Source organism: Pinus tabuliformis, chromosome J (genome assembly GCF_031772625.1).
Source record: "Pinus tabuliformis cultivar Carrire ecotype Pingquan chromosome J, CPIR1, whole genome shotgun sequence".
Lineage (NCBI taxonomy): Eukaryota > Viridiplantae > Streptophyta > Pinopsida > Pinales > Pinaceae > Pinus > Pinus tabuliformis.
In genome coordinates this window covers 1,011,446,389-1,011,518,477 of record NC_142295.1, presented here as the reverse complement: position 1 = coordinate 1,011,518,477, position 72,089 = coordinate 1,011,446,389, and positions in this window count along the sequence as shown.

Genomic DNA, 72,089 nt, shown 5'->3' with positions numbered 1-72,089 from the left:
AGAAGGGAACGAAATATTTTTAATCTTGTTTCTCTCCTCTCAATGATAGATGCTGAAATAACATATGATTTCATAGAATTCCTAATTGCATGTTTTTCCTTCTACCTAATCTACCTACCTTCACCGATGTTGAAATAAAGATAAAAAATAAAATTAAATAAAATAAAAAAATTAAATCTATGTTCAAAATATAATGTTTTAATTTCACAATGGATGTACACCCAATAAAATGAGATACCAAACATGCACTACTTGTTTATGAAAACTAACAATTATTACTTGTACTTGTTTAGATATGCCACCAAACAATCAAATTGTGGCCAAAAACAAGTGGCGGCGTATTCTTTATGCACAACAAAAGGACCGAATAAATGCACGTCGTCGACTACTTTATGAAAACCACAACAACCCTACTACTTCCTCTACATCCCTTCCCACCTCAAATGCTCTTCAAACCAACCCACCGCACATTCATCGAATCCAATATAACCCTCCCCTTAATGAAGAACACCGTCGCTTTCGAGAAAGGATTGATGGACTTTCTACCTTGCATGTTTGCACAATATGCAAGGAAGCATACCCAGGAATGAAAACAAAGCTTTCCCATGGTATACTCTCTTGTTTTCGTTGTGCATCATCTAAATCTACCAATTGTTTTTCTGAACTAAACAACATGGACCCTGGAGAACAACCCAGTGTCCTTCACCAATTAACACAAGTTGAAGAAATTCTCATTGCACGTGTCAACCCCATTCTAAAAGTCACTCATTACCGTGGTGGTCAATACAAATATAGTGGCCATACAATTAGCTTCCCTCAAGACATCACCACTATTGCCAAATACTTACCCCGGATGATGTCTGACTTAGACATCCTCATTGTGAAAAGGAAAAATCCATCTGAAAAGGCTTACGAATTCTTCGTTTGCAAATCACGTGTCCTTGCAGCCCTTGAATACAAAATAAAATATGACCCTTACTACCGTGATGTTCAATTGAATTCACCTGCATTTTTTGTGCTGCCAGATCACCCTACAAACATTTCTTCTCTTCTCCACAGTGTAACCACCTCCTCTTTTGAACCCCATCAAACCACTACTGGTTCTACTTATAATCCTGATGTCATGCTACCTCCATTAGAAATCCAACCCTCTACTTTCGTTCCAGTCCTCCCAAATTCATGTACTGAGCGTGACCACATTTGTAACTATTTGCACTTGACCCATTCAAGTTCAACAAGCTCTATCGATTTGCCTCCAATATCTTTAACTATTATAAATGAATACAACACCATCGGCCTCTTTTCCATGGCATTCCCCACACTCTTCCCTACAGGCATCGCAATGATCATGCAACCAAGACTTACAAAAGTTGAAATGCATGAATATGTTTTGCACTTGCTGCACTACCATGATAATCGCTTTGGCCAACACCCAATATTCTGCTACTATCTTTATAACATTCTAATGCACCACCGTAGCCAAGCAACAGCCAGTGTTTTCGTGAAGAAGTACATTGAGAACAACTTGCCAACAACGGTTTCAGACCTACGCCAGTGTCTTCATGACTCTCCAGATTCACGATTGCCAGAGCAAATAATGAGGTTCGGTTCAGCTCTACGAGGAACACGGTCTTTCTGGAACAAACGACGATCTGAGCTGACTGACATGATCACACAAATAGGAAGCCCAACATTCTTCTTCACTCTCAGTGTAGCTGATACTAAATGGAATGACTTGCACACGATCATGCCCACCAGTGTTCCTTCCAATTCAGTCAACCCCTTCCAATGGAAAATCCAAAACATTATTAAAAACCCACATCTAACAGCCCAATATATGCATTGTAGATTTACAATTTTCCTTTAATAAATCCTTCAAAAAGGCCTCCTTGCAACCAACTACTAGTGCAGGTATTATTTAATATCCATTTCCCTCTACATTAATTTTATACATTGCATATACATGTATTAACCAAATGTAACCTTCATATTATATTCAGATACGAATGGCAACATAGAGGATCCACGCACATTCATGGATTCCTCTGGCTACAAAATGCACCAGACATGGACACACTTGATTGGGACAATGCATTGGAAGTTGCTAATGCACAGAAATATTTCGACCACTACATAACTGCTTGGAATCCACGTCAAGCAGAACACCGAACTATTCCGCTTCACCAATCAACAATTCATAGCTCGTGTCTCCTTGACACAGCAGCAATATTCGTGGCCAATCAGTTCGAAGACTATGCAGAGCTCGTCAATTGCGTTCAACGTCATACAAAGTGTCATGAATCTTCTTGTCTTCGTAAGAAAGACAATGTGCTTAGCTGCCGATATGGAGTACCGTGGGAATTGAAGTCCACTTCTTCACTTTTCATTGATGATAAAGGTCATAAAGCCTACGTCCCTGCTCGCAATGATGAAAGATTGAATATTCACAATGCCGATCTACTCTCTATCTGGAGAGCAAATGTTGATTGCCAACCAGTCCTTTCTCGCCATGCTGTATTGAAATATATTTCAAAGTATGCAACAAAAGCAGAGACAAGATCTGAGAGCTACTGTCAAATGATATCACAACTATCACAAAGTGCCCTTCCAGAAGCACCTACTGGTGGTGTCATCCGAAAACTCCTTACAGAAAACATTGCAGATAGAGACATTGGTACACAAGAAATATGCCATATGTTACAAAAGCTACCTCTCTCTCTTTGCAGCCGTACATTTCGTTCTTTGAATGTCAACAGGGTTGTTTTCAAACGTGTTTTACAAGATACTGAAAATCCTGGTTCAGCACCAAACTTTATCGTTGCATATATGAACAGGCCTACCTCAATAGAACCCCTGCCCTTCCTTGAAGCTTCTCGCTCGTGGTCATATTCTGCCCAACAGAGAAAAAACCACTGGAAACACATATTCCCCCCAATGATTGTACATGTCTTGCCTTGTTACAATGTCATTCCTTCCTCTACTAATCCTTCTTATGCCACCTTCTGCTGGAGTGAATTACTCTTGTATTTCCCTTTCCAAACACTCCTTGATGATATTGGTTCAACTGATGCAGAAATTATTGCACACTGGGAACAAAAGAAGGGTGCATATACACCATGGCATGTCCATCGAGAACCCAAAAACCCACAAAGCCCACCTACTGAAGATCAAACTACCCTACACACACCTCCTGATTCGATGCAGATGAATGAATGGCAAATCCTCTCTCAACTACACCTAGGTTACAATATTGCAATTGATGACCTCGACATGATTGGCTACCGCGACTTCGATGTCAACCACAATTGGTCACAAAATATTGTCCCTCCCCCCTTGCAAGAAACTGCCATCAATTTCATTGAATTCAACCGCTCAACCATTCAAAACCAACATCATTCTTTTTCCAACCTTCCCCATGATCATACATTATCCCCTACCCAAAACATAGCTTTTACCACTGTTTTTTCACACTTCAAAACCCCTTCGCCAAAATCCCCACGCAAAATCATCGTACAAGGAACAGCTGGCACAGGAAAATCCCATTTGATTAAATGTCTGCACCAAGCATTTGTGGAAAACTCGCCAGCAAACAAGAACTCTTTATTGTTACTTGCACCAACCGGCATTGCAGCTTTCAACATAAATGTCCTCACAATTCACTCTACCCTTCGTATCCCTATCCAGACAATGCATCCTCTCGAAGGCCAGCTACTCCTACACCTGCAAGAGCAACTCCGTCATGTAGAATACATACTCATTGATGAAATGAGCTTTATTGTTCAAAAAATGCTTTCTCACATTGACGATCGTCTAAGAGAGCATTCCCTCTTCATCGGAATGCACCATTTGGTAATCGCTCAATTATCCTTGTCGGAGATTTAGGCCAACTACCACCTGTAAAAGACATTCCTTTATACGCAGGGACATCACGTGGCACTGTACTTTGTCGCAGCTTCAACATATTCATAACACTTTCAACCGTTTTTCGTCAACAAGGAGCTATCCCATCCCAGGTTGCTTTTCGGCAAATACTTGCAAATCTTAGGAATGGAATATCTACACTTGAATATTGGCAACACCTAATGTCAAGAACAAGTTCATCTCTTACACATGAAGAGAAATGCACATTCGAAGAATCCATGCACCTATTCGCAACAAACAACGCAGTTGTCTTGCATAATAAGAAAATGCTTAAAAAATTGAACATCCCAGTAGCGCTTTGCTCTGCGGAACAACAAAGGCAGAAAACTCCTACTACAACAGAAGATGAGCATCTGCCTGCAAAGGTGCTCTTATGCAATGAACAAAAAGTTATGCTCACCAGCAACTTATGGGTACATGCAGGCCTCGTCAATGGCGCGCTTGGGAAGGTCATCTCAATATTTTATTCAATTGACTCAAAGCCCCCAGCATTACCATCCTTTGTGGTTGTTGACTTTAGACAATACAGAGGAACACCGTGGGACATTTCACACCCAACATATGTACCCATTCCTCCCATCACAAGGGGTACACGCCATCAGATACCACTTCAAATGGCATGGGCTTTAACGATACACAAGTCACAAGGAATGACATTAGACAAAGCAACAGTGGACATCGGCACCAGAGAACACCAAGGGCTAACATTCACTGCAATTTCAAGAGTGCAATCACTAGCAGACATACACATCAATCCAGCATTCCCATTCTCCCGCATTGCACAAATGCACAAGAATCCATATCTTAAGCATATACAGCAAGAGGAATCATTCCTTGCATCAAAATCTATTCAGGATAATACACTTTAGCCAATCGTACAACCTGTCTTCCATAATTACCCACATGGTAAACACCACTCACTACATAACCAAGTTTCACATAGATTTTCTTGCTATTACATTTAGTTTCATATGATTTTATACTCGTTTGGAATCGTTTAATTTATTTTGAATATTCAAACAAAATCGTCAAACATATTCATTGTCACTTACAATGTTTCCTTTTTGGATGGCAACAGGTATGGATACATGCTACCTATGAAGGTTGTATGAGTGTTGCAAAGAAATTCAGCAACAGGAACTTATGTTACAAGATATGCAGACAAGGATCTTGCCACAACAATCAATGCCACTTTACTGTTTGCACCCAGCCATTAAGTTGTTAAATAAAATAAGGAAAATACTTAAGTTAACAATTCACATCCATGAAAGGGATGCACATAGGCAAATGCGCCATCAATTGTAGGAACAGCTTGCACAATATGGCACCACAATAAACACTAACTGGTGTTGCCGATGCCATGGCCCATCATGCATATATGATTAGCTGCTCATTCTCACTTACATCTCTACATGATAGAATGCTTTTATTGTACATATGTTTAGAAGCCAACGAATACTTTCATTGTATATATGTTTAGTTATAACTTACCAAACACATCTCTATGTGTAGAGTGACTTTTCCCTGTCGACTTTAGGGTCTTCAAATTATTATGGATGTTGAGCGTTTTAGCTCTGGCCGGAACCAAACTCTGTTGTTTTGTTCTCGTTTTGTTAAGATCTATTTATGCAATTCATGGAATTACAGTGTTTAAATTTCTCTTCATAATTTACAGTGGTTATATTCTCCACTGAGTTTTGTATGGCTGTGAATGTAATCAGTAAATAGGTTGGGCGTTATCCTTTTCCTTGTAGTATACATATATGCATTTTGGTATTTTATGGCTAAACACTTGGTTTGAAATAGTTCTGCAATCAAATCTTGCATGTTGGGCATGTAAATAATTCCATTTCTGAAATCACAAAGGAATCTACCCTACTTTTACGTTGTACCATTTTAGTTTACACACGCATTAATCAATTCAGCTGAAGTATTCCCTCTGGCATTGGACAATTGTGGACTCTCAACAAGTTTCTGACCAGTCACAACAATATATCAGGGACTACCCTAGTGGAACTTACTAACTTATCCTCACTGTCGTGGCTTTCTCTTTATCACAATATGTTGTATGGGGAGCTCCCAAGAACAATAATATCATGGAAAGGCCTTTCTCAGCTTAACATTGCCAACAACCAGATCACATGATCAATTACTACGTCACTTGGGTTGTTGCCTGTTCTTAACAGCCTTGACCTCTCAAACAATTTGCTTTCAGGGGAAATACCCCTTGAATTAGATAATCTCAAGTTGAGCTTTCTTAATGTGTCTGGCAACCACTTGTCTGGCTCTGTCCCTGTTGGTTACAATAATCTGGCATATGATGAAAGTTTTCTTCACAATCCAGGCCAGTGTGGAGCTGGGCCATTAAGGCTTCCTTCATGCTTCCATGCATCTGAAAATCATAGACATAGGGTATTGATTTCGGTTATTGTTGTGGCCATAGTAGTCTGCTTGATTGGTATAGGTTTCCTCCATAAGAGACACAAGATTTTCGTGCAGGTTAAAACAAGTACAGAGTCTTGGAAACTCACATCCTTTCACATGGTTGACTTTGAAGTGTCAGACATTCTGAATGGATTGATAGAGTATCATGTTATTGGAAGTGGAGATGCTGGCAAAGTGTACAAGGTGGCACTGGAAAATGGTAATATTGTTGCTGTGAAAAGGATCTGGAATAACGAGAACCCACGATCTGTCCAAGAAAAGAGATTTCAAGCAGAGATAGAGATTCTAGGAAAGATTAGGCATACCAACGTTGTAAAGCTGCTTTGCTGCATCTCTGGTTCGGATTCTAAGTTGTCAGGCAAGAAATTGATTGTGGTGGACAGGTAAAAAAGAATAAATAGAGGGTTTTTATTTCCCTTTTAGAGGCTAGATCTTCAAGGTAGAAATGTTCAGTGCTGGGCTTCTCGTGTCCATTTATGCTTACTTCTCCTCTGTTCTAAAGAGATGATCAACTATTTGGTGAGTGATACTTCGGGCATCTGTAACTTTGTAATGTCTATCAATCTGCCCGAGGCGAACCTGGGACCTCTCTATGGCAGATCTCTGCACTATTGATGTGGACTAAGAGGAGAATATATGCACGAAAACCCCATGGTATGCTTGACTGGCTGTAACTGTCAAAATACAGTAAATAATGTTCTCAAAGTGCATGCATGCAGGCCTAATCTGGAAAATATCAGAGATCTATAACGTTCCAGCCATGTAAATAGATGTTGATAACAATGAAAGCAAGTGTGTAGCATTGTAAATAAATAGAAAGGATCTTTTATAGATTGAAGGATCAGTTTTCTGGTTTGAGTTTGACATGTTTTTGGCCTTTGTGTCTGTGAAATGCATCTGGTGCTTTTACGTTCAGTGGGGGATGAAAGGATATGTGTAGCATTGTAAATAGGTAGATCATATAGCGAATTATGTACAGAATGATCAGTTTTCTTGCTGAATTTAACATGCTTTTAGCCATTTTGTTTCTGAAGTGCATTAGGTGCTCCCACGTTCAGTGTTGCTATGCAGATAGACTCTAGATTCACTAAAGAGTTTAGGTACAAGAAGTGAGGTGACGAGATGGGATTTGTACTCAGTTCAAATCTAATTTCATTAAAGAATTTAGGGACTGTAAATAGGGTGATGGGACTTATATTAATTTACAAATTGAGGTTTTTCAATGGCCATGCCTTAGAGTAAACTTGTAACCCATGTATGGAATCTAGACAGTGGATTGAATGCAGTGAACATAAACAAATAACCTGGTTCTGGACAGTCTGATCTGGTTCTAGACAGTGTATTGAATGCATTGAACACAAACAAATACCCTGAAAGAACCTCGTTCCAGAGTATGATCTGGTTCTAGACAGTGTATAGAATGCATTGAACATAAACTATTAACCTGAAATAACCTGGTTTGATGTCTATGCTCATCATGATAGTGCAAGGATGCATAGATGCGTATACTTAAATAGTTAGTTTGATATATATGTTAAACATGGTAATGCAAGGATGCACATCTTCAATTAGTTGGTTGAACTCTGCTTTAACTGTAAACCTAGATGAATCTATTTCGGTATGAACTAAATCCATATTCAATCGACTCTAAAGCTAATTTTGTATAAACTTTACAACTTTACTTGAGATTGTTGAACTTCTATGGCTGCTTTTGTCATTCATGAGCATCACATCACCTCACTGCCTGCCATATGACATTCATGTGAATAGTAAACCATCAAAGGACACACCAGCGGGTAGGACAAGAGGATTAAGTACATTGAATGGAAATGGATAACTAGGTTTCATATTTATGTAATTATCTGCCCTTATCATTCATCAGCATCATGTCACCTCACTGTTTGCCATATGACATTCATATGAATAGTAAACCACACCAGTGAGTGGCATGAGGATTAAGTACATTAAATAGAAATGGATAACAAGGTTTGATATTTATGTGAAGCATGATAATGCAAGGATGCATATTTTAAGAGGTTTAAATACATTGAATATAGGTATATAGGTATAAGAATACAATAAGTATTGGTTTAAAAATATTATAATTTGACTTTCTAATCACACTATTCAATTACGGGGCCTACCTTATTTCCATCTGGTTATGGTTACCGAGATACACGCAATGGTAAATGTTGACATAAACCAAGTAAATAATATTACGAGGCCTACCTTATCTCCATCTGGTTATAGTTACGGAGATGAGAGAATGAGTTAAAAACATGGATCGATGGGAGTGACTCTCAGTTGAGAGGAAATAAGACTTGCAGGCACCACTTGTGGTGCAAAGGCCTGAGAGCAATAAATGCCACCAGGACAACTGCGGTTAAACACCTGCATACGGGAGTTAATTATTACATTACATATGTTATATTAAAATATAAAAATGAGTAATAAATATATTAATTTTAAAAATCAATTACTTATTAAAAAAAATATTTTATATACAAGTTGGTTATATAAGCAATTGCATTACTTCTTTTAAGAAGATTTCCCAAATATGAATTTATAATGAGTTTCAAAATTTTAATAATATTAATTTTCATAATTAATTAAAATATTTTTATTAAATGAATTTTATTAAAAATAATAATAATAATGTTTAGGAAAAGCATCTTACAATTAGTTAATGTTTTAGTTGTAGTGTCAACCAGCAATGTAAGTGATTTGTTTTAACATTTGCAAATCACAAATTTCTCCACTTTTCATTTACCATGTAAAACGGTGTAATTTACTTTTTATTTAAAAAAATAAAGTGTGTTGCCAATAATCTATTGAGTTTTAAGTATGAACGCGTTTTAAACTTAATATATTGATATGAATGGTTTGGTTTTGGTTTTGTTGATGGTCATCCTGGTTATTGCCTTCGTCACTAGCAAGCTCTGTATATGCTTGACTATCTGTAAAGGTTTCTTCCTTTTAATAATCCTATCAACCTCTCTTTGTACCTTTTGGGACAATTGCTAGTTATATATATATATAAACTAAGCACGTGAAACTATCACATACTCATATAAAAACTAAACTATAAAAATAAAAACAAAACAAAAACAAATTTTGTAGTATAATTCATTTCACAATTATATTTGAATTATTTTTTCATAATTTATATTTTTACATTTTTTTTTAAGTATATTTACAAAATTATTAATCAAATCTAATATTTGTTACTAAATGAATATTTTAGGCGGATAATTCAATTATGGTAGTCAACTTTTTTATATTATTTAAATATATATTTATTTTTATATATTAATTTTTAAAATATTAATTTTTAAAAATACTTTATTTTTTATCAATGTAAACTATCATAAATATTATTATAAAATTGCTCATTATATTTATCTAAATTAATGTAATATGATAAGGTCATATTTTTAAGTTTTATTAGTTTAAAACTTAAACCTATAAAATATTTTACAATGAAATGTAAAATATCCTTTTATATACAAATAATATTATTGCTAAATTTCAAAAAGCAATCAAACATAAAAACTTTTTACAATATCATTCTATTTAAATTTTTCATATAATTATTTATTTTTAATATATAATTTTGTATTATTTATATAAAAATAAAATTATATATATATATATATATATTCAAAATCAAATTATATAACGTATTATTAAAATAAAATACTAAACCTACAAATTATGTTTAAAAATCATATGAAATTCCAAAAAATATCAATCCATGTAACTATTTAAATTTAATTTTAACATACTAAAAACATAGACTAAATTATCCGTAAATACAACGTTTCCCTGAAACAAATTAAAGTTCAATACCCAAGAATTATTTCTTCCAAGCAAATGTGTAGTTTTCAAATACTTAATTAAATAGTATTCTTTATTACACTCAACAGAAATTAATGGTGTCCCAGGTAAGTAGTGAGATACGTTCGATGTTAGTAGGGAATTAAAAATGATTCAGTAATATTTCTGGATAAAGGTTAAATTGTAAAATTGTTTTGTCGAAAAAAAAAAAAAAACATGACAATGTGATGTCAATGGAATGGCAGAGTTTGGAATACTTTGAAAACTTTATTAAAATAATTTAGCTGATATAAATCAAATTTTATAATATTTTGAAGTTTACAATCAAATTAGGTAAAAAATAAATAATAACATAAACGATGTAAAAAATAAATAGTAACGTTTTAATGATAAAACATTACAAAATGTAGTGATATAATTTTACAAATTTTAATTATATATTTTAAAAACCAGTTATCCACAAATGCACAGAGCTTTATTATATAATTTTTTTAAAACTATATGCAAACATAATTAAGGTTTTTTTTGGGTAGTTGGCAAAATATTGTTAGCTCTTTTATGTCAGTTTAATTTCCAATTATTATCCATATATATAAAAGTTATCCACAAATGCACAGAGCTTTATTATATAATTTTTTTAAGACTATATGCAAACACAATTAAGGTTATTTTGGGTAGTCGGCAAAATATTGTTAACTTTTTTTTATGTAAGATTAATTTCCAATTATTATAATATTATTTATTTATATATATATATATAATTCTCTCCCCAGAGTATAAAGAGATGATAATTTCTTATGGAAAAAAAATAGTGTGGAGTATCATTGAAAAAAATACACAAAGTGTAGAAAGTCTTCAAATAAAGGATGATTGAAAGTTTGTATAAATGGTTATTAGAGTAGAATGATTAGTTGAATTGAGGCTTCTGTGATCTATAATAGTTGAAAGAATAACTTCGGAGTAAATAACATGTAGAGAGACATTTGTCTACACGTTTCGAACCAACAGTAGAATGACATTATATGTAAATATAGTATAATAAATATAGTATAATAACGGATTAAAAATTAATATTAATTTATAAGATATTTAAAAAATATTTTTTTTTTTTTTTTTTTTTGATAAAAATCACATAAGAAAACATAAAATATTGTAATAAAATAAATTAATAATAAGAATACCATAATTAAAATATTATTGGTTAAAAAAAAAAAAATACTATAACATGACGAGACCAAGAAAAAAATTTGATATTATCTATTCAAAAAATTAGTTACCTGGTAAAGACGAGCTTCACTGTAAGGAAAACTAGCAGAAACCCACCATTGACGAGCTTCACTGGAAGGAAAACTAGCAGAAACCCACCATTGACGAGCTTCACTGTAAGGAAAACTAGAAGAAACCCACCATTGACGAGCTTCACTGTAAGGAAAACTAGCAGAAACCCACCATTGATTTTGTAGTTACCTAGTAAACACGAGCTTCCACTTGGAGATGATGTCGGGAAAAATAATAGAAAATCCCAGTAGCAGTAGATGATATGACATGAATTTCCGAGAAAATAGCATAAGACTTCTGAAAATCCGGGAACTGTTAGTATAAATAGCATAAGAATTCTGACATTCCGGAATCTGTTAGTAATTTTATCGGAATTCAACTCTATCTACAAGCAGTTCCCTACGATATCGAGTAGTCCAACAGAATTGTTAATTACGTCACCATACGGCAGCGAAAAGAAGTCGGCGATCGAGGAGATAGACAGATATATTTGCGTTTATAGACAGAAAGTTGAGATCCTCTTGCAATGACCTAGCGGATAGTTTTTACCCTTTTCAGTGTTTTGTCTCGACGGGAAATTCTAAAACTAATCGGGAACTGTAGGAAACAGTCGTTGGAAAATTCGCTGGAAATGAGGATTTTTTTGTTTGGGGAATTGATGGTTGAGCGCATGGTTTTTCCGCCAAAATTGGATTTTGTTAAGGGAACTAAAGGCCAGTTATATTTTGTGTCTGTTATTAATACATTATTGTTTCTAATCCACCGGCAAGAGCCATCATGTCCCTGAATACGATGATCTCGATACCAAATTCATAATTCATAGTTACCAAATTTGGAATGAAAAAATTTCAATTTTTAGAAAAATTGCCATCATGTCTTTGAATACGATGATCTCCCTACCAAATTTGGAATGGAAATTTTTCAATTTTTTAAAAGGTTAACAAGTGTACATTTTAAATCTCAAGAAATATGTTAAATTGAGAAATGTGTAGGCTTTTTTTATCTAGTACGAAAAAAGCATAATATATTATATCATATGATCAATATACAGGATATAAACATCATCTATCAAATCCATTACATCATTCAGTCCATCTCTGTGAGCATATCATGCTTCCCATCCCAAGATATCACAAGTACAAAAAGAACATTCCTTGGGCCTAGTGTTGTTACGGAATTAAAAAATAGACATAGATGATAACAACAAAGCATGGCCAAAAAAAGTATGTACATGGATTATCAGATACTCCTCCATTCCATCTATCCGAGCAAGTGAGCAAGTGAGCAAGCACCTTGTCCATCCATCCATGTGAGAAAACTGACAGATATTACACTAGTAGAAGTTACCTAGGAAAAGGGAATTCTCCAACATCTAAAACATTGTGACCCAAAGTTATTTCCATGTGCATATTACCAAAATTACCTAGCAGTCCCCTCTTTGAAAGTTCATCAGCTTCCTTGTTCTGTTCTCTGCCAATGTGCATAATTGTAGAATTGTTGAGTTGATTCCATAGAAGACCAATTCTCCCCAGCCATCCAAGTAGCAAAGGATTGTTGATGTTTGCACTGCCCTTAACCTGATCTATGATAATCTTGGAATCCCCATAGATATGAATATCAAGGATACCAAGGAAATTGTTGAACCATAAAAGGCCCATAAGGCCATTGCTTCTGCCCTGGTATTGGTGCCACTTCCCCCATTCCAGTGAATCCTGTATGCCAATTCGTTTGAAATGGCAATCCAAAATCCACAACCACAAGTATTCCTTTGCACAACACCATCAAAAAAACCCATTGGATATTCCATCTGTAGTCCGATCCGCTTGAGTTGAGAGTTTTTGGAACATGAGTCATGAGGGGTGAGCATGGAAAGATTTGTTATAGTTCTTTCAAATACCATATAGAAATCTTCCATAGAATTCTGAAAGATGCACTTATTTCTCCATTTCCATATAGCCCAGAAAAGTAAAAGGTTCTCCATACAATCTTTTGAGTGCTCCACCACTTCATACATTCCACAATGCAATCATGTTGTATATAAGGAAAACCGATAAGAGATGATAATTTTTTCCATACCTGAACCGTATGATGACACTTGAGAAACATGTGATTGTTTCTTTCCACGTCCATTTTACATATAGAACAAATACTAGGACCATGCCACTGCCTCTTCTGCAAATTCTCCCATGTGAGATTTTTGTTATGGAAGACCAACCATGAGAAAAGGATGATTTTGTTTGGAATTTTGGTCCTCCAAAAGGCGTATAAGACGTGATGCTCCCCCTACCGAGCATCCCCGATACAAAGAGAAAAATATGTATCAACAACAATGATGTTGCCAGACTTCATCTTCCTTGTCCACATAAGGTTGTCATGAATCCTCGCATGACAAATACCAAGATGTTTCATGCCAGCAACAATCTGGTTCCACTCCTGGTCCATTTGCCAAACAGACCCATCTCCTATGCACTTTTCCATACAGGCAGGGACCCCGCCAATGTGCAATGGCTTGATTCCAAAAGTATATGCCACGTCCATTTAAGAAGTGTATGAGCCCCACAGAGATATTACAGTCGATGCCAGCACCCAAAATCTGATCAACACCGATAAGGATCCTGTGGCCCGATCCCATGTTCCACGCAAGATGTTGAAGAAAGATTTTAGCAATCTTATGAAAGCTAATCTAGATTGTTGATCCATGGAGGGATCCAATAGTTCCTTTATGGTACCAGAACAAAAATCATGATCCTTAAGGTATTTGTGTATGATAACTCTACTCCAAGTACTAGGCCCAAAAATACCCCTCCATAGAGATTTGATTAGTAACGACCATCCAAAACGACGTATATCCATAACCCCCCAACCACCCATGACCTTCGAAAAAGTGATGTTGGACATCTTAACCATATGATATTTCTTTTGCCCGTGCCTCTCCCCCCCCCCAATATGAAATTAGCCATGATACAATTAAGACTGTTAATGATGGTGACAGGTATATGAAAAAGATGTGCCCAGTAAACCCCCAATTGAGTGAGGACAGCTTGGGTAAGGATGACCCGACCCCCCAGAGACAGACATCTAAATTCCCACCCAGATATCCTTTTAAAAAATCGATCCACAAGCCATTGCCAATCAGCAATCCTGTAACTACATGGTTTGATATGGTACCCAAGGTACTTCATACCATTTTTCATCATCTCCGCCTCTATACCAAACAGGTTTTTAATATATGCAATTATATCCATGTCACAACATCCATGAAAAATAATATATTTTTGAACATTCATATGCAAGTCAGTGGCATTAGCAAATTTCTTGGAAATATGAAAAAGACATAACCATGCAAATCGATTTAACATACCCATGATGATTACATCATCGACAAAGAAGCCATGAGATTTTTTGATGTTGTTCCCCATCTGCAGAGCCTGGAATTGTTCATGTGCCACTGTACTTTTTTATATGCAAGCTCAGCCCATCCATCGCCAAAATGAATAAAAGTGGAGAAAGGGAACATCCCTGATGAAGTCCCTGGCCAGCCCGAAAGAATTGAGTTGGGTATCCATTTATAATCACAGCATAATTGACATTAATTACACATGCCATTATCCAATCAATACATCTGGGTTGTAAGCCAATTTTGAAAAGTACCAGTCTGAGATATCCCCAATCCAGACAATCGTATGCCTTCTATAAATCCACTTGCATAATGGCAACATTGAGTTGTTTTGTATGTATCGAATGCATACATTCTTGGGCGTTAGCGACAACATCATGTATTTGTCTGTCCTGTAGGAACCCATATTGTTCTGGAGATATATGGCACAATAATGTACTCTGCATATGACCAGCAATGGTTTTAGAAATGACTTTGTAGATGAGGTTACACAGCGATATGGGCCTGAAGTCCGCGAAGCATGTTGATGGGCAGCGCTTCGGGATAAGAGCAATATATGTGGAGTTAATGAGGTGGTGAATATTCCCAATGATCCTTGACTCCTCCACCATGTCCAGCAAGTCATTTTTGAACAGATTGAAGAAGTGTGTGAATAGTTCCACCGTCCACCCGTCCAGCCCCAGACTTTTATCACCCTTGAAGGATTTAAGAACCCCATGTAATTCCTCTTCAGTGACTTCCTTGTACAGTGCAGCATTTGAATCCTCATCATACATAGACGGATATGGATCAATCCCCCATATGAGATCTTCTACAACAATACCCTCGTTACGGCCATAAGCCAGCTGAAAATGGGAGACAACGGCTTTACTAATCTCCTCCTGCGACTTAATATATTGTCCATCAGCATCTTTTATCTCCCATATAGAATTTATGTTGTGTATGTGATTAGAAAATTGATGGAAGAATTTTGTGTTTCAGTCCCCTTCCTTGATCCAAAGAGCCCAACTCTTCAAGCGCCAAGTGGCTTCCTCCATAGAAAGGAGTTGTTTCTTCTTTAACTCAAGGGCCTGAATGCATGACCGAGTTGATTCTGGTAGACTGTTGGTGGCCATCAAAGGGTGTAAAGCATCCAGTTCACATTGGATATCGATAATATCCTTTTGCAAGGTCTTAAACTTCTGCTTCTGCCAGGATTTAACCTCCCCATGGAGGATATCCAGCTTGTCAAGTATGTGAACCATAGGGGAAGGTCCCTTAACACATTCACGACTCCATGTATCCTTCACCAATAAGTTAAAGTCTGGATCATCTAACCAGGTCCTATTGAATTTAAAAGGCATGCCCAGGCGAATATCCACCCTCCTCCATTGTAATGTAATAGGTCTATGATCAGACAGAAAGTTATTGATAATCTCCGCATGGACATCACCAAGACAAGCCAGCAACTACTCATGCATTAAAAATCGATCCAGTCGCTTTGCAACATACGCCACACCAGAGCGACCATTGTCCCATGTGGGAGCCATTTTAGTAGGGAAAATATCCACAAAGTTATGCACCAGAATCGCGTCACGAATCATCCCGGCCAGGGGATCAATCTTCCTAGATCTTCCCCATACTTCATCCAATCCAATGGTGTAGTTTAAATCCCCAGCAATGATGAGGGAGGCCAGCTCCATAATCCCAGATGATATCAGCCTGTCCCAGAATACAGACCTATCCCTATATGGAGCATATATATTCAGGATATGGACATGGCCACCCAGCCCGGCTACCCAGTTCACAAATATTCATTTTTTCTATTAATTTTGAAATTCAAATAATTTTGACTGATATAAACAATTTTAAAATTATAATTCATTAAAGATCGCCACATTTCACTCTTCACTCAATTATCATATTTTCAAAACTCATAACTTTGACCTAAAATCACTCCCTAATTTTAAAATCTATCTAAATTCATTTGGTAATTAATATATAATTAAATATTAAATAATAAAAAAAAAATTTAATATAAATATATGTAAATTTTCAATTGATTAAATTTGATAATTAATATATATTTAAAAATTAAATATTAAAAAATATAAAATTTCTTCTAATATATATATATTTAAAATTTCAAATAATTTCAATAGTTACACATAAAATTTACAAACTTCGCAAACTCAAATTCTTTTTTCCTTGCTTTCTTAACTTTTTAAACCCATATAGGTAACATTAAAATTGAAAAACAAAAAGTTAGGATTTCTTTTTTCTTTTTTCAGTACTGAAGAAGCCTCGTCATAGCCATACATAGAATCCTTTTTAGGATTATTCAACATAGTCGTGTTGTGACTAGAACCTGGGTGGGGAGGTTATCATTAAGCCCTCCCAAACACCCGAGCTATACATCCTTATTTTGGCTTTAGTAGCCACCGCTCTACGCATGTGGATATCCCATGATTATGAATCGATTTCCTTCCTTTCATGTAGTTGATAAATTATTTATCCAATAAGCCGAATCGATATTTTTATAGAACCATTTGATATACGAATCGAATTGCCGAATTTTAATATTTTTTCTCTAATATTAGAAAATTTGGTAACTACGGTTGACTGTGCTCAGTTCTTACCAGTTACAATATTCTCATATTGTAACATCTATCCTAAGCAACTTATTAACATCCATAATAAACAACTTATTATACACGACGTATCAAATGACTTAAGTTAAGTCATTGTTATTATTTCTATGAGGAAAAAGGTTACAATATTTAAGTTTATTGGATTAGCTTTTGTTTACATTATTAACTAGTAATTGTCCCAAAAAGTGTAGGGAAACACTATTAGGATTTTGTTAAATTGAAAAATTTGTAATTTAATTTCCATAATTAAATATATTAAATTTAAGTTTTTTTAGTGTATTTTTTAATGCTTTTTTAACTATATGAATTTTTTAGGTTTTAAGATGGAACTCTTGTCCATTGGATTTATGTCAAATTATTTTATCGACAATACATCATTAATTAAGACAAAAATTGAAGCATTGGAAGAATAATTTTTGACCATGAAAACAAATTGCTTTGATTTCATCCCTCAAACCACCTTCTCGTATCATCAAAGTCAATTTTTCAATGGAAGAGTTTGTTAGACTAGTGCCCTTGGCCCACTTTAGGGTGAACAATTTGTGTCACACATAGTTGGGTCCTCTAAGGCAAGTACCTTTACCAAAATATTATAATCTTACAGGACACATTTAGTGAGGTGACTCATGCCAACCTTTTTAAAATGGAAGAGTATGTTAGACTAGTGCCCTTGGCCCACTTTAGGTTGAACAATTTGTGTCACACACAGTTGGGTCCTTTAAGGCAAGTACCTTTACCAAAATCTTATAATGGAAGAATATGTTAGACTAGTGCCCTTGGCCCACTTTAGGGTGAACAATTTGTGTCACACACCATTGCATCCTTTAAGGCAAGTACCTTTACCAAAATCTTATAATCTTATAGGACACATTAGTGAGGTGACTAATGCCAACCTTTGAAGGTGAATTGAACTAAACTTGAGATGTGGAAGGAGTCTTTCATCCCTAAGTTTCATGACAAAGTAATGGGATATGATTAGAGCTTATGAATTGTGAAAGACAATAGAAAATCCACTAAAATGTAAGAAGGACAAGGCTTAAGCTCTAATTAAAGGTATCTCCATTCCAACAAAAGGGAACTATTCAAAAATGATTTCATGTATTTTTCTTTCTATCATGTTCTCTCAAAATTCAATCTATAAAACTTTAGAATATTTACATAGTTTGGTGCAAGTGAATGACTTCAAGACCAATTTTTGGTTGATCATGTTAATATAAACATCCTTCGTTGAATATACCTTGGAAACATGTGAGAAATTCAAGATTGTCCACTATTTAAACGAATTATTTGAGTGAATTCTTATTCTAACAATGTAGGAGTGATGCTTTCAAAGACTTCAATGCAAAATGAAAATAAGTCTTCATATAATTCTCAAGTGATTCTGACAATAATAGTGTATAGTTTGTTTTCTTGTCGGGAAGGAACCTCAAAAGTTGTAAACCTTTGGCCAAGGAGCGACAAGGGGTCCTTATTTGGCAAAAAATGTTCGTGATTTGCATCTGGGCTCCTTTTGTTTCGGACAAACCACCTAGGCTCAGCTAATTATCATATATGACAAAATAACATGAAAAAATGGTTACATTAACACGAAAGCATGTCTCCACGGGGTTAAGATCAGGTCTTTATGAAGAAAGCTCAATTTATGACTTAACAACGTGCTTGACTATTTTGGTAGAATAATTACTCCATAGGTATTTTTTAACCAGATCCTTCATGGGGAAAAAAGCTTACTTGATTTAACACTTGACCACAAAATGTTTGAAATTTTGGGCATAGTAGTTACCTAAAGGATTTTTTATTGGATTTTCTTTGAGAAAAATACTTAAGTTAGGAGGTTGGACTACAACCTACTAAAAATTCCTAGGACTTGCACTTGGCTTAGTCCCTTTTTTGTATATTTAGTTGAGGTATGGTAGATTGCAACAAGAATGGAACTCTAGTGGATGGTTTAATATCTTACAAATGAACCAAGATCTTGTTGTCTATATTCAAACTTGGCATCTAGTCAAGGAACTTTGGTCTTTGTGGATATTTTTCAGTTTTTCTTATTTACATATGTTTTTGTATGTTATTTTAAGATTCTTTTCCTATTGTAATATTTATTAAATTGACTTGCAGAAAAAATATAATGGAGAAAGTGGTATGGTTGTTGTAATCCACTCTGCATCTCTTCATATAAGTCCACTGATATTTTAGATGAGTTCAAATAAAATAGCTTCAACAGATTTTTTTTCTTGAGCTGGTAAATCTCATGACTTAGATAAAATTCCATCATCATTGGGGCCCAAAATTTTCGTCACAGCTTGGGAGGTCAACTCAATAGTCATAACTCAATGTGATGATATGACATATCAATGACTGCCATTGACTAAATCATGACAAACACCACAACTTCAGTTCACATCTATATTCCAAATTTTAGATAGTTGAAGAACCTACAAACCTTTTAATCATTCTCCAAGTCCCAAGAGTTCATTGATTCTTGACTTTTAACTTACCTAGAATGATTTCCTAAATGAGAAGATTCATGACTCCTATAGATATTGCATCAATCAGACTTTAAATTCAATTTAGGTAATGAAACTCTCATATATGAACAAACATGCTTCTATGGTTTAGTGTTGTTACTTTTTACAAGGTTCACTAACTAGTTCATATGGTTTTCTCAACAATTATGCTTTAAAGGCAAAAACAATGGAATTATGAGGCAAGAAAAAAAACCAAATTTTTTTCATTCAAATGTACAACTACTAAAGAAATAATTTTTTTTAAATGCAAATATATTAAGGCACATACAATCCCTCAAGAATCTCAGTTATACATAGCTTGATGCACAAGATTGTCTAAGCACACTAAACCTAGAAAATTTTATGGTGTATGGTATATTAAAGCTAAAAAAATATTAATTTTTTATTTATTTATCAAACTCTGATTATAAAATATCCTTATATTATGCTTACCATACTTTTTGATGTTTTTGGGTGAATCGATTTGTTTTAGGGTGGTTTCTAGTCTAATTTATTAGGTTCCTACTTTCTGGAATCTTGTTGAATATTTTTTTTGCAGTATTAACAATTTAAAGGTTTCTACCTATAGTCACTCCAAGAGTAGAGATTCAAAATATGCTAAAATCATAGAGTTGTATTGGAAGTTCAATGGGATGGAAACCTTTGCAATTGAAAGCGGAGGCAATCATAAGTCCCCTTTTTCTTTGAACAACTTTCCTGCAGTGTGTTTCTTCTCAAATTCATCTATACTGATTGATGTTACAACCACTAGAGAATAGAGAATTATTTAGCTATTGGTTCTTTTCTCTTTCAACATGTTCAACGCAATTTCCAATTCCAAATTTATTATATGAACAAATGCTTTTGCTCTCGTTGTCAAAAATAAAATTCTGTAGATAGGAAATTTGTAATAAGATGAGAAATTATGTCTTTTTTGTCATATAAAAAGAAGTGCCTTGTTTAGTTGTAAATGATAAAAATGCATCCTTCTTACCTATCAAGAGAATGGCCAAATATAGAGCATATGTTCCTCCCTCTTGGTCATGTGAATTGCTTCTAGGTTTAGTAGGATCGTCTTGCTTGCAAGACACCTGTTTCCTCTATTTTAATGAACCAAAGGTTTCTCCATGCCAATAATATTTTTTTCATGCAGTGATGTAAGTGACATTTTGCAAGTATAACTGTGTGTCTAGTTGACTTTTGAACAGAATAATAACCTAGAGTTAAGTTCCACATTATTTATTCTTTTATAAAGAATAAAAATGATATCAAGCTACATAATGGTTTGTATAAAGGATGATATCAACCATGATTAGAGGTTTTGAGGAAATATATCATCACAATCACGAAGCAGTCTAAAGCACACCATTGGAAAAGATGCACAATAGTCCCTATCTTGCAGACATTGGACAGTTATTCTCAGAGGTTTACTTTTCATATATTATTTATTTAAGGGAACGTGCCCATTAGATGTCAGACCAAGAGCCTTTCTTGAAATAGGAGAGGGGCATCTTGGTTTTTTGTTGCAATGTTGATTTTTGATGTTGGAGAACAGTTTTGGAAGAATATATATATATATATATATATATATATATATATAGACACACACATATACAAATGAGTGGTCGCTTATTGTGTGGTATGTTATATGCTTAAATCCAAAAATATATCTCCATTACTAATGTTTTTCATACATATGTATATATATATATATGTATATGTATGTAGATGTATATGTATATGTATATGTATATATATATCTATATATATATATATATATATATCTATATATATATATATATATATGTATATATATATCTATATATATATATATATATATATATATATATATATATATATATGTATCTATATATATATATATATATATATGTATGTATGTATATATATATATATATATATATATATATATATATATATATATATATATAGATATATATATATATATATATATATATATATATATATATCTGTATGTATGTATATAGATGTATGTAGGAATTTACAGGGTAAGTTCCTCAGACAAAACACCAAAGGACACCGCTCACACATAGATCATAGATCAATACACCAGTATTTTGACGTGGTTAAAACCCTCAAGGAGGGAAATAGTCCACGGCCTGAGCCAATGCGACCACTTCAGAAAATTTATTAATAAAAGAATGAAAATTTACATAAACTTCTCTCATGAACAGTTAACCTACAAATGACCCTCCATGCTCTTTAAATAGAGATCATGGACCAATCGAGTGTTAAGCCACAGATCAAGTGTCGGTAATACCGAGGAGAGAATGAACCGTCGGATCACTACATATCGTGACCATCGGATTGTAAGTTACAAAATGTACATAGTAAAGAAACACACTTTACCTAACTCTATACTAGACCAAGTTATACTTAACTATTTCCTATGTGTCGGAATATCCTAACATCCCCCCTTAAGAACAACTTGGGATAGGATTGAAGGATTTACAAATATGACACAATAGGAGAAGGAAGGAGGCACTAGAGCCTATCCCCCCTTAGTGACAACTTCCTGAACTCCAACCATAAATCGAAGTTTAGTGAACTTCGCCTCTATGAGAGCCTTTGTAAAGATGTCTGCAACTTGATCATCTGTTGAACAATATTGGACTTCAAGAACATGGTCATGAATGAGCTTTCTGATGAAGTGCATGTGCAGTTCAATGTGTTTGTTGCGCTGATGTTGGACTGGATCTTTGCATAGTTGAATGGCACTTTGATTATCACACCGAAGTGTAGTCGGATGTTGCTGCTGAAAGCCAAACTCTAACAGGATCTGACGAAGCCACAAGGCTTCCTTACTAGCTTCTACGGCACCACGATAATCTGCTTCTGCTGAAGAAAGAGAAATGGCATCTTGTTTCTTCCAAGCTCATGTAATAGGTCCTGAACCAAAAGTGAACACATAACCTGTAGTAGACTTTTGATCATTAGGGTCACCAGCCCAATCGAAACCAGTCAAACCAATCAATAGAGGAGCTACTTCAGCACTGTAATGAATCTCAAACTGAACTGTACCTTGAACATAATGAATTATTCTTTTAGCTGCTTTCCAATGACTTTCATGTGGGTTTTTCATAAACCGAGCAACAAGGCCAACAGCAAAGGAAAGGTCAGGATGAGTATGGGTTAGATACAAAGTTTGCCTACAAGTTGACGGTATAAGGTAGCATCAACTTCAGGAGAAGTACAGGTGACTGAAAGTTTGACTCTAGACTGAAAGGGAGAAGGGGCTGGCTTACAGTATTCCATGTGAAAATGGCGTAGAATATCACAGGCATACTTGGACTGGGAAAGGGAAATACCTTCATTAGATTGTAAGACTTGAAGACCAAGAAAATAATGTAAGTGTCCTAAGTCTGTCATTTCAAACTTCCTTTCAAGGTTGGACTTCACATGGTTTATAAGGTTTGGATCACTACCAGTTAGGATAAGATCATCAACATAAAGAACAAGAATGATAAGAGACTTGCCCACTTTCTTGGTGTAGACAGTATTGTCAGAATGACACCTAGAAAAGCCATTTTCTAAAAGAAAGTTATCCATTTTGGCATACCAAGCTCGAGGAGCTTGCTTGAGACCATAAAGGGATTCCTTAAGCCGACATACAAGGCTGGAGTCTGTTTGTATAAATCCAATAGGTTGTTCCATGTAGATTTCTTCATGCAATTCCCCATTCAAGAAGGCAGATTTAACATTCATCTGATGGACTTCCCATTTGAAAGAGGCAGCAAGGGAAAGAAGAAGGCGGATGGAGTTCATTTTGGCAACAGGGGAGAAGGTTTTAGTGTAGTCAATGCCTTCAACTTGTGAAAAACCCTTAGCAACAAGACGAGCTTTATGTTTATCAACTTTCCCATCTGGTCCATACTTGGTTTTGTAAACCCATTTTCATCTAACAAGTTTTCGTCCCTTTGGTAGAGGAACAAGATCCCATGTATCATTTGCCAATAATGAATGATATTCTTCATTCATAGCTGCTTCCCAATCTGGATGGCCTGAAGCTTCTGCAAAGGTGTCAGGATCATAATTCACTGAAGCTTGAGCCAGTAAAGAAGAGGCTCTATCAAACTGAGAACGTGTACGTCACTGATCTGTAGGATCACCGGCAAGATCACCTGCTGCATCCCGAGAAGCACGGACCCATTTTGGAAGCTGAGGAGCTGAAGGAGGATCCTGAGAAGGTGGGGGAGGATTTTCATCCTTGCTTTCATCATCTGATGAAGAAATATTTTCAAAAGTAGAAGAGATAGGGAGAGGTGGCACATCCGCCGAACTAGGCTCATAGGCCGATATATTTTCAGAAAACTTTACATCTCTTCTAATGATAACATTTTTGGACTTAAGTGGAATAAGTCTATATCCTTTGACATCTTCAGAATATCCAACAAAAATACATTTTTCACTCTTAGGTTCTAAAGCTTTATGTTTCTCATCTGGAATATGGGCCCATGCTTCACTTCCAAAAACACGAAAGTGACTTACTTCTGGTTTAATTGAGCTCCATGCTTCTTCTGGAGTGATATTCTTTAAAGCCTTAGTAGGAGTGCGATTTATATGCAATTTGCATAGTTAATTGCTTCTACCCAATAATTAAGACTAAGTCCTTTAGATTGAAGCATACAATTAGCCATTTCCTTTAAGGTGTGATTCTTCCTTTCAGCTACACCATTTTGTTGTGGAGTATATGGAACAGTATGTTGCATTTGAATTCCATTATCATTACAAAAGTTGATGAATTTGTTGTTAACATATTCTCCATTATCATATCTTAGCTTAAGAATTTGAAGTCCAGATTGTTTTTCAACAAAGGCCTTAAAGGCCAAGAACATGTTAAATACTTCACTCTTGAGTTTTAAGAAGTATACCCAAGTGCATCTGGAGAAATCATCAATGAAAGTTAACAAATAATTGTAGCCAAAGAATGAAACAAATGGAAGTGGACCACATAAATCACTATGCACAAGTTGTAAATGGGCTGAGGCGTGCCAAGAGGCACGTTTTTCAAAACTACCCCGATGATGTTTTCTGAGTACACATCCGGAGCAAACACCATCTGTGCAAGATACCATTGGAATACCTGTCACCATATTTTCTTTACATAGATTCTGAAGAGAGCGATAGTTTAAGTGACCAAATCGCTCATGCAAAAGTTTGCTCACTTCATCATTATGAGCAACAAATACCGAGAGAAGATTTGATGACCCAAAGTTGTGAAACTTATACAACCTTGTAGAATCATCAGCAATGCCAGTAGCTAAAATCTGTCTAGGATCTCTTAGGTCCTTAATTACAACATAGTGAGGTGAAAATTCAACGATTTTCCCTTCACCTGAATGAGTTATCTGATATACAGATAGAAGGTTGTAGGATAAGGTTGGAACACATAATACATCATTAAATTTACCATTGTCTATATGAACAGTTCCAGTCCCTATAACACTAAGAGATCTATCATCGCCAACATATATATTTTTGGTGTTACAATCATTTAAAGAAGAAAACATGGCTTTGTTTTTGGCCATGTGATAAGAAGCTCCATAATCGATGAGCCACTCATGAGAATGAGAAGAAGAAGATACATTTAGTGCATAGCTAGACCGAGATGCTTGACAACCACATGCAAAAAGTGCTATTCCTGAAGATGAAGTTGAAGTTGAAGAGTGTTCCAAATGGATGTTATGCTTCTTCATTGCTACTTCCAAGGCTTCCATCTTCTTAAAGCATTTGGATTCTAAGAGGCCATCTCGATTACAAAAGTTGCAATGTCTATCAGTCTTCTTCCCTTTGTTTTTATTTGTCTTATCATTTTGTTGAAATGATTTTTCATTTTGAGGCTGAAATTGCTTAGGACCCTTGTTTGGTTTAGGACCATTCCTTTTAGGATACAAATTCTTAGGATTCTTTGAATTTGGTTGTTGCTGGGCAGCTAACGCTTTCTTAGAAGAGTTTCCAAGATTAAGAAGACCAAGGTGTAAGAGTTTTTCTTGTTCTCTTATTAAAGAATCACAAAAGGAATCAAAGGAAGGGGACTTGTAGGCTTGTCCTTGAGAAATGAAGGCTTCTCTCATAGAATGGAAGGTGGAAACAAACAAAGAATAGGCTGGTCCCAACTTAGTAAGAATGGAATAGATAAGGCTACTATCTTCTTTCTTAACCTTAACACCTTCCAAGAGAAGTCTAAGGGTCTTGAACTTGGACAAAAAATCTTCAATGCAAGAAAAATTATTGGGGTCCAATGTAAGCAACTCATTTTCGAGTTGATGGGCTTTAAGTTCATTTTTAATTCCAAAAACTTTAGTGATCTGTTTCATTGCTTCCTCAGGAGTATCAAGTTCTGCAATATGGAATCTAAGATTGGGAGAAATAGACATCCCTATCAACCCACGTGCTTGATCTTGCCTATTTTCCCATTTAGTTGCCTTATCTTCATCTTTCAGTTTGGTTTCTTGGCCTGAGGCTATTCTGTAGAGACCTTTACTTCTAAGTAAATCCACAATGTAGGACCACCATTGGAAGTAGTTGGTGTTGTCAAGAATAACTTGGCATGGACTTTCCATTTTAACATAAGTTGAAGCTATAGATGCTGAAACTAAGTGTTCCAATGGAAAGATCTCGAAAAATTAGGCTGGTTCAAAAAAAACGGCTCTGAAAACGGCTTCCAGATGAAGAAGTTATGGCTTTTTGAAGAAAAGTTGATGAAGATGCCGACGAAGTGCGGGAATGTGCGGAAATGAAAAATCCGCCCCCACAAAAAGGAGACTTGAACTCAAGACCTCTACTCTCATAAATCTGCTTTGGACCAAGTGAACTAAACTAAAAGTTTGAGAGAGAGAGGGGGGGGGGGGGGCGGGGGTGATTTTTTTAGTCACTGAAGCTTTGGGTTGCGTGCTTTCTTGAGAAAGCTCTTTTTCCCTACAAAACAAAAAACACAAAACCCAACACGGACATACAAAAAAAGCGAACCTTACGGCTTGAAGTTAGCTTTAGCTAGAAACTAAATATTTTCCTCAATGTTTCTGATTTTTTGAGATCACACTAAGGCGCAGCGGAAAAGAGCATACGCATGAGAAAAATCCTTCCTCTCTGTTTCTGATTTGCCCAGATCGCACAGAGTCGTAGGAAAAAGAGCATACACAGAAATGAAAGGTATAGATCCAGTAATAAAAAAAAAAAACAAAAAGCTAAATAAACCGAAACCAAAATAAACAGAGAGAAAATAACTGTAAACTGCAAATAAACATTGTATACCTCCAGATCTAAAAAATGACATAGCTAGGGCTACCGGAAACCTTTTCGCATGAAACGAAAGGGGTTCCTCACTGGAACAGATGCTCCTAACACAACAGAGCAGTCCTCTCGGCCTGAAAGCAGTCAGAAATAGTAGATCTAGGAAATGGTAGTCGGATGCAGTTCTACCGGCTTTAGATTTGGGTCACCAACGGACGCGGCCCTAAAATAGCTTCGATACCATGTAGGAATTTACAGAGTAAGTTCCTTAGATAAAACACCAAAGGACACCACTCACACACAGATCACAGATCAATACACCAGTATTTTGACGTGGTTAAAACCCTCAAGGAGGGAAAAAGTCCACGACCTGAGCCAACGCGGCCACTTCAGGCAATTTATTAATAAAAGAATGAAATTTTACATAAGCTTCTCTCATGAATAGTTAACCTACAAATGACCCTCCATGCTCTTTAAATAGAGATCATGGACCAATCGGGTGTTAAGCCACAGATCAAGTGTCGGTAATACCGAGGAGAGAATGAACCGTCGGATCACTACATATCGTGATCGTCGGATTGTAAGTTAGAAAATGTACATAGTAAAGAAACACACTTTACCTAACTCTATACTAGACCAAGTTATACTTAACTATTTCCTATGTGTCGGAATATCCTAACAATGTATATATATATCTATACATACATACACACACACACACACACACACACACACACACATATATGTATATATATGCATATGTATATATATGTATATGTATATATGTACATATATGTATATATATACATATATATATATAGATATATATATATATATATATATGTATGTATGTATGTATGTATGTATGTATGTATGTATGAAAAACATTAGTAATGATATATATATATATATATATATATATATATATATATATGAAAAACATTAGTAATGGATATATATTTTTGGATTTAAGCATATAACCTACCACACAATAAGCTACAACTTGTTTGTACATGATTTTTTGATTTGTCTACAAATCCCCTCTATCTTTCTTGGTTCCTAGTGTGGATGAACAACAATAAAAAATTTTAAGATATTACATAAATCTATTACTCTTATGGTATTTCTCTCATGATGTATGAATGAATTTATGGAAGAAGCATGAGAAAGATGGCTCTATCTTGTCTCACATTGAACCATTTGGGTCATAGTTTTCTAAGGAAGTAGAAGCATAATAGGTCTCTACCCTTGAGTTCTCCACTTCTCCACCCCAATATTTTGTTGTTTTATATAATGAGTAGATGTCATCCAAGAAACCAAGGGCCTGGATCTCTCACTCGAGCTCTTGATATCAAGGTAGATGACTTCCCCATAGTTAAAAATGGGTAGTTTCAAGGGATTATGGGGATCCCTATAAATTGTTATCAGGTATGCAAAGTTTGCTAGAAATATTTTATTCCCACCCCTTGATTTCATGTTATGTGTGCACTCTTTCCAAGAAAAAAGGCATATTAGTAATCACATATATCAAATTGCAAGGACAATATCACTTAAGTGATATTGGGTGATACTATAATATAGAGGATTAAAATAACTTTGACTTTGATTTTAAATAGAATGAAATTATTTACTCAGTTGATTTTAGCCATGAAGATATTTACATTAGAGGCCAACATGTACAAACCATGTAAACATACTCTTTATATATTGAAATGCATGATTGGCATTGCAAAATTGCATGGCCATCAATACAAAATTACAGAATGTAAAATCCACTTCAGGATTACAAAGGCCATCTCATAGCAGATCAGCCTCGAATATTGAAAGAGGTACACCATATAAACAAACTGTATTTAATGAAATGCATGATTGGCATTGTAGAATTGCATCGCCATCAATACAAAATTATAGGATGTAAAACATACTCTTTATTTATTGAAATGCATGACTGGCATTGCAGAAAATGCATCACCATGATACAAAATTACAAAATGTAAAAACTATCAGGAATTCAAAACCCATCTCACAGTAGATCAGCCTTGAATATCAAAACCTCTTTCACATGAAAATATATCCTTAACCAAAATACTAAACCAAGTCTTGAAATGGGAATTGGTAAGGGAAAAAGCTTATCCTAAATTTGTAGTGCCACCTTCCAAATAACAAGGTTTTAGTACCACATGCCTTGTAATAAAATCATTGGCAATACCAAAATCAATCTTTAGTCAGGTAATTCCTAATTTATTAAATATAGGTATATCCATAGTCATGATTTAATATAGATATATCCACAATTAGGTAATTCGCTATGGATTTTGTTGTACCATCCTCATTTTCCCTTTTATTTTTTACATATAGTGGAAGAGATTTGTTCTCATATGCAGGGAAGGATTGAAAACTCCAAAAAATAATAAAGAGATTAAAAAGGAAAGCAAGGTTGCGGCATATCTATGGTGGAATTTATAGAGAGACTAGAAGGATTGGTGTAAAGAACGCAGAACTAAAAGGTGTCTTGGTGAGACTTTAGCGCATAGCCAAAGTTGGCTTAAATTCCAATATCAATGACAAGGTTGGTAAAGCCTCTACTCAAATCTTTGGCCATACCTAGATGACATGTTAGCAATGGAAAGTCACTCTATTAGCCACAAGTGGAACCCAACTAGCGAGCTTGCCCTAGTGGAGATACCTAGTGGAATGTTAAGATTGAATAAAGTTAAGCGCTAGGAGTGGAATATTGGGATGACATCATCCCGGTGATGGTTCCCCGGTGGGAGCATCCTAGAGGAAACATAAAGGGCACAGAATAGAAGCATCAAGATGTGACTGAGAAAGAAGGGTCCACCAAGCAATAACACCCCTGCGATATACCTTGGAGGGACAATGATGAGGAATTAGGAAAAAGGTTAAAAGGTAAAGATAGAGAGAAAGGGGTCCACCATCGCATTGAATGGAAGAAGATGACAGACTAGTAGCTAAGGGGGTGGATCATTGTTTATCTGACAACAGTTGGTCTCAGAAAGAATTTCGGTGTGGTAACTTACGTGATAGATAAGCTGATTCTAGCCCCCAGAATGGTCAGTGTCAATTTTCGGGTTTGGCCGATCAACTGTCAGGATTACCTCTAGGGGGTCAACTCCTACTCCCAACCTTGTTCATTCACCCTCCGGGAGTAGGGAGAACACACCTACCACTAGCATGCCAACATATCAGTAATGTCATTAAGCAAGCATGATTTTTGTGGGGTCGAGGGTCTCCCCCCCCAACTTCCCTTCCAACCTAGTGGCTCCACATGTCCTTCCCAAACCTCTTTCCATTGTCTCCCCACCCATGAGTCACTCCACCACATTTCCTGCCTATAAATTCACCACATGTTAGCTGTTAGAATTAAAATTCATCCCTTTGTCACTCCTCCTTTGCTTGACTCCTTTCAGCCATCAGCCAGTACAGAGCACCTCCAGTGCTTCCACACCCAATTTCTTCCGGTCACTAGGTAATTTGAAATCCTCACCATTCGATGTTTTCCCTTATGATTGAAATGAACAAGTCGGTTCCTAAGACCCCTAAATCCTAGGAAACAAAACCCTTTGGTCGCACTGAACCTTTTATGGACACATAAGATGAAATCCATGACCCATATTTCTCTTAACAGCTATCAGACCTTCATTATGACTTATATAAATGATACTTAAAAAGTGAAGACCCATTTCAGGTTGTAGAGTTAGGGCTATATCACCAGATCACTCCCACAGTTTACTATTTTCCTAAAGTTGTCTCTTGGCTCACAACTTGCTACATTAAAGAAAATAATTTCTTAGTTTCCTCATTTGGAAAGAAAATTCTGGAATTCAAGCCAAAATTAATCCAAAATGCCCTACTTTATCCAAATCACCCAACCCCGAGAGGTTTACTGAAGCTAATCTCTTGTATGCTTATAATGGGCTCTCAGTTGGAGTACAACAAACTTTCCTCCAACTAAATAGAAGCGTTAACGCTATTAGAAAGGCTATTAATTCCTCTACTTATGAGCATGAGTACATACCCCTGCTTAAATGGAAGGTTTATTTTGATTCTTGACCTGTTAATATACAAATGGAAATTGAGACACTAGCTCCAAAATGAAAAAACTCAAAAGAGAATCCTAGATGAATCTGGAGACACAGAAATGGAGGAGACTTCATCCAGAAAGAGAGCCTAGCTGACCAAGGAGGAGGTTGAGGAAGAGCTTGAGACCCCATTAACTAAGAAGAACCTAGACTATCCAGGCTTCTAGGTATCCCTAGAGAACTCCTAGAAAACTATAGTGTCCACTTCCATAGAGGTGGAAATCTTGGGCACTTTGGGAAGTTCATCCACAACAAACCCAAAATGGGAAGAAGGACAAATGATGGAGGATAGGAAAAAAAGATTCAAAGAAGAAACATTACAGCAACTGGCATCACACTCAGTCCCTTATCAGACTAGGCTCCTATCTACCATGGACCTAACAATGAATAAAATTAAGTTCTCTTTGCATCACCCTACAGTACAATCCCTGCCATCAAGGTCACAATTCAAGACTGTACACTTGTCACTAGACATGGCTAGAATCCCATTAGAGGATAAAATGAACCAGCACAAGAAGGCTGGAGAAATGTTATACATTGAATTGAGTAAGAGTGCCATGATTGTTAGCAAGGCTAAGAAACTGTTAGAAAAGTCGTCATCAGGGTAAAGCAAGAAAAGGCCAACTCTAAAGCCCTTCACTTGATGAATGAATACTGCAAAGAGTTAATTATCAAACGTGGGGTAAACCAAGAAGATAAAACTATTTTGGATGCCATCATTCAAGGCTCACAATATGAAATTCAGAAACTAAGGTAAAGGCTAAAAATGCATGCCTTTGAGCATGTACAATCCAAAGAGTCATCCTAGGTGGAGAGTGAGAAAGAGATCCTTCCCAAGGAAATGATAGACAAAAACAGTGAGGTGGTAGTCCTCAAATAGCGGGTGGCCAATCTCAAGAAAAAAATAGATTCCCACATTTGTGTTTCCATTGTGCCAGAAGATCCAAAAAACCATACTTAACAATTGACCAAGGCCCTCACTAAGTTGAAACTATCTAAGAGCGAACTCAAGAAGGTTTAAAGTGATTTGGAGAATACCAATTGTACTTTAACATATAAGGAAAAGCATCTAAAGATAGCCAAAGGAAATTTGGAACAAATTGGAATCAACTTGAAGAAGGCCAATGAGGAGATCACGGAGTTGAAGAACAAGTTAAAGGGTAACATGTCCCTCATTTAGGCTAGACAACTAATTTGGGATGAGATTATTTCTGAGGTAAAGATCATCTGGGAGGATATAATCCTCGTTGCATAATAGAATATTTTAGTCACATATACCTAATTCTTTATCATATTCTCCAAAGAGGAGGATGGAAAAAATACCAAGACAATAGATCAAATAATCAATTACCTCAACAAAAAATCAACTAGTGATTTGAGGACAATATATATTATTGACGGGACAAGGAAATCATTGAAATCTCCAATATGGTTTAGAAAAAAAGTAGCCAGGTCCAAAGCTTAGGAGTGTTTAGGTTACTTGTTGAAGTCTGTGGTCACATTTTATTTGAACTTTGACAAAAGGACTAGAGTTGAATTTCCCAGTTATTGGGACACCTTAGGGAACCTATTCACATGGGAGTAGTATCAGGAGTTGCTGGTAGAGGCAAAGAGCAAAGAAGAGTATGTTCATGAGAATATTGTCACCCTAAAAGGGAAGAATATAGTCAAATTTCTAAGGAGGGACTTCTAGCTACTTTGGTTGGTGAAAACTTTGTTCACTAACAAGTCAAACTACACCGAGCTCAGCAACCTAAAGATAGCATATCATAACTACTTTTCTTCTTTCTTGCCAAACCCAATGTTGTGGCAAAAGTGTGATTGGTTTATTAATCCAGCTCAACTTTGAATCATTTATTTGGCCTCTGTTCCAAAGGAACCAACAGGCCCACAATGAAGATATTTTTTTTTGGCAATAATTACACCTCATGTTTTTATGTTTTTGTAAATATTTCATTTTAGGAATAGAATCAAGATTGTTATGTAATAATTAGGAAAATTATGCTAGTATCATTCTTGAGCTATTTAATGGTTAGGTAGTTATGAAAATCTCAAGAAGGAATATTTTGTAAGGGGTCCTCGGTTTTAAGACCCTATAAAAGTGTTTAAGAAACTCATTAAATGGGTTGGAGTTTTTATGTTCTAGAGGCGGTTCTAGTCTACGAGTAGTGCAAGCTTTCTGTAGATCCGTGAAATGTATACTATCTTTTGAATATTAATAAAAAAAATCTCTAGTGATTCCAAATACTGAAATATGTATTATGTATTTCTTTCTCTGTTTATTGTTTCATATGTGTCTTTCTTCTCATAAATCGTGTGAATTAAAGTTGTTGGAATTAATTTCATAATTATAGATTCATATATGCCATGTGTGGTGTATGATGCCTGTGATATTTGAGGTAAAAGCCCTTAAAATGTGCTCCACTTTTTCTGAATGTCATTCACATCAATTGTTCCATGTTTCTGCCAGAATTTAATGCACAGGGTTTTGATATTAACCCTTTGTGTTAATTCCCTTCTCTATTTTCATCTACCACCTGTACTACAACAACCTATAGAGCTACATTTTTTGTGTGTAGGCCACCATACTTGGGTGTTAATTCTTTTAAAGGGATTACTATTAATGTGTGTTAACCAATTATTCCTTTGGACAGTATATCTCCACCAGCTTATTGTATCTTACATCAAATTTTGAGCATTACGGGTATATATTTTGAAAACCCTAAGATGTCATAAGAAATGACCTCTTTCTCAACCCAAAGGTTGTCTCTAGGAGCACCAACATCTTCTGGCACTGTTGTTGGGCAATGAATTAGAATATTTTTCCCTAGGTACAACATTTCTACATTCCTTCTATCAGGTGAGCAAAGGAAGTGTGGGTTGATATATCTCACCTTGGTGACTCGATTGTAAATCTTTTCAGTTGGAAATCCTGGATTTTAGGAGGCCTCATACTCATTATGATACTTCATAATAGGAAACTCCTCTTGTATTTGACCCAGAGAGATTTGTGTCTAGGAGAATTTGGAAAGAAAGAACTCCCAGAACTCTAGATCCTATGATCTCTACCTCTGAAGCCTCAACTTCTAACTTATAAAAGGATGAGATAAATTATCTTGAGACCTCATCGATAGTTTTGGATTTTTTAGAAGAATTTTTTCTTTCACTTAGCTCTCACTCCTAAAAAATCAAATCTGAAGAGATCTCTCTGCTTGGCACTTACTCCTTGAAAATCAAATATGAAGAGATCACTATTAATCCACACCCTTTTGTGTCTCATACCTTCCCAAAATTTGAATAAGGCAAGGATATTTTGATGTCCATTTGGTCCCAAATCCTCACTATTATCTCACTCCAAGTCCCATTATGTCTTTCTAACACATTTCCTCAACCAGCCCCTGTTGTGAACTTTTTCCAACCCCCATTGCAAAATATGGATGTCCCTAGTTTCCTACATAACATATATGCCCCATTTAACTTGCAACAACCTTTCAATGAAATGCCTCAATATTATCTTATGATCCTACCTTGATTCACTAGGGAGGATTATATTTCTTCCCAAATACACATAGAATTCTTTGGTGCATTTGTTGAGAATTTAAATGTAGAGCATATGGATGTAGTCTTGAGACTTTTTGTTCAGTCCTTAAATGGGGAGGCCAAAAAATGGTTCAATACCTTACCTAATTCCTCAATCAATATTGGGATGAATTGAAGTACATGCAAAAATGGGGAGAAAATAAGGACCATGGATATTTCCTCACTGAGTTCAATGCAATAAACAAAAGGCATAATGAGGATGTCATTGAATTCATCAAAAGATTTAATAAACTATATAATAGTTTTCCTGATGATATTAAACCTCCATAGGAAGCTTCTAAGGTGGTCTTTATTGGGGCCTTTCAACCGAACTTCGGGCTTACCCTATGAGAAAGGAAATCTCGCATCTAGATCATATCTAGATTGATACTCTTGAGGTTGAAGTGAACTTTGCCTCCGCTAGAAAATGGAAAGCAAAGGGAGATCATGGTGATAGAAGAAGGGGTAAGGAAGAAGCTAGCTCCTTTGATCTAGTAAGGGAATCCCAAGAGTATAAGTTATATGAAATGAATAAATTAATTAGGAATCTATCATATAAATTGGTGAAGTTGGAGTTGGAAAGAAAAAAACCCTCCTAGACAGGTCCAACAAGGTCCCAATAGAAGCTTTAATACCCAATATAGAAGGCCTCCTTTGCAACTTTTGCAAAAGGAAGGAAGGGTTCAACAAGAACAAATAAAACCTCCCTTTTATCTATAAGATGACTCGAAATAAAATATTGAAGATGTCATTGAAGTTCAGGAAAACCAACTCTCTGCTCTTTCATAAGGAGAAAATGAGGTAGACCAAGAAGGACAAGGGGAGGATTTAAATTTCCCCTTGGAAAATGAAGAGATAGATGCCTATTGTAAGAAATTTGTTGATTTCATGCAATCTCGATTACATGGGAAGCATGATTTGATATCATCCAAGAAAAGGTCTAGGATGCAGGATCAGAATAAATAAACCACTCAACTCACTACCCCAAAACGAGTTGATAAAGGGAATAAATCATTCCACCTTGTCCCACCAAATAGGGATAAGCATGTTGTAGTGTTTTCTTCTCAAAGATGTACGAAAATAACCCACTTAAGATTGTGGATGAAAAACAATGTCAACAATATAAATGGCTACTAAACATTGTGGATCTGTTGCAACTGATAGAAACAAAACCTGCCAGAGCCCCGATCTATGCCACAATCATACTTAAACAGTAAAAAGAAATAGTAATAACTTCAATCATCCAATGGAAACCAGATATATAAAGAATATTTTTTATTATAACCCCTGTGAAGGGAACAAATAGATGTTACCAGCTCCCCTCTATGGTATGGGTTCTTGGCTATCCTCAAACGTCTTCAGCATGTGTAGAGTCTCTCTCCTATATAATGTGTAAACCCAGCAAAAATATGGTGCGTGACAATGAAAATAATTAGAGTTACAACAGTGAGTGCAACAATGAAAATAATCAAAAGTGAATAATGAATGGAAAAACCTTCTATTTATAACAAAATTTTGAGTTATCCTCAAATAATGAGCAATAATAAAATTATTAACCCCATTCTTGGAATAACCACTTGGAATATTTTATTATATTTTGTTAGGAGGGAAAAAGTATTTAAACTTTTATTTAGAAGTAATAAATAAATAAATGATTTATTTATTGTCTCAAGGAATTGGTTAAATAAGGATTTATTTAATTATTCCTAAGGGATTTAGTTAAATTTGACAAAGAATAATAATTAATTAGTGATTAAATAATTATTCTTAGAGAAAAATAAGATATTAATTATTTATTTGTTTATTTTTCATAATTGGGTCAAATATGACAATGAATAATAATTGAATGGTTTAATTAATTATTCCTTGAATAAAATCAAATAAATAGTGATTTATTTAATTATTCTTCATGGATTTAACTATAAATTACTTAACAAAGGTGGTTTATTAAGTAATTTCTCACAGCGAAAGCAATTTTACTATGGTAAAATGGCTTTACATGGTGTACTTTGATCCATCTAGTGAATTAGGCTAGATGATCATTTTTTTGGTGATAACAAATTTCTCCCCAACGTACGAGTGTTAGGAGAAAAACATATGACCGAAGTACGTTGTAAAGATACAATCACTAGACAACACTAGGGAGTCAGAGAAAGAGAGAGAGAAACCATTAAATCTAAAGTGAAAGAGGATACGGACAGAGGGGGTGAGACCAATGCAAGTCTCTTTTTATGTTGTGGTACCGGACCTCAATGAGGCAGGGGAGGCATACCCATACCCACCGAGATAACTTAGTACAAAAATAATGGTGTGCCCAAAAACATAAAACTGAGCAATGAAGTACATGTTGAATGGTACATGACATGCTGGCATAACAGAGCCAGAAAATAATACAATGTATCCCATATACATAATGCACCTGGAAAAACATGATCCATGACTAAATACAATAATATCTAAGTACATGAGATATAATGGCCCTTCCCTCAAAAATGGGTGGGAGGGAGGGTAGAACAACCGAAGAAGCCCTGCTGAACAGGGAAGGGATCTGCAAAACTAAATGGATCATCTGAAGGAGATGTGCATGCTATGAACACTACGATTGGTAGGAACCGAACCCATCAACTATGTGGAACTTCATCTGAGGTTGTAGCATAATAAGAATGCATCCGGGCATGTGGGGGGATACCTGAAGGGCCACCCCTTCATGAGGTCTGAAACATCTCAAACACACCTGGGAATCAATGGTACAATCTGTTGTATCATTGGACCATCAAGTGTATGAATTATGAACATGAAATGACCAAGTCAAAGGGAAATAATGAGTCCCTTTGCTCAATTTGAGGCGCCAAAAAAGAATGGAAGCTAGAACCAAGAATGAGCCGATGACGATAGACTAGGGCCCACGATAGGTGAGGAAATGAGGATCCTGATGTTGGAAATAATATTGAGAGGGGGGGTGAATCAGTATTATCAAATTAATAATATTTCATTTTCATAAACAAATTTATATGCGCTACTTCGGTTAATGAAACTTGCGTATATACGCAACTATGTTCAGAGCAACCAGCGTACACCTTGTAAACTTATAATTTAGTCAGTTGATCTTTAATCTGTGTATTAGAACCATATAAGCAGTAATAGGTATAGTAAAAAATAGAGCAGACAATCACACACAAGAACACAAGATAGAAGGTGGAAACCCAATGAGGGTGAAAACCACCTGCTGCAATTCGTCTCTATCTTCTTTTAATAAGAAACTTCTTTTTACAATGTTTATGTACTGGTGAAGTCTTATACCAGTACGCAAGCTTCTACTTGTAGAAGGCTACAACCTTCTCTTGTTCTCCGACTTCTCTTGGAAGGGAGCTACAACCCCCTTAGCTCTTGTACTAGCTGATGTACTAGTATGAAGGTGTTGACCTACAGAAGGGTACAACCTTCTCTTTTCTTCCGGGGACCACATTTCATAAATTTCTAGACTGGATCCATCAATAGCATCAATCAAACATCAAAATATATCTACATCAATCAATCTCCCTTGCACTAACCAAAAATGAATCAAACAATCACTTCTCTAAATGTTGTAACCAGAATATAGTAACAGTACCAGAACCCAGAACACTGCAACAGTAAACAGAAGTAGCTAAAACATATTTTATGAGAAGTAAGCTACTTCAATATGTAGAACCTGCATGCATACACTGCTATATGAAGGTAAACTTGCATATACGTTGTTTTGAATTTCCTAACCAGAGTGTATACGCACCTTTGCTATATTGAACCTGCTTACATATCTGTAATAGATGATTTATCCTTTTCAACTATTTAGACATCAGTTATACCCAGATCATCGGATTTACAGATCAAGACATGCGCCAAATATAAAAGATCAAAATCACACAAAGATACTTTTCTTCAAGCCTTAAGATCTTGACCCATCAATAGAACTTATCCTTCTTCTAGTGCTCAGGTTTCTCCTTGATTCAGATCCAGCTATGCACCATAACCCAATCACCAGTATTCTAGATCATACTCTTCATTAGATATTCAATGCTTGAGTGCTTTTGCCTAATGATCTCCTCCTCCTTTTATAGTCTTAGGCCTTACTCAATACCATGGTCCAAAACCACTTAGAAGCAATACCTTGGACCAAATACCTGGGTTCAACACTTCGGTCAAGATACCTTGGATCAATACCACGAGTCAAAATACTAGGGACCAAATACCATGGACCAAAACCAAGTTTTCCAACATGTACGCACTTTTCCTTTCGGGAAAGTGGGTGTATATGCATATGCATCTTCTAGACTGCTAACCCACGTGTATACGCGGCTTGGTCAAGGGGAACTTGCATATATCTCTTTTCCTTCATTTTGAGAGCCTGAACTGTGATCTATCATCTGAGTGAGTTGCCATCAAGGACAACACCTGTGTCATAGCGCCAAACTTGTGTCATAATGCCAACAATCTCCCCCTTTGGACTTGATGGCAACCCCAAGTCACTCAAAGTCATTCTCCCCCTTTGTCATCAAGGGCAAAGGGTTATGCTCCCCTTGAGTACATGTTGAACTTTTCGGATATGCTGAAGTGTACTGTTCATGCTCCCCCTAACTGAAGGCAAGGTCTGCAAAAAGATGTTCTATAAGAAGAACATGACTCTATACATCATAAATGACCTTCCTATCACCAAAGACTCATACATATATCCATCTCCCAACCAAGTGGGGATATACCAAGATTGACTCATCCACCCAACCAAGTGGGGATACACCAAAAGTTTATACATGATAAAACAAGAACCTTACATCATCCATCCCAGGCATAGTGGGGAAACAAAATAAGTCATTACATGACCTTGATAATAAAATATATACATGAAATATCTAAAACAAGACTATGATAGTCATCAGCAACTATCATCAGCAACATCTATCAATCACCATCCAGACCAGCAACCATGATCTCACTCTGCACCTGTTCCACCTGAATCAAAAACAATTGTGAAATTATACCAAGTATCTTCTAAGGTAATGCCAACAATGATAATGCATTATTAGAAGTATATGCTCCCCTTGAACCTGTGCCAGATGATCACTGATAGACCCATATCAGACTCTTTTCATCCTGAGTCTGGCCCACTGATATTCTTCAAACCAACATATACGTGGTTGTATCCATAGAAACCGGCGTATGTACGTGGATACGCTTCATGAAACTCGTGTACAACCACTGTTCTCTGAAACAGATAAGTGTCAACAGCAAGATGATGCATCAACTACTCCCAGCTTCTGTCTGAGGTATTCAAATGTCTCTCTGGGCAGTGGTTTGGTGAATATATCAACAACTTGTTCCTTGGAGGGAACATACTCCAATTTGACCTTTTGTTCAAGCACTTGTTCCCGGAGAAAATGATATTTGATAGGTATGTGCTTGGTCTTGGAATGCATGACTGGATTCTTTGAAATACTGATTGCACTTGTATTATCACATAGAATGGAGATGGGTGGAGTACATGTGATCTGAATGTCTTGCAATGTTTGCATCATCCAAAGGAGTTGTGTGCAACAAGATGCAGCAGCCACATATTCTGCTTCAGCTGTAGATAATGCAATTGAACTTTGTTTCTTGCTGAACCAAGACACTAATCTGGAACCCATATAGAATGCACCACCACTAGTGCTTTTTCTATCATCCATGCTTCCTGCCCAATCTGTATTTGTGTATGCATGAAGTGTAAGATCTGTGTCCCTATACCATAAGCCAAAATTCTGAGTTCCTTGAAGATATTTGAAGATCCTTTTTACTGCCTGCAAGTGTGATTCCTTTGGATTTGCTTGGAATCTTCCAACTATTCCTACTGCATGCATGATGTCTGGTCAGGTACCTGTTAGATAGAGCAAACTACCAATCATGGATCTGTAGGTTGGTTGATGTGTTGCTGCTAATTCATCATTTGTGTTGAGGCTGCATCCTGTTACCATAGGGGTACATACTGGTTTAGAATCTTCCATGCCATATTTCTTCAAGATCTACTTGTGGTACTTGGTTTGTGATATAAAGATACCATCTTTATTTTGTTGAACTTGTAAACCAAGAAAATATGTGAGCTCACCAAGCAGGGACATTTAAAATTCTTTCTGCATTACCAAAGCAAAGTTGTGACTCATGGCTTCTTCATTGCTACCAAAAATGATATCATCAACATACACAACAAGTATTAGCAATTTATCATTGTCAATTTTTATATATAAATTACTATCAGCTGATCCTTTTGAAAAACCTTGTTGATGAAGGCATTTGTTAAGATGATAATACCAGGCCCTTGGAGCTTGTTTTAGACCATAGAGAGCCTTTATGAGTCTGCATACAAGTTTTGGATCATTTCGGAGGATGAATCCATATATACTTCTTCTTCTAGATCTCCATTAAGAAAGGCAAATGTCACATCCATTTGATATACATTGAACTTCTGAAAGCTATAAAGAGCAAGGCACATTCTTATGGCTTCAAGTCTAGCAACAGGTGCAAATTTTTCTTCAAAGTCTATACCTTCTTGTTGAGCATACCCTTTACAAACAAGTCTGGCCTTGTTTCTAATAACTTCTCCATTTTCATTCAGCTTATTTTTGAATATCCATTTGGTTCCTGTGACATTTTTATCATGAGGTCTAGGAACTAATTCCCAAGTATTATTCTTTTCAATTTGCTCAAGCTCTTCATTCATAGCCTTGACCTAAGATTCATCTTTGCATGCTTCATGTACATTTTTTGGTTCGATGGAGGAAAGCAATGCTAGATAGCTTGAAGCTTCTGTAATAGTTCTTCTTGTTTGCACACCTGCCTCTTTCTATCCCAAAATTTGAGTCTCTGGATGATTTTTCTGAACATATTTGGATGGATTCTTTTCTTCTACCATTATCTGCTCTTCTGGTGCTTCATTGGTTTCTTCTTCTTCAGCATTAGTCTGATTTGATGTGGAAGGATAATCTTCATCTTCTTCCCACTCTTCAGTTTTTACCTGCTTTGGATTTTCGCCTGCTTCATCAACCACAACATCAATACTTTCAACAATTTTCCCAAGTCTTTTATTATAACACTTGTATCCTTTACTCCGGGAAGAGTAACCAAGGAAAATGCCTTCATCTGCTCTACGTTCAAACTTGCCAAGTTTTTCATCAGTCCTTTTGATATAACATTTGCTTCCAAAAACTTTGAAGTATTTTACAGTAGGAGTCTTACCATACCAAATTTCATGAGGAGTTTGAGTGTTGTTTACCTGAACATTCATTTTGTTGAGAATAGTGATGGCAACAAATGCAGCTTCACCCCAGAAGGTTGTAGGAGTTCCAGACTCATCTAGCATAGCACAAGCCATTTGTTGAACAGTTTTGTTCATCCTTTCTACCATTCCATTTTGCTGAGGAGTCCTTGCGGTAGAGAATTCCCTTCTTATTCCATGTTCTTCACAGAAGTCGAAGAATTCATCTGAGGTAAATTCCCCTCCTCAATCAATTCTGAGACATTTTATTTTGCGATCTAATTCATTTTCAACCAAATCTTTGAAGGATTTGAACTTTTCAAATGCTTCATCTTTATGCCTTAGAAGTCCTATCCAGCACATTCTGGAAAAGTTGTCAATGAACAATATAAAGTATTCTTCTCCACGAGGTGACTTTTTCCTTGATGGACCACATAAATCAGTATGGACAAGTTCAAGCAGCTTACTAGCTAAACCTTCTTTCTCAGGGAAATGTGTTCTGGTTTTCTTACCAAATTGACATGATTTGCATATTGTATTTTCTGGAATTTTCATGTCAGGAAGATCGCGTAGAGCCTAGAATTTGCATGCTTTCCTTATCTGAGGGAAGCTTAGATGCCCCAATCTTCTGTGCCATAGCTAGTGTTAATCATTTTTGCTTAGATAGCATTGTTGTTTTCCTCCCTTGAGTATGTATAAATTATTTGGAGTTCTTATGCCTTTGATCATTGTTTCTCCTGTATCAAGCTCACGAACAACACATCCATTTGATCGAAATACTACCTCATTTCCTTGATCACACATTTGACTAACACTCAATAGATTATACTTTAAACCATCAACATACATAACGTTCCTAGCTTTGACCTTTTCTTTTAAGAGAACAGAGCCTTTACCTTTTATGACTATAGGGGTGTCATTTCCAAATGATACCTTCCTTTCCTTTTCTAAGGCACTATATGACTGAAGTTTTTCTTTATCACCTGTCATGTGTTTCGAGCATCCACTGTCGATGTACCATTGATTTTCTTGTCCTTCTACATATAAGGCTATACCACATCTTTCGGTTTGCGGTTCTTTCTTTTTCCAAGTTTTGGGACCCAATGAATCTTGCTCCTTCTTAGATGTTTGCTGAAATTTACTCCTACATTCAGAGTCTTCATGACCGAAGTTGTTACAGATAGAGAATTCTATTTCACTTTCAAGAACATAAAAGTTATTGCAGGTAATTTTTATGATCCCAGTCACATCCCTTTGATTTCGTGCTTCTCTAGTCATGATGGTCTTGTAAGCAACACATTGAGTAGCTTTCTGTCCAAATTTATGACATGAAAAACATTGGCCATTAAATAAATTCCTGCGATTATCGAATCTACTGACCTGATGATTATATTTTCCATTGACATTCATTATTGAAGCAAATTGAGAATGATTTACCTGTGGTTGGTTTAGCTTCTGTTCATCCTTGAAGTAGATTGAAACCCAATTTACCTGGTGATCTGCTTTAAGCCTCTGCTGACGATTGTCAACCTATTCATTTCTTCTTGCCGCATCAAGATAGCTTTTGTAGGTTGATGGCTTCTATGCTTGAGATGGTTCTTCAGTATATCCAAGACCTGTTTTTATCAGAGGGGAACACTGCACTTTCATAATTTCATCTAAAATTTCTAATCCTTTAGCAAACTTAAGATTAAGAGCTTTTGTTTTCTCAATTTCTTTTCTTAGACCCACAATTTCATATTCTAACTTTTCATTGTGTTTTTCCCTTTCAGCAAGTTGGAATGTAAGAGTATCTACAATCATACTCTTTTCTTCTAAACAAATTTTAAGTTTAGAAATTTCTTCATAGAGACTATCTTCATCTAAAGCATCCAAGAAATTATCATCTTCAAAAGCCATTAGAAGTCTATAATCATTACTATTTTCATCTTCATCACTATTTGATAAACCATCACTATCTGCATACGTATAGTATCTCTTCTTATTTACACTTTTTTTTCTATTCCATTTTTCTGATTCCTTACCTTTATCAAGCTTATCTTTGTGAGGACATTTGGCAGCATAATGACCTACTCTTCCACAAGAAAAACATTTAAAAGGTAGTTTACCTCTGAATCTTCCAGAACCTCGTTGAAGGTTCTTGACAAAGTTTGATTCTTCCTCTCCTTCTGACATATGTCCTGACTCATTGAGTTCTCCTTTTCTTGAAGCTTTGAATGCGGCTTCTCTCATATCTGATGGACCCCCTTTTCTCATTTCGAAAGTAGTTAGGATTCCGTGTAGCTGTGACATAGTAATACTCTGAAGATTCTGCTTTTCTTCTATGGCAGAAACTTTTGATTCAAACTTAGAAGACAAGGATCTTAGAACCTTTTCAACTAAAGTAACTTCTTTTATCTCTTCACCCAAGTTTTTCATGTGATTAACAATCTCATCTATACGTAGGAAATAATTAGCTACACTTTCATCATTGTGCATTTTGAGAGTTTCATATTGAATTCTGAGAGATTGTAGTTTTGCACGTTTTACCTAATCATCTCCTTCATAGCTTAGAATGATCTTGTCCCATATTTCTTTGGCGGTTTTGAGCTGCATAACCTTGACGAATTCTGATTGTGATAGACTCCCCAATAGAGTATTGACAACCTTTTCATTTGTTTCATACTGCTGTTTGCCTGTCGTATCTATAGGATTTGCTTATGGAAATGTGTATCCTCCTTCCACGATATCCCAAACTTCTGTTCCAAGAGATTGAAGATAGGCTGTGGTTCTTACCTTCCAATAGACGAAGTTGCTCCCATCAAAAATTGGTGGCCTGATGGATGCCTCTTTTTCGTAGTTGCTCATGATGATAGATCTTCCTTTAAGCGGTCAAGCTTCTTTTGAAGGATCTGCTCTGATTCCAATTGTTGGAAATAATACTGAGGGGGGGGTGAATCAATATTATCAAATTAATAATATTTCAGTTTCATAAACAGATTTATATATGCTACTTCGGTTAATGAAACTTGTGTATATATGCAACTATGTTTAGAGCAACCAGCGTACACCTTGTAAACTTATAATTTAGTCAGTTGATCTTTAATCTATGTATCATAACCATATAAGCAGTAATAGGTACAGTAAAAAAATTGAGCAGACAATCACACACAAGAACACAAGATATAAGGTGGAAACCCAATGTGGGTGAAAACCACCTGCTACAATTCGTCTATATCTTCTCTTAATAAGAAACTTCTTTTTACAATCACTACAACATATCCCTGTGATTAGCGTCCTTTTTTACTTCTTTTTTTGCATCTAGAGCCCATTTTTGGTGCTATTTGCATCCATTTATCAAATATGGTGCAAAAATTGACACAAAATTTGCATCGAGTTTTGCACCAAGTTTAGCACCAGGTGTTGCAATATGTTTTGCACCACATTTTGCACCAAATTTTATGCCAAGTTTTGTGTCATCCTTTGCACCAGGTTTTGTTCCAAGTTTTGCATCAAGTTTGGCAGCTAATTTTGTTTGACATACTTTTGCATCCAATTTTTGCACCTACACTTGCATCAACTTTTGCATCGACTTTTGCATCCTTTTTAAAATCATTTTTTGCATCCATTTTTTCATCCATTTGTGCATCCCTTTTGCGCCAAGTTTTACATTGAGTTTTGTGTCTAGTTTTGCATACAATTTTGCATCTACTTTTGTTGCATCCACTTTTCCATCTTGTTTGGCATCCATATTTACATCCTCTTTTGCATCTATTATTGTGCCCACTATTGCATCTAATATTTTTGTGCCACAATGGGCACCTAGTTTGGCACCTCCTTTTGCACCCCACTTTTGATTATAATTTTGCATCCACGTTTGCATCCTCATTTGCGTCTAGGTTTTCATCAACTACTACATCTATTTTTGCATCCCTTTTTGTATCCACTTTTGGATCAAGATTTGCATCGGGTTTTGTGTCTCATTTTGCATCTACTTTTGCATCAACTTCTACTGCATCCACTTTTGCATCCACTATTGCACCCATTTTAAAGTTCACCTTTTGCATCCCTTTTTACATCTTCATTTGCATCATACTTTGATTCTTTTTTTGCATCTATCATTACATCCAATTTTGTTATGCCACAATTTGCACCATGTTTTGCACTTAATGTTGTATCCACGTTTGATTCCAATTTTGCATCCATGTTCACATCCTCTTTTGCATCAAATATTGCATCTCTTTTTGCATCCACTTTTGTGTCAGGTTTATGCATTGGGTTTTGCATCTCGTTTTGTATCTACTTTTGCATCTACTTCCATTGTATCCATTTTTTGCATCCAATTTTGTTTTTCCTATTGCATCAATGTTTGCTTCCACTTTTACATCCCTTTTTGCATCTTATTTTCCATATTTTTTGTCTATTGTTATATCTGCTTTTGCTGCGCCATATCTTACGCCTACCATTGAAACCACATTTGCATCCTCTTTTGTCTTCAAGTTTGCATCGGATATTGTGTATGTTTTTGCATCTCCTATTGCATCCACTTTTGTTTCATCCATTTTTGCATCTACTTTTGTGTCCGTTGTTGCACCCATGTTTGTGTCCATGTTTGCATCCCTTTTTTCATCTTATTTTGTACCCATGTTTGTCTCTTTTTTGCATCTAAGTTTGTGTCCTTTTCTGTGTCCATTGTTGCATCCACATTTGTTTCACCACAGTTTGTGCCAAGTTTTACGCCTACCATTAGACCCGTGTTTGCTTTCCACTTTTGCCTTCATGTTTGCATCCAAGTCTGCATTGACAACTACATCTGCTTTTGCATCCACTTTTGTGTCAGGTTTTTCATGTTGTTGTGCATCTACTTATGTTGTATCCACTTTTCATCTAATTTTACTTCTATTGTTGCCCACATTTCTATGTTCGCTTTTGCATCCCTTTTCCAACACTCATCATATTTTCTGCATTGATGATATTCCTTATGGCATTGACAATTATGAACAATTGATGACAATGTCAATAATCTTGAAAATGATGAAAATGAAGATGATGGCGATGACATGAATTGTGATTATGATGATAAAGACGATAGTGGTTACAATGACAATGATGATGATGGCAATGATTATGATGATGACAATGCTAATGACCTTGACGAATCTTCCCAATTTTAGATGTTGTCATTGTCATAATCATAAGCATTATCTTTGGTGTCATCATCCTTGTCATCATCATCATCATTATCATCATTTTCATCTAGGTCATCATCAAAAACAATAATGGCATGAGTGATGATGATTTCCATGATGATGATTACAACAATGATGATAGAAATTACATTAATGATTAGATTTTAAGCTTCTGTGGAAGTTTTTTGTAGTGTCATGATCCGGATTATCCACAGTTTCTAGTTCATTCTGCCAACGTTTCAAACCCCAAAGGGGGTCCATCATCAGGACAAATCAGATAGAATATGAGTGAAAGATTATTGAGAGAAGAGAACCTTGCGACCTGGATAAATAAACCAAGAACCCTAATTTTATAAAGGCCGACACTTGATTCTCTATTTTTATTAATTATTATTTTATTTTTATTAATTATTTTCTTTTTATAATAATTTTTATGAAATCTTTATAAATTTCTATTTATTTATAAAAATTTTATAAAAACTTTAATTAATCATTTAATTATTCATTATTAGTTTAGGTTTAATTATTTTAATCATGAACAAATAAGATTAATTTATTTTATTTATTAATTTTTTTATACTTCATTTATTAACTAATTAATTCTTTTTTTTATTTAATTAATTACTTAATTTAAATTAAATTATAAATTATTTTTTCCTTCCTTTAATTAGTCAATTATCAATTAATCAATTAATTAATTAATTAATCAATTAATTAATTAATTAATTAATTAATCAATTAATTAATTAATTAATTAACCAATTAATTAATTAATTTATCTAATTAATCTAATTAATTAATTAATTAATTTCTAATTATTTATATTTTTATTTATTTATAAATTAAATGTTAATTTAATTTAATTTGATTAATAAATTGACTAATTAATATAATACATAATTTTTTTATTTTAATTAATTAATTAGACCCCATTGAATTTAATTAAATCCAATTAAAATTGATAATGAAATTAATTTATAATACTAATGTTCTAATTATTATTTGATTAATATTTAATTTATAATTTCTTTTTCTATAATTAATTGATTAAATTATTTTATTTTATTTTATTTAATTAATTTTGATTAAATAATCCTCATTGAATTTAATTAAAATCAATTAATTCATATTTCTTTAATTTTATAAAAATTCTAAAAAAAATTATTTTGATTAATATTTATTAGAGAGATCTTAATTAGATCTTATTCTTATTAATTAATTTTACTATCAAAATCAAAGTTATTTTTTGGTTATTATTAATCATTTGAGAAGTTATGTTTAATTTCATATTTTATTTTATTTTATTTTATTTTTTGAATTAATTAAATTAATTTGTTTAGATTAAATTTTCGAAATGAAAGACCCCCTCTTTTTTCTTCCAATCCTATGCTTCCAAGGGTCCGGAGGGGTTTATTTGCTTGATCAGAGGAAGCCAATTTCCACTGATTTCACTCCCATTGTCCCTGTTGAGGTTCTGAGGAAATTTCATAATTTCAATGGCCTCTTTGATTTTTCTTTTATGATAGTTGTCCTCTCTTGCAATGATAAAAATGACAATGACGATGATAATGGTGGTGATGATGATCATCATCGATCATCTCTCAAAAATAGAGTTGTTATTTCTCTTACGTATATCAATGTGTCCTAAACAACCCTTTTCTAGCACTAATCACATTTTTTGGGTTGATGATATTTCTTACAACGTCTATAATTATGAAAAATTACGAACAATGTCCATAATGATGATGATGGAGCTGATGATGATGGCATGAATGGTGATTATGATGATAATGTAATGATGGCAATAACGATGACAAGGATGATGGTGATGATGATGACAATGATTATGATAATGAGAATGACCTTACAATCTTATGGATTCATGAACAATTACTAGTTTCAATACCATTTTCTGCATACGTATTACTATCATACTTTTTAAATTTTCTGTCTCTCTTGAGGTATCTTACTATAATGGTGTTGTCAACGCTAGAAAGATATCTTGTTGTAATGGTGGTTCTAATGTTAGCACTAGCAAAGTTTTTGTTAAATTTTGGTTAAAAAAATCAATTTATGCAATTATTTTGACAATCTATGTAAAAAAGTAAATAACATCCAATCATTTTGACTGTAGTCCCATTGATTATCATGAATTCACCAGTCTGAAGACCATCTTCTACATACATATTATTATTAAACCTTTTGCATTATATCCCTCTTATATCTTGTTGTAATGGCAGTATTAGCACTAGAAAAATATCTTGTTGTAATGGTGATGTTAGTATTAGCACTAAAAAAATCATTAAATTTTGGTACAAAAAAAGTTGATCATTTATTTATTTATTTATTTTTAATTTGGGAAATTTTTGTTTTTGTTTTTTTGTTTTTAATTCTATTTTTATGCAGTAATATTTTTTTGGTTGAATTTTGGTAGTAACTAGTTTTTGGTCAAATCATATGTATTAACCATGTTCTTTGTGCTACAAGTGTAATTGTTGGGACAAAATTGCTCTTTCAAATAAGTTGCAAAAAGCATATAAATGGAAGAATAGCGATGACAACTATTTGCATTGTCCAATTGTTCAGGATATCATGTATGAAAATATTCAACATTTTTATAAACAATGGATTAGCGGTGAGTCTGTAATTATACATAATGTTTGGATGATACATAAAAACAAAGTTGGTTTCATTGATGTGCTTAGGATCTACTTTGGATACGAAACCCTAGGTTTGGAAGTAGACAAATAATTGATTTGGTTTACCTTTGATAACCAGTGAAATTTTATTTCTTTTTCCTCATAAAACCAAGGAAATGGAAATAATTCTCATTAGAAAACTACTTCTTGTTGAAGGTTTATAATTGGTTGCAAAAGTTCAACAACCGGGTATAGAAGTTTTTAGTTGCTATTAGGGAAACAATGTGATTATAGGTTTTAGTAGACATAGATCATTCTTGGTATTTGATTCACTTTGACGATGGCCTCTTCTGACCAATATATGAGATTGTGAATTTGTTGATATTTTTTAGATTACCAAGTAGATATAGTTGTTTATAGGAATTTTTTAAAACCTAAAGTATTGACAAATGGTTTTTTCACTGTTAAGCATGTTTAAGTCAAATTGGGTTGCAAAACTTAAGGAGAAAGCAAAAACAATTGTTAGTAGTTGTGAATTGATATAGCCATTAAATAATTCCCAACCATTTTCTTTGTGCTACAAGTCTAATTCTCAAGACAAAATTAATAATTTTGTTCAGTTACAAAGAGCATATAAGTAGAATAATATCAACCATGGAAACTATTTGTATTGTCCATTAACTATTCAATATATCATGGGTGAAAATCTTTAACATTTTAAAAAACAATGAAAATGAGAGGTGAACTTGTAAATATACAGAGTACTTGGATGATACATCCAAGACAAAGTTTCCTTCATCAATGTGTTCAAGATCTACCTTGGAATAGAAACCATATGTTTTGGAAGTGTGCAAAAAAATAATTTGATCTACCTATTGGCATTATGACAGAGGTTTGGCTCGATGACATAAGTGTTGTCCTTGATGGCAACTCACTCAAATAGCAGATCATAGTTCAGGCTCTCAGAATGGTAGAAAATGAGATGCCCACAAGTTCCTTTTCACAAAGCCGCGGACATACGTAGGTGCACCGAACAAAAGGTGCGTACATATACATAGGTGTACCGAACAAAAAGTGCGTATGTAAAGTACACACACTTTCATGCAGAGAAAAGCATGCACACGTGGGAAATCTTATGGTTGGTCCATGGTATTTAGTCCAACATTGTTGAACCTATGGTTTTGGTCCATGGTTTTGCATCTAAAGTATTGAACCCAGGTATTGGGACCCTAGTATTGGATCCCTATGGTTTTGGACCATGGTTTGAGTAAGGCCTAGACTATAAAAAGGAAAGGAGATCATTTGGCATGGATGTGACTAATGTATTGAATATCTTAAGAAGAGCAATATTTGAAATACTGGTGATCGGTTGGTGAGTTATAGCTGGACCTGAATCAAGGAGGAAGCTGAGCATTACAAGATGGATCTACTGATGGGATTAGATCTCTTTGGCGCATGATAAGATCTGTAAATTTGATAATCTGGGGTATAATTGAAGTCTGATTAAGAAAAGGGATAAATTATCTATACCCGCAAGTCTGACACAGTGGAGGTGCGTATACCCGCAAGTTCGACACAGTGGAGGTGCGGATATACGCGGGGTTGACACAGTGCAGGCACGTACTCCACAGGATCGATAGAGCAGAGGCACGAATGCCCGCAGGTTTGACACAGCGCAGGTGCGTAGTCTGCAGGATCAACATAGCAGAGGCGCGGATACCTGCAGGTTCGACACAGTGGAGGCACGGATACCCACAGGTTCGAAACAGCGGAGGCGAGGATACCCACAGGTTAAGGAAGTGAATATTGCATATGTACACAGATTTCTATTGGTGAAGTAGCGAACTTTTCTTGAAATATGTGTTAGCTGCTTTTGTTTATTACTGCAGTGTTCAGGGTTCTGAATTGGTGTCTGGTTGCTGGTACTGTGTTCTGAGAAATTATTGATTCAGTATTTGTACAAGGAAGTTGGTTGATTGTAGATCTATTTGATGTTTGATTGATATTCATGGATCCAGTCTGAAAATTTATGAAACATGGTCCCTGGAAGATCGTAGAGTTCAGTAGGTCGGCACCTACGTACTGGTAAACATATTGGCTAGTACAAGAGCCAGGGGGTTGTAGCTCCCTTCCAGGAGCAGCTGGAAAACAAGTGAAGGTTGGAGCCTTCAGTAGGCCAGTGCCTACGTACTAGTAAATGGATCGGCTAGTACAAGAGCTAAGAAGGTTGTAGCCTTCTGCAGGTAGAAGCCTGCGTACTGGTATAAGACTGCACCAGTACTATTGTAAAAAGAAGTTTCTTATTAAAAGAAGATAGAGACGAATTGCAGTAGGTGGTTTTCACCCACATTGGGTTTCCACCTTATATCATGGTGTTCATGTGTGCTCCTTATGTGTGATGATCTGTTCTGTTTTACTGCACTTGTTTACTGTTAATATGGTTAATAATGTTCTAATGCACTCATTGAAGATCAACTAATTGAATCATAAGTTTACTGGATATACGCTAGTTGCATTAAACACAGTTGCGTATATACGTGGGTATCCTTAACTGAAGTAGCGTATATGAATCTGAATATGGAAATGAAAAAGTTATTATTGATTTGATAATACTGATTCATGCCCCCCCTCTCAGTATTATTTCCAACAATTGGTATCAGAGGAGGTCCTTTGGTAGAAGCTTGATCGCTTGAAGGAGATCCATAGAACAATGGGAAAGAAAGTGCGTCAAAAGAAGAAGACAGCTCAAAGGAACAATGACAGCCTGCCGTTGAGTGGAAGCAAGTATTCAGATCCTGAATCACCTCATATTGAAGATGAAGCATCAGATAAAATCATAGATCAACAAGATCTACCTAGCAAAAGGGAGAGTGCCCTCAAAGAAGAAATTATCAGCTTAAAAGCTCAGCTGGAATGTGCCTTCAGAGTTCATCAAACGCTGCGGGATCTGAATGAAGAACAAGAAAATAAGATTCTCAAACTAAGGCAACAAATGGAAGAAGGAAGAAATTCTAACGAAATTTTGAAGAAGAAATGTCTGGAAAAGGAAGAACAACGTTAGGTTGAGGTAAATATCTTGAAAGGTAAATTAGAAGACAAGGATAAACTATTACGATTTCAAGATAGTACTAAGATTTTGGATGATATTCTTAGTAGTCAAAGGTCGCCTGCTAGGTCTTGGTTTTTATGAATCTGTTGAAGGTGAATCTAGCTCACAAGGTGAGGCAAGGAACTCTAATGAGAAATCTAAAATGATCAACAAGGATATGAGAGGACAATCCCATCAACAGCCAAGGAAAGAAATTCCTCAAAGAAAATCTTTTGCTCCTAACTGTGGAAGTGATAGACGATTATTTCCTCCGATGAATAATGTTGAATGTTATGTATGTCATAATCTTGGACATATCGTAGCCAGATGCAGAAGTAGAATGGTTCAAGACCGTCACATAGAAAGATCATCACATTCCAGGTACTTTAAGGGATATTGTTTTTCTAGCAATGTTTGGTCACAAAGTCATTGACTATTTTAGGAGGAATATGAGACATGTAAGATTTTATGCATGTAACAAACTTGGACATATAGCAAAGGAATGCAGGAGAAGATTTTGGACACCATACCAAAAGGAGAAAACGTCATCACAGTTGAAGATATGGAAGAAAAAGGAAGTACGGCCAGAAAGTTGTGGCATCACAAAATATATAGACATCACAGACTTAGAGGAATCAGAAAGTGTGGAACATCCGTGTTCTAAATATCATACGCAGGTTTCATGAAGATAAGTTGTGTATATATGCAAGTTAGACGCTGCACAGTCGTGTATATGGAGCTCTGAAGAAAAATAGCAGAACAGACTCAGGAAATGGTTCTGTCGTGGTATATGATGGTTGGCACAGGCTCAGGGGGAGCATATGCTTCGAATAATGCATTGTTGGCATTATGGTTAGAATTCCTTGGTGATGATGCTTATTGACATATCTTGCTACTGATTTTTGATTGACCAAGAGAATGGATTGCAGGTTAAGATGCTTATAGTGCAGATCATATAATGTATGATAGTTGCTGATAACTGTCATGGTCTTGTCGAGGTCCTTGGTCTTTTTGAGTCATATGATGTATCTTTTTACCCCACTATGCATGGGATGGATGATGTAATGGTTCTTCTGTTTGAGTCAAAAATGGTGTATCCCCACTTGGTTGGGAGATTGATGTATGTATGAGTCTTTAGGAAGGTCATTGGAAATGAATGTATAGAGTCATGTTATGCTTTTGTAGACCTTGCATGTGCTCAGGGGGAGCATGGACGGATTGGTACAAATTAGCATGTACAAAGGGGAGCTCAATCAGAAACTTCAGCATGTACTCAGGGAGAGTATGGACAACAAAATATATACCAAGAAAGAGAATAACTTGGTCCGCCCTTTGCCCTTGATGTCAAAGGGATAGAGTGACTTGGTGTGGTGGTTTCCATCAAGTCCAAAGGGGGAGATTGTTGGCATTATGACATATGTTTGGCTCGATGACATAAGTGTTGTCCTTGATGGAAACTCACTCAAATAGCAGATAATAGTTCAGGCTCTCAGAATGGTAGAAAATGTGATGCCCACAGGTTCCTTTTCATAAAGTTGCGGACATACACAGGTGCACCGAACAAAAGGTGCGTACATATACGCAAGTGTACCGAACAAAAAGTGTGTACATAAAGTACATGCAGTTTCATGTAGAGAAAAGCACGCACACATTGGAAATCTTATGGTTGGTCCATGGTATTTAGTCCGGCATTATTGAACCTATGGTTTTGGTCCGTGGTTTTTCATCTAAAGTATTGAACCCAGGTATTGGGACCCTAGTATTGGATCCCTATGGTTTTGGACCATGGTTTGAGTAAGGCCTAGACTATAAAAAGGAAAGGAGATCATTTGGCGTGGATGTGACTGATGTATTGAATATCTTAAGAAGAGCAAGATCTGAAATACTGGTGATCGGTTGGTGAGTTATAGCTGGACCTAAATCAAGGAGGAACCTAAACATTACAAGATGGATCTACTGATGGGATTAGATCTCTTTGGCGCATGATCAGATCTGTAAATCTGATAATCTGGGGTATAATTGAAGTCTGATTAAGAAAAGGGATAAATTATCTATACCCGCAAGTCTGATGCAGTGGAGGTGCATATACCCGCAGGTTTGACACAGTGGAGGCGCGGATATACATGGGGTTGACACAGTGCAGGCACGTACTCCGTAGGATCGACAGAGCAGAGGCACCAATGCCCATAGATTTGACACAGCGCAGGTGTGTAGCCCGCAGGATCGACACAGCAGAGGTGCAGATATCCGCAGGTTCGACACAGTGGAGGTGCGGATAACCGCAGGTTCGACACAGTGGGGGCGCGGATACCTGCAGGTTAAGGAAGTGAATACTACATATGTACGCAGATTTCTATTGGTGAAGTAGCAGACTTTTCTTGAAATATGTGTTGCTACTTTTGTTTATTACTACAGTGTTCAGGGTTCTAATTGGTGTCTGGTTGCTAGTACTGTGTTCTGAGAAGTTATTGATTTAGTATTTGTACAAGGAAGTTGGTTGATTGCAGATCTATTTGATGTTTGATTGATATTCATGGATCCAGTCTGAAAATTTATGAAACGTGGTCCCTGGAAGATCGTAGAGTTCAGTAGGTCGGCACCTACGTACTGGTAAACATATCAGCTAGTACAAGAGCCAGGGGGTTGTAGCTCCCTTCCAGGAGTAGCTAGAAAAAAAGTGAAGGTTGGAGCTTTCAGTAGGTCGGTGCCTACATACTAGTAAATGGATTGGCTAGTACAAGAGCTAAGAAGGTTGTAGCCTTATGCAAGTAGAAGCCTGTGTACTAGTATAAGACTGCACCAGTACTATTGTAAAAAGAAGTTTCTTATTAAAAGAAGATAGAGACGAATTGCAGCAGGTGGTTTTCACCCACACTGGGTTTCCACCTTATATCATGGTGTTCATGTGTGCTCCTTATGTGTGATGATTTGTTCTATTTTACTGCACCTGTTTACTATTAATATGGTTAATAATGTTCAGATGCACTCATTGAAGATCAACTAATTGAATCATAAGTTTACTCGATATATGCTAGTTTCATTAAACACAGTTGCGTATATACGCGGGTATCCTTAACTGAAGTAGCGTATATGAATCTGAATATGGAAATGAAAAAGTTATTACTAATTTGATAATACTGATTCACCCCCCCCCCCCCCCCCCCCTCTCAGTATTATTTCCAACACTACCTTTAAAGATAGTCTAGTATGGTAACCTTTTATGACCAATGATTTTTTTTTCTCATCATCATCATCATATATATATATATATATATATATATATATAGATATTAGAAACCAAGGAAGATATGATGATAATCCTCATCAAAAAATGACCTATGATAGTGGTGGTGATGGTGAATATGATGATGATGACAATGGCAATGAAAATGATGATTAAATGATGATAACGATGACAATAATACAATGATAGGGACCCTATGCCATCAGGGATTCCCTATATGGGGAAAATATTACCTGCATGTGGGAAAGTTATTATTGATCACAAAAATGAATAAACTCAGTAGAAAATTTGAATCACCTTCATTACCCATCCAAATATCCTTAATAATTCGAATTTTTATTGTAGTTTAGTTTAATATATTTTTGTTAATTAATTCCATAAATTCAACTTAACAAGTTATATTTGTGTGTTAAGTTATATTTGTCTATATGCACAATATGTGACAATTTATACACACATAAATTATTTTCATTTTGTCTCGGTCATAACTTCATATCATTTTTAACTATTTTCAACTAATAGATGAAACTAACCATAGTAACTCTTATCTAACTAACTAAGCTTGTTATTTCCAACCAACAAACCATATTAAGTAACATACATTTTAATGACATTAATTGCATCAAGTAATGAGTATACCTATAAGAATATTCAAAACACCAATTTAGATTATGAGTTCTAAACATGGTAATTAAATGACTATTACAACCAAATAACAATGAATCATTTCAAAATGGGACATAATAATTGTCCTTATTTAAACATGAATTACATACCATGTAAGTTATCTAGAAGTCTTCATTTATGTTATCATCTGCATCTATGTCTTCCAATGCTTCCTTGTCAATGTTCATATGTTCTTGCAGGCAATTAATATTACTCTTCCTAAACCATTCTGCTAAAGCCATATTGTGATCATCCTCATCTCCACCTTCCGAATATTCTGTATCAATAAAAGTTGTTTCTAGATCAAAAATATCAATGTTACCATATCTATTAATTTGATCTTCATTTTGTATATCATCAATATTTCCTTCTTCTATAAGATCATTTGCCTTTGGAAATTGTTGGTTTTCATGGTGAATTGCCTCATCTAATTTATCATTTTGTGAAAATACACCTCTAGCCCCACTTCTCCATACTGCTAAAGGAACATTGTCGCCATCATCTAGTTCACAGTCTTCTGGTTGAACATCATCATCTTGAACATCATCATTGATGCCAATTTGTTCTATGTTCCCCGATTCTTGAACTATATTTGATTGGTCATCATTACTTTTCTCTGTATTGATTGAGGCATATTCGAATATATGCCTTAATCTTGGATCATAATGAATGACAAATATCCATTTTGGATCCAAAATATCTTCACAGAAAAAAAAAAAAAAAAAAAAAAAAAAAAAAAAAAAAAACCTACATGTGAAGAAGATAAATATATTAGATCTCCAGTGGTATCAAATTTTATTATCAATGAGAATGTACATATCCACAATAAAAAATGAATTAGAAAATTACATCAAACCATTATTTCTTATATTTCTTATATTTTTTTAGTGAAAAAATACCTGCTCACAATGAATTGGTAGAACATAGGGCTCCTTATCTGGCGGTAGGTATTTTGATGAATCTATAGAAAATAGTCCACTATGGATACCATGTCTCCGTGTCCTATTAAATGCTTCATACCATTTACATTTAAAAATACTACATTTGAAAGAGTGGTAATCTAACTCTATAATTTCTTGTATTTTTCCAATGTATTGAAGATTCCCTTCAATAACATTTTTATCTTTTGAACTTGCTCGACTTGATTGCTTGAAATTAACCATGACCCCACAATCGAAGGATCATCTTTTTGCATCTACTCTTTCTACACGATAATGATGACCGTATGCCCACATTGCAGGATACTTCCTCACCTGTGACAAGCCATTTACTTGAGTGAAATTAAATATGATTATGCATAGTTAAATAGTTAACAGTGTGATTAATGTATTCAAGCAGCATTTTGTAATAATTCAAAATTTACCTTTTTTTCACTTCCTCTGCACATGTTTATCTCAACTTCTATTATGTTTGCATCTATTCCTTCCTCATCTATTCGGTTTTGAATTTGTTTAGAAACCCATTCTATTGTGAATTCTTTTCCCCATTGACCGGAAATATTAGTGGGAAGTGGGGTATTCCTTGGGTTTGATATCTTAAATTGTTTCCTTGCTTCTAACACTTCTTTCCTTTTTATATCATACATATCAATCCATTTATTCATGAATTCCATTTGGTAGAGGACAAACTTGTTGAGCACAACACTTTCATCAACACCTATTAAAAATCAACATGTATAATTCAAACTTAAAATATTATTCTTTCAATTCGGGAAGCCCAAAATGATTTAGTAAATGATTCTAAAATAGCTATAATAATGAATATTTTACATACCAATTACTTCTTGAACACCATTAGTTTGAGGCTTTTCTCCATCTATAATATCATATGCATGTTCTTGATCCCAAAATTGTGCACCATCTTCAAAATCTTTACCAAGGAATTCACATAGGAAGAAAAATGCTTCATTTAATACATACCCTTCAACCATGCAACCCTCTGGATGTGCCTTCTGTCGAACATATCTTTTTAGGGTTTTCATGTATCTCTCAAAGAAAAACATCCATCTTGTTGAAATGATACCTACCATTTCAATGTCATCAACTAGATGTATAAGTAAATGGACCTGTAGGTCCATGAAACTTGTAGGGAGCTCCTTTTCAAATACACATACAATTTCTGTGATTTCTTTCTTCCATCTTGGCATTTCAGACTCATGGATCTCTTTAGAGGTCACCCACCTAATTAGATATTGTCATTAAGTTAGTATGAATTTTTAGTGACATTTAGAATGAGATATAATATATCATTGTATCATATAGAGGAACATTTCATACCATGTAAAACCTTGTAAATGTCAAGCGACCACATACCTCGTAAAGGCTAAAAATCGACATATGGCATTCCTCAAGTCAGTTGTAAGGCTTGAATCCCCTCTTGTTGCTAGTGGCATGATATGTTATCAAACCAAATTATTATAGTTCATTAGTATTGATTTATCATAATATATCAAAATAACTTTTAGTAAGTAAATGATAAGAATAACAATTAATTGATGTTAATACCTTCATAAAATTCTGATAATCATGTGTTTTGAATCCTGTGATATGTCCTTCTACTGTAAAAGCTTTATTCAATGATGATCCATATCCAGTGGGTGTTCTTATTGAACAAATCACATTTTTTAGTTGATCTAACTCTTTCCTTTTTAGTATCCATTGAGCTTCTGCATATGATTCATTTTCTTTACTTGGCCACAAATGTCTTCTATCAAATTTGGTACGTGAAAGAGCAATATCCCTCCTTGATGATAAAGTGTCTTTATCTTTGCTAGATATATGTCGAAAAATATAATCAGGGACATTTTTGAAAACATGCATAGGATCTAGTAAATGAGATATTAATAGATCCTTCCAGTAAGGGAGATCATAAAATATGGATTTCCTTTTCATTCCTTTTGGCATTTCAACCATAACTTGTTCTGGTTCCTCAATTGAATGATCATGACGAAAAAAACCGTTCCAAGATTTTGATTCAGCATCTCCATACATTTTAAGCCAATCAGTTGGACCCATAACCTTGGGAAGAGGTTTATTTTCAATTTTTCCATCAAATTGATTCTTTAGGCGGTTTCTGAACTTATGGTCAGGTGGTAGAAAAACCCTGTTGTTTGCATTTATAACTTTGTGTAGATCTTTAGAATATCGCCCCTCAAATTTTTCTGCACATCTTGGACATGCAAAAATCCCTTTTGTTTGTAGCCCTATAATCAATAACTAGCTTACATAAGAAAACAATAATAATGTAATACTTATATACAACTTGAATTGAAAATAAATTATGATGTACTACGAATATGCAAATTATTTGATCTCTTACTAGAACAGACACCAAGTCCTGGGAAATCATGAATTGTCCAACATAGTATGCCATAAGACATGAAGGACCTATTTGATGGAGGACGTGATATGTCTTACATTCTTATGCCTTTCCATAACAATTGCATCTCATCAATTAAAGGTGCAATGTAAACATCCATTTTTTTCACTTGATGTTTTCCTGGAACAATGAGAGTTAGCATAAGTTGTTCCTTTATAACACTCATCCATGGGGGAAATATTGTATACTATCAGTCCAACTGGCCAAACACTATAATTTTAGCTTAGGAAAGAGAAAGGGCACACTCCATCCATTGCAAGTCCTAATCTAATACTGCGAGGTTCATCTTTGAATTTTCTTGGCCATTTTTCCTCTATATGTTTCATTGCTTTGAAGTCCATAGGAATTCGCATGAATCCATCTTTACTCCTATTCTGTTATGAAACCGGCTCAAGAAAAGATAGAAAAGATAGGTCAACGCCTTAGAATTCAGCCTCTTTGAGGGGCCAACCTCCTTTACATTACATAAATGAACAATTCTTGGATGATTCAAATGACAAAACCTCCTTTCTATATATAGGAGTCTAAGGAGTCACAATATAATCCAGCCGACCTAACAATAATAATATAAAGCCACAAAAATAACAATAGAGGGATTCTATGGGGCACAGTAATAACAATATGGGGGTAATAGGGGCACAACAATATTAATAAGGGGTATAACTACAATAGTAATGGGGTAATCACTAGTATTATAGGGACCCAACATGCCCCTCTCCTTCAAAAAAGTGTTGTCCTCAATGCTTCAGTAGTTCTAGATACTTCTGCATAAAATTCTCATCCTCCCATGTGGAATCTTCAGCAGATAAGTTCTTCCACTTGATAAGATACTCTGAAATTGAACGATTTTGTAGCTGTCGAGTTCTTGTTTCTGTGACTGCTTCTGGTTCCAATATAATTTTTCCTTCCTCGTCAAGTTCTGGCAATATTGTTTGAACTAGGAGCTTGTTGCCTATAACCTTCTTTAAACATGAAACATGGAAAACTGGGTGCAATCGAGAAGCTGCAGGAAGCTCCAATTTGTATGCCATAGTACCAATCTTTTGCAACACCTTGTATGGACCATAATACTTTGGTGATAATTTATTATCCTTCTTAGCTTGCTTGAGGGACATTTGCTTATATGGTTGTAGCCGTAGGAATACCCAATCACCTACATCAAAACTTCTTTCGCTGCGATGTTGATCTGCCTGTTGTTTCATTCTATTCTGTGCCAACACGAGGTTATCCTTTAAGAGTTGGAGGACTTGTTGTTGATGTTCGATGTGATGTTCCACTGCTTGAACCTTAGAATTTTCTCTTAAATATGATGTGATGGATGGTGGTTGATACCCATAAAGTGCCATAAATGGGGTCATTTTTGTTGATGTATGGAAGGAAGTGTTATACCACCATTCAGCCAGAGGCAACCATTTGACCCATTGTGTCTGTTTATCAGATACAAAGCAACGAAGATATCCTTCCAAACATTTGTTTACTATCTCAGTTTGCCCATCAGATTGAGGATGATAAGATGAGCTATGAGCTAACTGAGTACCAAGACAAGAAAATAATTCTGTCCAAAAATTTCTAGTGAAAATGGGATCTCTGTCACTTACAATAATCTTTGGGTTTCCATGTAGCTTTTGAATTGTTTCCATAAATGCAGTAGAAACTGTACTGGCTTTAAATGGATGTGATAATGCACAAAAGTGTGCATACTTGGTAAGTCTGTCAACTACCACCATGATGACACTCTTTCCCTCAGACTTGGGTAAACCTGTGATAAAATCCATTGAAACCTCCTCCCAACGTTGGCTTGGAATGGATAAAGGTTGTAATAGACCTGGTGTCTTAATTGTTTCAACTTTATTTTGTTGGCAAACCAAACATTCCGCCACAAACTTTTGAATATCTGATTTAAGGCCATCCCAAAAAAATTCCTTCTTAACCCTGTGGTAAGTTTTTAAAAATCCTGAGTGCCCTCCTAAGGGAGAAGTGTGCAATTCCATAAGAATCTTTTGTTTTAGCTGGGAATTCTTACAGAGGTATAAGCGATCTTTGTACCATAACGAATCATTTTTCCAGCTAAATGTATCAGATGTACTGGAATCTTGTTGTAACTTTCGAATAAGTGCCCACACTTCTTCATCATTCTTCCATTCCTCCCTTGCTTCGTTTATCCAATCTGGTTGGATAATAGAAATGGCGCACAACAATGCTTCCACATCCTCATCCTTTCTTGAGAGTGCATCTGCCACCACATTTTGCTTCCCTTTTTTGTAGATGATTTCAAAGTCATAACCCAACATCTTTGTGACCCACTTTTGTTGCTCTTCAGAGGATAATCTTTGTTCTAAAAAGTATTTAAGGCTATCATGATCTGTTTTTACCTTGAAGTGTCTTCCCATTAGGTAGGGTCACCATTTCTTAAGTGCATGGAGTATTGCCAACATTTCCTTCTCATAAATAGCTTTGCTTAAAAACTTTCCCTTGATTGGACGACTTTCAAAAGCAATGGGTCTTTCATCTTGCATTAGAACAGCACCAATTCCATTTCCTGAAGCATCACATTCCACAATAAAGGTTTTTTGAAGTCTGGTGTAGCTAAGACCGGTGCTTGGCACATTGCCTCTTTAAGATGTTCAAAGGCCTTTGTTGCTTCCGGAGTCCATGAAAATGCATCTTTCTTCAATAATGTTGTTAGAGGTGCTGCTATTCTCCCATAATTCTTAACAAACTTGCGATAATACCCTGTCAACCCAAGAAATCCTCGCAGATGCTTTATGGATGTGGGGATTTTCCATTCCTTAATGGCTTTAATTTTGCTAGGGTCTACCTTAACTCCTTCATGAGATACAATATGACCCAAATATTCCACCTCCTGGACTCCAAAGAAACATTTGGATCTTTTTGCATATAATTGTTTCTCCTCCAATAGTTGTAGCACCCTGTCAACATGTTCAACATGATCCTTCCAAGACTTGTTGTAGATTAGTATATCATCAAAAAATACTAACACAAATTTTCTAAGGAATGGTTTGAAAATTGAATTCATCAAACCTTGAAATGTTGAAGGTGCATTGGTAAGGCCAAAAGGCATGACCAAAAATTCATAATGACCCTCATGAGTTCTAAATGTTGTTTTCGGAATGTCTTCAGTCTTCATTCTGATTTGATGATATCCTGAACGAAGATCCAACTTGGTGAAGTAAATTGATCCATGCAATTCATCCAGTAATTCATCAATGACAGGAATGGGGAACTTATCTTTAATAGTGAGCTTGTTGAGCTCCCTATAATCCAGACACATGCGCCATGATCCATCCTTCTTGTGCACCAATACTACTGGAGCAGAGAAAGAACTTTGACTCGGTTGAATTATACCAGCCTCTAGCATTTCTGCAACCATACGTTCAATTTCACTCTTTTGGACATAGGGATATCTGTACGGCCTGATGTTTGGAGGAACACTTCCTGGAATCAGATGAATAGCATGATCATGATCACACATAGGTGGGAGACCTTTGGGAGTCTCAAATACCTTGGAATGATTGTCCAGGACTTTTTGGAGATCTGGAGAAATAGATGATTCCGATGTGGAAACATCTAGCGAGCATAATTGTGCAATTACACCTCTTTGCTCCTTTTTTAGAAGCTTTGTCATACCATTAGAGCTGATTATCTTTCCTGGTTTCCCTGCAATACCCCTTAATTCAACTTCCTTTCCTTCCGTAGAAAATTTGATGAAAAGTTCTTGAAAATTAAAAGCTATTGTACCCAAGGATTGTAGCCATTGGACTCCTAGTACAACATCAGCACCTCCCATTGGAATGGAAAGCATTGGGCTAGTCAATACATATTCTCCCATGGATAGCTTGATATTATGGCACTTTCCAGAGAAATTTATTGTTCCTCCATTTGCAATCATCACTTGACACTCTGGTGCTGGATATAGGAAGCAATTCAATTCTTTTGCTACCTTACAATGAATAAAATTGTGGGTGCTTCCTGAATCAATCAACACTATTACCTTTTTCTTTTTGATTTGTCCTTCTATCTTGATGGTTTGAGGAGTGGTAATTCCTGCCAATGCATTACAAGATATGGTTGGATTTATTTGTTCTTCATCTAGGCTTTGTTCCTGGAGTATATCCTCTTCTTTGACCTTTCTTGCTCCTTTTCTTCTTCCTCTTCACAATCTATGTAGAATAATTTCTTCTCAGCACACTTATGACCTTTAGTGTATTTGCTATCACAACTGTAACAAAGCCCTTTTGCTCTTTTTTCTTCCAATTTTTGTGGTGTCAACCTTATAGGTTGTGGAAGACTAGGGGTAACAACACTTCCGTCTTTATAGTTGTGAGTGGTATGCTTCCTGGTTGCCATAATTTTTCTTTCCATTTTTCTTGCTAACCTGAATGCCTTCTCTAATGAATCAGGTTCCCAAAGGCGAACATCATGTTGGATATTATCCTTTAAAGACCCTATGAACACATCAATCCTATGCTCCTCTGGAATATCTTTTACCCTTATGTTCAATTTTTGGAACTCCTCAATGTGCTCCATTATTGAACCCTTTTGTTTGAGACTTATCAATTGGCTAAAAAAAGTGTTGCTTTTTTTATCCTCATAATGTGCTATCAATTCTTCCATAAAAATTGCCCAATTGATAAATGGTTTAAGAGAGCAAAGCCATTGATACCATACAAACTGATTTGGTTCCAAATATAAAGTTTCCATACGTACCTTTTGTGTGTTTTGCACATTATTGAGATCGAAGAATTTCTCCATCTGTAATATCCATGTGGCAGGATCCTTGCCATCAAACTTCCTCATATCGATTTTTGGAATATGGTGAGTCTTTGATCCAACATTAGCATCTATGGAATCATGATTAACATTTCTTTTGTTCTCATCATGAGTTTCCTTTAGTACCCTTTCACCCTTAGGGACCATTTCTTGTAGCAACTTATTCATATTTATCTTCAATTCGTCCATGTCTGTCTTCAAATCTATTTTCAAATCATCCATCTTAGCTTCCACGTCAATCATCTTAGCTTCTACACCTTTCTTTAAACCATCCATCTTATCTTCTACATCTTTCTTTAAACCATCCATCTTAGATTCTGTTCCTTTTTGTGCAAGGGACAGTTGTTGCACTTGGTCTTGTAATTTTGATATATCATGTTGCATTTCTTCCTCTTCTTCATGAGTCATGCTAGAGCTTTCAGGTTCCTTACTAGGTGTTTGAATTTTCTTCCCTCAGGGCATCAGTTACTGATAATAATGCTCTACTGTGCCCTTTGAATTCCTTCAAAATAAATTTTCAAACCAATCTTAAGCAAAAATTTAAGAAAATCTACACACCTTTTTTCACTTTGTAGGAGCTCGATATCGCCTCTGATGTATCTTTGTACTTTCCAATCATCTAGTTCTAAATTTGTGACCTATAGTAGCCCTCTATGTCCTCTTTCCAATGCCACAAGTTTGACCCAAATTGGATTCTCCAAGGAAGAGTTATGTGAAATCTCCCATAGTGACTTGCTTAAAGACTAGTTCAGTATAGCGAACTTGTACGACGTGCCACGAGTCACTGTTTCGACCTTTGGATCTAAAACATGCATACAAGAAACTACAGTCCATCCTCTTTTTGTACCTTCTTACGAAATTTCAATCCGATCCCCAGAGAGAAAGTTATGACGATTTTCCCCAGGTCACCTGTTTTGAATGTAATTCAGGAGTCTGCAAAAAGACCAACTTCCTCAGATCATATCTCCACAAATATTGTGCGAAAAGCTATAAAATTCGGACCCAAGGTTCAGCATGATTTCTTCTCAAATGGGTTTTTTTGAGACTTCTGAAACGTCACAGAAAAAATTTATAGCGAAACCCTAGAATCCAAAGCTCTGATACCAAATGTTATGAAACCAGCTCAAGAAAAGATAGAAAAGGTAGGTCAACGCCTTAGAATTCAGCCTCTTCGAGGGGGAAACCTCCTTTACATTACATAAATGAACAATTCTTGGATGATTCAAATGACAAAACCTCCTTTCTATATATAGAAGTCTAAGGAGTCACAATATAATCCAACCGACCTAACAATAATAATATAAAGCCACAAAAATAAAAATAGAGGGATTCTATGGGGCACAGTAATAACAATATGGGGGCAATAGGGGCACAACAATATTAATAAGGGGTATAACTACAATAGTAATGGGGTAATCAATAGTATTATAGGGACCCAACATATTCTTTGCATGCCAATCCATCAATTGTGCAAGAGATTTACAACGAAACATCAGTTGTAGTCTAGGAATAATTGGCATGTGTCATAAAACCTTATTTGGAACTGTAGAACTTTGTACATCCATACGATATCTTTTCTCTTTGCAAATAGGGCATTCTTCATTGTCTTTATATTCATCTCTATATAAGATGCAATCATTTTTACATGCATGAATTTGCTTATATTCAATCCCCAACATGACTAACAATTGACACTCTTCTCTACAAGTTGATGGCAACACATTATCTTCAGGGAATATTTTATCCTTTAGAGCCCTGCAAGTTTTTTTTTCAAACCTACATGTTAGAAATGTCATTTATAACATTTCTTATATACCATAATGTAAAATCCACCTCAAATTAAATTAAATGAAGTTAGTACTTCATATTCTAATTGAGGACACAAATTGACAGTGCAAAACTAGAAAAATAATTCAAATTACTTTAGTAAGGTAGTGAAGCTCTTGCCTGACCAACCAAATAATGACTTGATTTCCAATAATATTAATGTGCATGAAAGCTTGGATGTTCTACTTGCACCCGATTTGAACGCCATTGTCCTTGTTGCTTGCTTAATTAATGCATTGATGTTGATATCATCATAATTATGTTGGTGGTAGTTTCCCTCTATATCAACATCATCATTATTATGCATAGGATCATCACACTCATCATTGTTTCCATCCCCAAAGAAACTTGTGAGCATTTCGTTCAATCCTTCTTCATGCATTACATCTCCATCGACATCTCTACTCTGAGCAATGGATGGCATGTCATCAGTGTATGCTAATTTCATCAATTCCTCAAATTTTTCACGTGGTAGTGCTCTCTTCAATGCTTCTCTTCTTCTCCTAGTATGGTTTAAAGGATGAATTGGATCATCTCGTTGAATTCTTAATGGTCTAGTTGGATCTTGATCATTAATAGGTGTATCATCAACATCGTTTACTTATAATTAAATGCAACCATTATTTAATGTTAGATAGCAATTACTGTATAAAACATGGATCAATTTCAAAGATATACACAATAAATTACTCAACAAAACAACATTATACATATATACAATAAATTAAAAATATTATTTTTGAACACATTATTTTAAAAACAAGCCACATCAATTTCATATTCTTAGATTTTCTACCTTAGGAACATCCAAAAACACCAATTGTCTCAAATTATTCATCCATGCATGTAGTATCATCATAACCAACCTCTTGTTCATTGTGTTGATTTTCTATTGCATTTACAAACTCCATTGTCATATCCTCTTCCACCCATTTATTTTTGCGTGATTTAATTGTGCGGCGTAGGCCATGTCCATATGCAGGTATTTGTATTGGTCTATCAAAATGATTAAACTCCTCATTTGTTCTGATTCCATTACCAACCTAAAATAATTGATACATGCATTATTTTTTCCAAGGTTAGAGATTAGACTATATGATGTACTTATATTGTCCATTAATTTATAGTTGAACTTATTTATAACACCCACAAAGTATAACAATTGTATCAAAGTATTCATTCCATGTATTATCATCATGACTAACCTCTTGTTCATTGCCACCAATTTCTATTGTATTTGCAGACTCAATTGTCATATCTTCTTCCACCCACTTTCTCATGCGATGTGCTTTAACAGTATGGGGTCTACCCTTGCGTACATATTTTGGTTGTTTTACAGTAAAAGGGTTCAACTTTGTATTTTTTGCAAACACATTTTCCACCTAAAAGAATCAACGATATGCATTATTTTTTTTCAAGTTTGAATAATAAACTATATAAATGACTAGGTTTAGGAAAACAAGGATCGGAAACTAAATTTCATTTTATTATATTTCATAAATTAATGTAATATTCAAGTACTTGATGCCCTAAATCATGTTGTGTGTCTTCATTGGAAATAAATTCATTTGTTTCCATGGCATCTCCTAGCACCTGCAATACACAACAATGATAATGATTTTTATTAAAGTCATCTATGGAATTGTTATAGTCTTATTTCTTATTCCATTATTTTAACCATTCTAATTTTCATGTTAGCTATTTGATTTTCAGTTATGAAATTCTCCACCATTGTTGTGACACTCTTATGATAATGATTGAACCCAAGTTGAAGTCTTAACTTTTCATGCAGATCTACACTTCTAATTATTAGGGTCATATCTATTAAATTTTGGATACTAGTTTTTAACATGGATATCAAGTTTCTTATCTAGTTTGAATGTACATTAGGAACATAGTGGTACTAGATTCTCATGAAATTGTTTGAATCCTATGGAGATTTCAATATTTACTGAACATTAGATGTTGAACATATTATACTACCATGTCATACATGTGAAGCATATTTAATATATGTTAGATGATCTAAATTACACCTTTGCATTAATATTAATACACAAATGATATTTTTTTTCTTATTGGAAAAAAAACACTATGGCATTTCCAACCTAAGTCAATAATGACTAAAAGAATTATTGCATAAATCAATAAATCCTAAAATGATGCCTAAGTGATCTATTCCTCCCAAAGAGACAGGAGTAAAGTATAAATGGTACAACTATGGGCACTACAATGTAAATAACACATGTTCAAACCTTTATAGGCCTCTATGCACTGTGCATGAGGGAAGGTGTTTGATATCTTATAGTTGGTTTCCCTTCATCACCAAAGTGGATTAGGTTATGAGTGGATTGGCAAAGCAACCCTTATTTGTTCCTTTCAGTTTTTGAGAAATCTCAAGTTCAACTAGTGCTAGTAGATGGTTTCAAAGATTTTTGCTAGGGTTTTTCAATAAGGTCACTAGATCCCAATGTAACATAGATACTTCAGATTTGTTGAAAAGTAAAACCCCCACATAGCACTGAATAGATCATTAATGACTACCTAGAGAACTTAGACTAAATTAATCGTGGAAGTAAAAATTACAACCAAATTAATCATGAAAGTAAAAACTACTATTGAAAAAAAAACATACACTTGGTAATATAATAGAATTCATCCTTGCTAAATCCAAAGTTGATGAAGAATATGTTAAATCTTTAATGAAACTCATGAAAAATAATAAGCATGTTATTGATATAAGAGTGCATGAACTTGCTTAATGTATATTTGTTAATTATAGATGATGAATATCTAAATTTGATGATTAATATGTTAAATATTTGATGAAACTCATGAAAGATAATAAGCATATTTATCCATATAGGAGTGCACGAACTTTCTTAATGTGTAGTTTACGAGAAATTTTTCCAGTGTAAATCACAAGATATATCATTTGTCGATGCGTTTTGAACCAACCAGTGTGGTTCATCGTCAGGACAAGTTGAAGAATCAGATCCAACTTTGCATGTTAAATAGTTTGAGCAGAGCCTCCAACGACTAACTAGACCAACGGCTAAATTTGACTTGGGACCAGGGTCAAAATAAAAAAATAAAAAATAAAAAATAGTTATTTAATAAATTAAATGGAAGTTAGTTATAATAAGGGACCTTACCTTTAAATAAATATATAAATTATATGTATAAAGTAATTTTAATTTAATTGGTTGTTAAGTTAATAGATAGTTAAAAGCATTAACTATTTAATAAATACATAGAAAATATAAATATTAGAAAAAACGTATAATTAACTAGTTATACAGGTATAACTAACTAATTATATATATATATATATATATATATATATATATATATATATATATATATATATATAAATTATATGTATATATATAAATATAAAAAGATTTTTAAAATTGGTTGTTAAGTTAATAGTTGCTTTAAAAAAATGGAGATGATGAATATGTATATATATTTATTTAATTTATTTATTTCATGTGTTTTTGTTAATTGGAGATGATGAATATGTATATATATTTATTTATGTATTTACGACAGATTATTGTAATTTCAAGAAATAAATATACATGGCCAATAAATAGATTATTGTTTTTTGGCTTGACCTAACTACGCTGGAACTTATGGCCTTCATTCCCATGTTCAATGGGCTAACCATAGACCATTCACTCCAGAAAACCCCGATTCGCTCTAGGAAACCCCGATTTCGAAAAGGAAAGAAGGCGGAAGGAGGGGAATTGGGAGGATAACACGAAAAAGAGGCGGTGGGAACGAAAAAAAGGCCAGTGCTGGAACCTATGGATCTCACTCCCATGTTCATGCACTGATCATAGATCATTCGTGATAGAAAACCCTGATTCGCCCCAGAAAACCTCGTAGATCATTCGCGCCAGAAAATCCCAATTCGGTCCCCCGATTCGCTCTAGAAAACCTTGATTTCGAATAGGAAAAAAGGCGGAAGGAGGGGAATTTGGAGGATAACCATAAAAACCACGATGGGAATGAAAAAGGGTCAGCTCTGGAACCTATGGATCTCACTCCATCTTCAATATGCGGACCATAGAACATTGGCTTTAGGAAAACCCCGATTTGGAATAGGAAAAAAGGTGGAAGGAGGGGACTTGGGAGGATAACCAAAAATAGAAAAAGACGCAGTGGGAACGAAAAAGGGCCAGCAATACCAGATCATCCATAGATTGAAGCTATTGGTGGCAGGAGAGAAGGAAAGTGCACGGGTCAGGGAGGTAGTGGGACAAATCTGTGTGGCTTAGAAAGATGCAGCACAGAGGTTAGTTGATCCATCTGAACTTACCCTCACCAACTTTGACATTGTCTGCGCTGTTTATACACATTATGTGAACAACTGATGGAATCCCCTAAACTTTCTATGCGTAGAGTTATTTTTCAGTATTGTTAATGAATGGATTATTATAGGCCTTAACTCTCTATTGCTAGATTAGCATTATTTTATCCTAGGGCAGAGGAATTGTAGACATTTTGTTAGCTAGCCACTTCTAACAAAAGAAATTTGTGTTTATCTGAGACAGTTATTGTATCCTTTAACATTGGAAAATACCTTGGAACCTTTTGCCTCCCATTAGACATATTTACTGGTTGGTTCTTTAGGGTTCTTAACTGAACTGAGGGTGGAGGATCCAAAAATTTATCCAAGAAAAGATAAGGATGGTTGCAAGGAGATCCAACATGGAGAAGCTTAGCTTCATTAATGAGTATCCAACTAATTTTTCAAGTCAACCCACCACCAAGTAGATCCAACATTGGGCATGCCCAAACTAATTTAGCAAGTCGAGGTTTTACCATTTCCAGGCTTGGAAAAGAAATGGGTGAAGAGGAGCCCTATAAAACTATACAACCAGTTAAGCTAGAGGTTAATTTCCTCTAAGTGCAAAAAAATTCAAATTTACTAATTGCTCAAAAGGAGATGAAAAGATTTGCAATTGCCAAACTAGTGATAAGGGTGCCTCAATAAATAAATGATGCCTTTAAGAAAAGGAACAAGAGCAACTTACTCAAATAAGCAAA